At 41.5% G+C, this 68,476-nt stretch overlaps 1 protein-coding gene and 1 long non-coding RNA gene across 2 annotated transcripts; one reads left to right on the forward strand and one right to left on the reverse strand.

Moving 5' to 3' along the window:
* Positions 1-6,845: 6,845 nt before the first annotated feature.
* On the reverse strand, positions 6,846-51,738 carry LOC117440396 (uncharacterized). Its single transcript, XM_071201919.1, has 9 exons — positions 51,636-51,738; positions 42,901-42,987; positions 40,372-40,434; positions 9,090-9,143; positions 8,971-9,000; positions 8,696-8,867; positions 7,965-8,077; positions 7,681-7,855; positions 6,846-7,435 (listed from the first exon to the last, which is right to left on the reverse strand). Exons 1-9 carry the CDS (start codon positions 51,736-51,738, stop codon positions 7,336-7,338), a joined length of 897 nt encoding a protein of 298 aa, XP_071058020.1. The 3' UTR covers positions 6,846-7,335.
* Positions 22,333-23,793, forward strand: LOC139433087 (uncharacterized). Its single transcript, XR_011642649.1, has 2 exons — positions 22,333-23,021; positions 23,235-23,793. It is a non-coding gene; the product is annotated as an uncharacterized lncRNA (long non-coding RNA).
* Positions 51,739-68,476: the final 16,738 nt, after the last annotated feature.

A 68,476-nucleotide genomic window follows, 5' to 3' on the forward strand; every position in this document is an offset into this window, starting at 1 on the left:
AGAAATTCCCCTCAGATCAGATGTTAAGACCTTTACAGGTACATAGCAACAACATATATACATATAACATTTTAAAAGGTTAAGAGACACGGCGAGGTAAAAGGTATGATAATAAAAATACATAATAAGACACAAGACTAAGTTAATTGATGCAACAATATAAAACCCTATAAAATAAAGTAAACATATAGATATAGGTATAACAAAAATAAAAGCTGGTGTTTAAAAATGTCCACTGAGTTGGCCTCTGATATTTCTTGGTAGCGTCGTGGATAAAAGCAGTCTCACCCATTTTATTTTGGGGGACTTTAGGGTTATTTAAAAAGCCACCTGAAGAGGACCTCACGAAATATTTACTCACTTTTCCAGCTATTACAGCCACATCTCCTTGATGTGCAACGCAAACGTCGCGGATCCACCCGGATGTGAACTCTTTATGTGCCTAGACTAAAGTCCTTTGTACGCCTTCATTTCCTCCATGGTGTACAATGGAATAGGCGAGAAAAACAGGTAGTTCACGATATCACAGTAGGAAAGTGAAGGCCATGAATTTATATCGGTGCTGTAATCCTTAACGGGAATCAAATAAGGGTCCACCGAACCAATCGACGCACATTTTTCTCTGTAAACGGTTTTATCCTCCGGGTATAGTGATTCGTAGTAGCCTTTCATTTTCGCCATTTTTGAACGCTCCCGCCAGTAGAGCAGTAGAGTGGTACTCCAAGATCTCTGATGCAAAATCATGTGACGTCATTGGGAAGCCTCAATACGCTGTGACGTAATAACTCGAGGGAAGGGGTGGGGGTCAGAGGGCCTAGGTATAAAAGTCACGGCTCGCCAGACGCCACTGTGGGAGATTAATAGAAGAGAATAGAAAACCATAATGCTGCGAAGCTTCAACACTTCTGTATCACTTCAGTTCAGTGCAGCTTATATTTTACTTCTCCTCTTCAGTTTTATCATAAAAGTTTCCCAGATTGCATTTAGTTTACTCCCTCTATTCTCTGTACAGTCTTACTGGAGGACAGACGTGCACACTCTATACTACATGCCACCAAAAAGGCAGTATTGATGCAGTGAAAGCATTTGAAAAACATAAGCAGAACTCAGGGTTTCCCCAAAGCAAGAGAAAATGTTCAGCCCCTGATTTTAAAATCTGTATGATACACTGCAGTTTCTTTTCAGCACCTATCACAAGTGCTTATCTCCCAAGGAAATATTGATGCTGTTGAGGGGGAACAGGAATCACCTTGTACCTCCTTGCTCCTCTCACTATGAGTATGTGTCTGTAGTGCTTATGTGTGTATATTTGAGGATCTAGTGTGGTTGGGGTCTCCCATCAGGAGCATTGGACTGAGAGAAACATGACAGAGGTGGGATTCAGATCAGCAGAGAGAGTTTGTGGACACACACTGCTCTGAAAACACACACTAATAGATAGACAGGAAGCTATAGGTGGAGACACCATGCATGCCTGAATGCTTGTTAGTGCATGCGTGTATGTTAATATTAACTTCAGATTCACTGCTTTTTTAAACATTCCCATATTGCTGCTAAAATGCTATTGAGCACCTCCTACTGTCTGCATATCATATCAGTTCCCACCATATGTTGAAAACACAAAATTCTGCATTATTCATACCAAATTACAACTTCATGTAAGCATGTGAGGACAATCTTAGGCAGAGTGATTATGAGCAATAACTTAATGACAAAAGGGATTTGCTCATTATTAGCAGTTTTATTGCTGTTTGATGTGGATTTATTTCCTACATTACAAGACAATGATTTCATAATCACTAGAAAAAGAAAAGAAAACTCATAAAGCACATGACATGAGGCATTTGAACACAGAAGACATGTTGGTAAACGTACTGGCGTAAAACATACTCCGATATAAAGCTCAGTTTTAATCAGCTGATAAGGCTTCATGATCCTGCTACAAGTCAACATGTCTGCGGTAAAAAAGGTCTATTGAACTTTTTCCATCAGGCAAAGTAACCTCAGTGAGATGATAGTGAACTGTTCATGAACTTGTCATGAAATATTAGTGAACCATATTCATGAACAGCTCATAAACAGCTCATAACAAAGTTGATGAACTGTTCATGAAAGTGACATGAACATTAAATGGCACTAGGGCAGTTCATGAACTACTCATGAAACTCCTGTGCTGGAATGGTTCATGAACAATTCATGGAATATGGTTTTAGGCAGGTTCATGAACAATTCATGAGATGGAGTTTTCAGTGAGTGTGTAGGGATATTCAACCAAGAACATATCAAGAACTGTTCATGAACATATCAAGAACTGTTCATAACAACTTCATGAACCGTTCATGAACAGTTCATACCCAGTCACTGAATATAATTCAATGGCTGGCTATGAACTGTTCATGAACTGTTCATGTACATGACCTGTTCATGAACCATTGACTGTGGGTCAATTGGCAACCATAGAAAACAACAATTATGTCAATCACAATGGAACTTTACTCAAATTAACAAACAAACAAACATACATGTATACAGGTGGAGCACTACAATTAATCCTATCACTATTTGAAGCAGTTCTTGACACTCAGCTGCACAACATTTTTTGTTACGGGTCCCAAAAGCTTGGGTACCACAGCAACAATAAATGATTTCTGTAGAAAACAGAAAAGTGCAGCAGCAATAATTATACACAGGATCCGGTTGATCGTCTGGAATGCTTGTTATTCAAAATTCAAAGTACACAGTTACATTCAAATAGCTGAACTTTACAAACATCACATTTCTCCATTTAAGTTATCTGTCTGTCACAGTCAATTACGGTATCTCAAGGAGAAATTCAACATAGTCAATATAAATTATTACATTACATTGCATTTAGCTGACGCTTTTATCCAAAGCGACTTACAATAAGTGCGTTCGACCAACAAAATACAAACTTGAAGAAAACAGAATCATATAAGTACATCAGGTTTCATAGAGCAAAAACATTTCAAGTGCTACTCAACTGGCTTTAGGTAAGCCAGTCCATAAGTGCTTTGTTAATAGTTCTATTGCTCGAAGTGGAGTCGAAAGAGATGAGTTTTCAGTCTGCGCCGGAAGGTGTGTAAGCTATCTGCTGTCCTGATGTCAATGGGGAGCTCATTCCACCATTTTGGAGCCAGGATAGCAAACCCACGTGTTTTTGCTGATGGGAACTTGGGTCCCCTTCGCAGCGAGGGTGCAGCGAGCCGTTTGGTTGATGCAGAGCGGAGTGTACGTGCTGGGGTGTACGGTTTAACCATGTCCTGGATGTAGGAAGGGCCAGATCCATTCGCAGCATGGTACGCAAGTACCATTGTCTTGAAGTGGATTCTAGCAGTTACCGGAAGCCAGTGGAGGGAGCGGAGGAGCAGCGTGGTGTGGGAGAATTTAGGAAGGTTGAAGACCAGACGAGCCGCTGCATTCTGGATGAGCTGCAGGTCGGATGGCACATGCAGGTAGACCAGCCAGGAGGGACTTGCAGTAGTTTAGGCGTGAGATGATGAGAGCCTGGACCAGAACCTGCGTCGCTTTCTGTGTCAGCTGGGGACGCATCCTCCTGATGTTGTAAAGCTGTATCTGGAGCAGCGGGTTGTAGCAGCTATGTTTGCAGTGAAGGACAGGTTGTTATCTATAAACACATAACGCTATCAAATAATACTTTCTATCAATATATCTATCTTTACCAAATATAACATATTATGGAGATCACAAAAATACACTGTCAATGTTCATAAACAAAAAACAAGGCAATGTGCCTGCAAGACTGCACTCAGGTAAACAAAACATATTACCCGTGCGCAGCAAATAACCTGCCTGCGAGCCTTCGCTCAGGTCACATTTACCCAGGTGCGGCTGAAGCCCGCGAAAATGGCATCTATTGTTGCCGACAGTTTAGTATTTTTAAAATACCGTTACTATGTCAAACATGCTCAAAACCTTCTGACACACTCTCCTAAACATCTCCAACATCATATCTAATTCACACAAGTTAACATCGATCATTTTCATTATGTACTGACCTGTAGAAAACAGAAAAGTGGAGCAGCAATAATTATACACAGGATCCGGTTGATCGTCTGGATCATAGACATATAAAGAGTAGACGCCGCATTGGCTGCTGGGGCGCAAGAAATACGGCCGCCATCTTGGACCGGTCATCCTACAGACATTCTACCCATAGACAGCAGAGGTTTCAAGATGCCAGAGCACTGTGCAGCATATTGCTGTGCAAATCGGCGGACGATTGCGAACAGGGGTCGGGGGATTACTTTTCACAAGTAAGATTCAACATTATAATTGGTTGTATTTTGTAAATAGAATATTATTGTACTGTATTGATGTCCGCCAGCGAAATCGTAGCCAGCAAACATTATGTTCATGGCCAACTGAGACTTTATAAATCGCTGCTGTAACAAGTGAATGTCCCCGTTGTGGGATGAATACAGTAAAATCTAATCTATCTAGGAAGAAGAAGGAAGAAAATAAGCTTGACCTCCTTCTTAAAATGTTTTTGTGTTGACTCTCAAATCTCCCGTTTTTATTTTGAAGGTTTCCCAAAGACAAAGATATGAGAAAGAAGTGGGAAGTTGCTTTGAGGAGGGAAGGGTTCACTGCAAGCGAGTCATCCGTGATTTGCAGTGAGCATTGTAAGCAGGACGAGTTTGACAGGACAGATTGTCCGACTCATGCATTCCTGGCACACACACACACACACACACACACACACACACACACACACACACACACACACACACACACACACACACATGATGCTGGCAGTGGCTTTGACAGGTGATGACTATAAGAAAGAATGTGGGCCATACTCTAGTTGTGTCAAAGTGTTGTGTGTGAAGTGAAACATCACTCAAACCATGTTCATCCCTCTTTCTACTGGGATCATAGCTATGTCTCGCCTGCTTCTCCTACTGCTCTTAAGGCCAGACTCAATGAAGCTTTAGCAAGAGTGGAGAGTCTCGAGCGAGAGAGGAAGAATGCCATGGCTAGAGAAAAGAGGGCAGAGACCACAGTGAGGAGTCTTTTGGGGGATTTGAGGGAAAAGAACCTCATTAATGAAGAACTCAAAGAGGCTTGATTTCTACTCAGGGAAGATGAAAGTAGCACTTTGAGATTCATGTACATCTTACTCTTACACTCTTTATTAAACTCCTTTGTTATTATATGAAGGGGACTTATTAATTTTTTCTCATACAATTTCAGATCTTCAAATAGACTTGAAGGCAAAGCAGGGCCATGAGTACTCCAAGGACCACAGAGAATGTGCCCTCACACTCCATCTACATGGTCCAAAGGCATACAAATACCTCAGAGAGACTACAACAAAAAGGTAGTCTTAATGTTGTTCAATTTCATTTTTGGAAATTACGGTTGCAAGTACGTTAAATAGCTACTTCTCAATTTTTTTACAGGTGGCTGTGTTCGGTGGATGGCAAGCCTGGCCTGAACAAGATGATGCTGGATATGCTGGAGAGAAGATGCCAGGACGACCAGGCTAAATATGGATGTGTTTCACTCATGTTGGATGACATGGCCATCAGAAAACATGTGCAATATAATCCACATAACCAGTCAATGTCTGCTTTTGTAGACATGGGTGATGGAAACAATGAGACCGATGCTGCTACTGAGGCTCTTGTGTTCATGGTGGTTGGCCTACACGGACATTGGAAGGCTCCCATTGCATATTACCTGACGAAGTCTTTGTCACCTGAAACACAAAGGGTCCTAATCTAAATCTAAAATCTAATCTAATCTATCTAGGAAGAAGAAGGAAGAAAATAAGCTTGACCTCCTTCTTAAAATGTTTTTGTGTTGACTCTCAAATCTCCCGTTTTTATTTTGATGGTTTCCCAAAGACAAAGATATGAGAAAGAGGTTCTCAGTCATGCTTTGGAGGAGCCGCATGCACGGGGCATTCGGGTGTCATGAGCAACTTTGTGTAAATATGGTTTGGGCGGGGTGGTGTCATGTTCTTGTGTTTAACTTGAACATTTACATTTTTTATATAGATGTAGAAGTACATTTTCATTTTTTATGACATAGATATTCATTTTTACTGATATATAACTTCTGTCTATGTATAATGTATTATTGTTTCTTCATTTTTCAACTTATTAAAATAGCTGAGTATAGGCCTACACAATATGCTTCTCTATCATATATAGACCATTAGTGTTTTTTTATGTGTGTGTGTATATATTATATATCGTGTGTCTTTTGCAAAATACCTATCATACATAACATAGGCTATCAAATACCAGAATATTCTATTGCTGTTAAGCCTACTATGAATATTAAAATACGCCGAATCATGTGTCCGGTATCATGCCTACATATATGACGTTTGCAGAAACCCCCCCCCCCGTGAAAATCAGTTTTGTATTCAGCGAGTTATGATTGATAAAATGCGCTGACACTTCATTGCGCCTGCCAGACAGATTACACTGAGTGGAGCGGGTGACCGGTCCAAGATGGCGGCCCCACGGCTCGTCAGCGCCAATAGGCAGCAGCGGTCGATGCGGCGTCTACTCTTTATATGTCTATGGTCTGGATTGCTTCTGAGGAGGGGGCGGAAGTGTCCCCCCTAAGGTAACCCAGATGTCACCGCTCACCTGCCAAAGGTTCCACCTTGGTGCTACTTACTCGTACTGCTTCTCAAACAGTACAGATAAACCATAAAATGATATGAATGTCACCAAAATAAATACAGATAATATTCAGTTTCAAATTCACTATTGTTTTGTTTTAAGATTAAAAGTTTTAAAAAAGAAAGAAATGTTCAAATAGTAGATGAATATTCAAGAGGTCTTTAAAAACATCACACTGATCATCAAAAGTTCATAAAATTCTCATGAATATTCCAAAATATTCTGAACTTGCCACAATCATCCAAAATGCATGAAATGCTCATAGTCATGAAAAGTTCATGAAATACTCATGCACACTTTTTGGGGTTTTAATTATAATGTTGTGATTGGCTGGATCATGAAAAGTTCATAAATTGCTCATAAAAGTCTGTCATGAGCAAAACAGGAACTTTATATGAATGAACAATGTTCATAAACATTTCATGAACTGCTCTTTAAAATGGTTCATGAGCATTTTAAGAATTTTGGTTCATGAACATGACAAGTGAACATATAATGAGTTGTTCATGCATGTTTCATGAGTGCTCATGAACAGCTCATAAAGTCATGAACTCCATCTCACAGGGGAAGATATAAAGTAAAGAGAAAAGGACGACATTTAAAGCAATCGAAGCTTCATATTATTGTTGGATGTTTGCTGTGGAGACACAGCTTAATTCTTGCACGGGCACCCAAAGCGAACTTTGTAGTCACGGCAATCCCCCGATTTCTGGTCCTTGTTGAGGCAAACAAATCCTTGAGTCGGATTGAAGCTGAAAAACAATACCAATTATTAAATGAATCAGTTCGATAGTTATATGAAGAAAACCAATTTTAAAAGAAAACAAAAACGTATTTTAAATTGGATATGTTGCTTCGACCATAATTCATGTTTAGCTCTGATATAAACCCAATGTAGTTTGTTAAAGAACATTGATGCTAGTTTAAATAAACCTCTACAACCCTTTCAATAATCCTACTTGTTCTTCCTGTTCATTATTTCAATGAGGCAACTTACATATAGAAGGTCTCCCCTGTGGAGATGGCTGGGGTCATCGTGTCCGTGGTAACGACCTCAATGTACAGAGGGTTTTCACAGATCTTTCCTGGGTTTTCTTTCCTCAGGTTAATCAAATTCTCCCAGTCCCCTGTGTAACTGGGATTGTCACGGTCAAACCAGTCGGTCCAGCACACTGCAAGGGGCAATAAACGAGTGAGAGGACAACTGGGTAGGAAGCAGTAAAACTCTCCTAAATGAATGCTTATTCAAGAGAGTGCTTATACAGTGTGGTGTGCTCTTACCTCCTCCACTACAGAAAGGGGGATGGCAGCTGAAACGAACACGGTAGTCACTGCACATCTTCCTTTGGGTTTGATCAACGTTTCTGCAGACGAATCCTGAAGTGGCGTCATTTCTGAAAAGAAAAAGTTTAGTCCAGATGGAAATATCTCCCAAAAATGTTGATTTGGCGCCATGGGCATTCTGTAAAAACATTCCTGTTCCCTGAAGGATAAATGCTTTCTTATTTTTCAGGGCTTTCCTCCAGTGCCAACAGGAAGTTGACAAGAGCGGTTTTGAGTGTTTTAACAGATTGGATGGATAGCAATTTCATTCAGTAAACACATTCATGTCCCCCGCAGGAATACATGTAATCACTTTGGCAAGCCAACATTTGCATTTAAATCAATTCAACACTGTTCCTAAGTACAGCCTCACAAAGCCAGAGTTTTGTTTAACTAGTGTGTAGTATAAAACACTGAAGGCTTGTGAGAAAGATAATTGATTTAAGATATACCCAGTACTGTACAATTGTGACTAGCAACTGACTGAACCCCCTCTACTAATTCCCATTGCTCAATGGTTACCAGGTATATGGCTAGTCACTAGAGCAAACTAGTATGTGGACAAATAATTTGGTGTCACCAGGTACACAAACATATGCAGTAGCAACACTTAAGCAACACATTCAGTAGAACACAGTATTCACCATCACATCAAACATTCAAATGACTCCTACTTGTTGAGCACTTACTTAAAAATCACCTCCCCTGCTGCGGCCACACTGAGTCCAGAGAGAGTCGTGGCCTCTATACCCTGTGGTTTGCGGCAGATCTTTCCAGGGTTCTCCTTGTAAAGATTGGAGAAGGTTTCCCAGTCTCCAGATCCACTGGGGTCATCTCTGTCAAACCAGTCAGTCCAGCATTCTGGACATCGGCATTTCAAATGAGATACAACAATACATTTAAAACTTTACTGAAATAGCACATGTTGGGATTTGTGAAGTGTCAATAGGTATGATTTGCTTACGAATGTGGGTGGGATAGTTGCAGGGAAGTTCTAAATAGAATATAAAATAAACAAAATGATGAGTGTCAGAAATGTCTCTTAACAAAGGGAGCCACTGAATGGTTTAAATAACTACTTACGTGGCTTATTCTCTGGAATAAGTAAGACTGGACCGGGAACCCGCTGGTGGCTTTCTGGTAAAGGTTAAGAGAAAAATGTTACAAACTGTGACTTTGTATATTTCGGTGAAATACAAATAAGATCATGTCATTTTTATAATTAACCTACCCAAGAACAATGCGACAACAATGGCAACACTTAACTATCAGAGAAAATACAAAATGTAAAGTTTATTATGACATACTGTATATGCAGAACTTGTAAATCTACATAGAATAAAAGGAAATAATCCAAAATCAAACATTACCAATTTGATCATGGTTGCAGAGGATCAGGGACCTTTAAACTGTAAGGGAAGTTTGAAATTAGGAACTCATATCAACATGAACATTATCAAAATAAATGGAGTTGCTTGAAATACTAAGAACGTACTTTCTACTTTATTTCCGTGTTAATTAGTTAAACTACTTTTAACTAATGCTGAAAATGTGTGTAAAGGTTAAAAGCTATAACACAAATCATTGCAAATCATACATAAAAATGCAGGAATGTCAAAACACTTGCTTGACAAAAGTCAGCCACAGATGAGATCATGAAACAGGATGATCTCCTGAACAAACTGGTTGACATACTACATACGTATACTCTTTGCCGGGAACTGCTACTTTAGGTTGGTTAACCCCTAATCCTAACCCCAATTTAATTACATTATCAAACAAGCAAATTCATAATTTCCTTTAAGAGCTGAATATTTTTGAGTTCAAGGGTTTCTGCTGCTTAACGTATGCTGAAGTAGTTTGTACTTGAACTTGAATGCTAAATCAGCATGTACACTAAATACATTTACAATGTAAGCATACAGTACATTCAACACAAATCACATTATTATAAAAATCAATAGTTAGAAAAATAAATAAATAAAAGTAATTTTAAAATGAAGTTCAGAAAATACATTATTGCATGTTAAATTTCTCAGCAAAAACAAAAGAGACTCACCAGCAGGACCTCTCAGTGGAACAGTTTGGTTCATGAAGTGCTCTCCTGTCTCCTTAAATACAGCTTTGGGAGTAAATATCCCCCCCCCCCATTGGAATCACATGTTGCTAACCTCACCCTAAGAAAACAATGCAGTTTAAAAAAAAACTGAACGAGATACGCCTTGCACAATAATTCTCAAATTAGAGGGGGTTGAATGAAAAAACAATAACTGGATATAAGGTGTTCAACTCTACCATTCTTCTGTGGTCACTTCTATAAATACTGGACCTGTTTCACACGTAAATCCAAGAAGATGCATGTGTGTCTTATTGAGTATATTGAGTATACTCTTTCAAATGTAATAGCCATATCAGGATAAAACTTGCACTGTCACGAAGGAGGGAAAATGCTGCTCGACGCGTTCATCTAGAACTCTTACTGGTGTTGGGAACTGCTACTTTGGGTTTAGGTTAATATGAAGCTGGTTGGAGTTTTTGTCACTTTTTGTCATTTTGTGGCCAGATGTATAATTTAGTTTGATTATATAGTTAAAGGTGTGCAATTGCCAAACATTATTCTACATTTGATACCTAAAGTTAAACATGGGTCTGGAAAACTGTGGGTCTTACAGCAGATCAAAGTTGTTGTTTTTTTGTTTTTTTTAAAGTTCCTTTTCACTGTAGAAATATTGATTGCAAAAAATGTATAAATATATAAGAAAGCTAAATACAAGTTTAATAGTTCATGTTTATTGCACTAATGGCATTTTCAAAGAAGAGTTAAAGGTTCCCGCAATTACATGTCACTCAGACTCTTTTATCCAAAGCGACTTACATACTCAATACTGTGGACAATCCCCACAGTAGCAATTTGGGGTGAAGTGTCTTGCCCAGGGACACAACGACATGCTGACTGCAGTGGGGTTTGAACCTGTGACCATCCGATCAAAACACCAATGCGCACCACACGCCTCCCCCAATTTAATTACATTATCAAACAACAAGCAAATTAGCAAGCAGAAATCAAATCAAGTTTTATTTATAGCACATTTCTAAACGATTTTTGGTCGAGCCAAAGTGCTGTACATATAATGAAAATAGGCTACATTAGAGACACTTTACAGCAAATACAACAGCACAGATTGTTCAGAATATCAGTATGAGAAAAACGACACCCTCTATCCTTAGACCCTCACATCGTACAAGGAAAAACTTCCAGAGAAAACCCACAGTTTAAGGGGGAAAATGGGAGAAACCTCAGGGAGAGCAACAGAGGAGGGATCCCTCTCCCAGGACGGACAGACGTGCAATAGATGCCATGTGTAATTCGAAGAGATAATACATTTTACAGCATATAGACCGAATGTTAGGAAATGCATGTGTCTGTAATAAGAAGATGAATCTGGGGTTACGTCCTGTAACCCAGTTTCTCTGAGTATAGGCGCAGCCCTCTAAGGCTATCGCTATTGGGTAATCCCTCTGCACGTGTGCAGCACTGACAGACTTAATCCACGCCCACCTATGACGTGGGCCCCACCTACGGACTCACTTCCGTATAAATAGGAAGTAGTCCCTACAATCTGCTCCCACACAAACAGCTTTTCTTCAGCTATTCGCAGAGCCAGTGGGGCCCGAACCTTAGAGGGCTGCGCCTATACTCATAGAAGCTGGGTTACAGTACGTAACCCCAGTGTCTTTCGTATAAGGCTTCGCCCTCTAAGGCTATCGCTATTGGGTTAAGGGCGAAGCAGGATGTAGTCTGCACCCCACTGGTCCGTCCGTTACCAGAAGCACAAAAACACACCTACTCAATTAATAACCCATGTCCATTTCACCATGCGTAAATGGAGCATCACATTCCCAGGGAATATAGCATTTAAAAAATGAATATTCTCCATACGGGAAAGAAGGTAGGCTACCTGTCGTTTATAAAAAGTAGAGACCAAAGTCCCACTTGTTAAAACAATCAAAGAGGGGGGAAAGGGCAGCTCTCTAAGTGCCGACAGGCAGGAGAGAGGGCACGCAGTTGAGTCCCCGACATTACTCACTCTGACAGGACACTCAGTACTGAGTGTGTCAGAGAGGAATGGGAGACATCCCTCAAAATAAAAGAACAGGGGGAAGACCAAGATGCAGCAGTGCAAATGTCTTCCACTGTCATTCCTCCGTGCAACGCCGTGGAGGAGTAAATTCCTCTGGTGCCGTGCGCTTTGATGTTCTCCGGGGGATCCAACCCAGAGGAGAAATACGCCTGTGTGACAGGCGCTGTGCCGACAGAGGCTGCCCTATTGAGCGCTCTCTGTAATGCACAAACAGACGCTGGGAACTGCGTAAAGCAGCCGTGAGTGCAATATAGCATGACAGCGCGCGCACGGGACGGAGGAGATGAGATGTGGCTTCCTCCTCTGATGTGTGAGGAGGAGGAAAGAAGCCATCCAAAGGTATCACTCTCGATCTAAACAAGCTTGTGATCACCTTTGGCATAAAGCCGGGTTAGGGCGCAAAACAGCTGAACTGCCATCTCCTTGGATCTGGAGACATGAGAGAGCAGACAAATCACTCACCCTTTTAGCTGATGTCAGAGCCAAGAGCAGAGCTACTTTGGCTGACAATAACTTTAGGGGGACCTGATCTAAAGTTTCAAATGGAGCTTTACTCAGTGCGCGTAACACTAAAGCCAAAAACCCATTGAGGCGCCAAAGCGCGTGACACATGTCTGAGTCTCTGTGCTCCCCGTAGAAAACGTTTTGTCAGCGGGTGACTAAACACCGTGCTGACCCCAAACCTACGTGGCAAGATGAAATGGCAGCAGCATATGTTTTTACCGTGCTATAAGCCAATTCCTGTCCAGCAACAGCTGGAGGAACGACAGCACGAGGCAGGGGGGCCAACGGGGTCCAGGCTTTTCCCTGCACACCACACGGAACGCTGTCCATTTGGCTGTGTAGGATGTGTGTTCAGCAGCTGCGCTGATCGAACACCTCCCTGGCGATTTATGTAGGCCGCCGCTGCTTTGTTGTCTGTTTGAATCAACATATGTTGATTGTACAGCAACGGGACGAAGTGCTGGAGCACTTTCCATACGGAGAGTAATTCCAGCACGTTTATATGGAGAGACATGTGACCCGGCCACTGTCCCCCCACTGCCTGCGACATGCACGTTGCTCAGCCTGCGAGAGATGCGTCTGTGAACACTGCGGTGTGACTGACGTCACTCTGCTCAGGGGCACCCCCACTGACAGGACGTGGAGATTTTTCCAGTAGGTCAAATCCAAAACCACGGAAGGAGGAATGTACACCATGCGTCTCCTCTGACGCACGGGGTCGATGCACAGGCGAATAAACCACCTCTGGAGTCTCCTCACTATGAAGGAGACCCAGGGGGATCACCACGTGACCAGCTGATATCATGTCTAACAGCTGCATCACGGAGAGGGGTGTCACCGCCCCGCGGGGTGTGACGCGCCGGAGGAAAGCTGTCACTTTCTCCCCTCTCCGCTGTGAGAGTCGCGCTCTCATGCGGGCTGAGTTCAATTCCACTCCCAATTAAAAAGATAACCTGGGAGGGACGAGGACAGCTCTTCTTCCAGTTGATAATGAAACCCAGGTTTGACAGATGAGATACGAACTGTATCGTCTGTAAGCTACTTCCTCCCTTCCTGGAGCGAGCCAGCCACAGCCGGTCGTCCAGGTAAAATAACACTCTCATCCCCATTCTGAGTAGCTGATCCAACCGTCTCCACCCACTTTGAGAAAGTGCGTGGAGCCAGGAATGAGAAACGCAGGAAATTGCTGTGTTTCGGGATGATGGTTACGTGGAGGAATGCATCCTTCAGAATTATGGATTGTCTCCCTGGTGAACACTCCAGCACCTGTTTGATCGTCAGCATGGGAAAAGGCCATTCCCTTGTTGGACACTGACAGATCGAGGATGGGTCTCATTCCCCCCGCCCCTTCTCCTTCGGGACCAGAAAATACCGGGAGTAAAAAACCCTGATTTTCTTCCCCATGAGGAACCCTGGAAAAAAGCTTTCTTTTAACAAGAGTTCCTGCCGCTCTGCACGCAGCGCGATACACTGTTCCCGGGATGACAGGGTTCCCTGTATCTCGTAGAACTGCGGGGGGGGAGAGGCGAACTGCAGAGACTATCCTCTGCCCATCCACCTGCTCATCCATCTGTCCATCAGACACACGCGCCGCCACCCTGAGTACCATACAGTACTCTGATAGCGCCGGGTGTACATTCTCTGGATGTGCTGTGGTTGGTGGCAAACCACGCCAGAGCCCTCCACATGCTGCATTTCACACAGGCTCTCAATATGTCGCCGTTTAGGAGAAGACTAAACCGCGCGTTCACGCTCAACATCACTAAGGGATGAGCGGAGGTGTGTGCAGTGCTGTCCACACAATGCGTAATAATGGCCCTCCGTGGGCTTATTACGACCGTGGGTAGGAGGTACGTCTGAGACAGAGAACAAAGTCTGTGCGGATTGAATAGTAAGCCCTGCTGTTTTATTAACCGATAAATTAAAAAACCCAGCCGGCTTAGGCAGCGAGCCATGCTGCCAAGTAACCAATAGGCTATTGGCAGCCGGCTTAACCGGGGAGCCTAGCTCCATATTATCTTCCATCTGTCCATTGAATACACGTGCCGCCACTCAGCGCGCCAACCTGCTCTGGATGTGCTGTGGTTGCCATGGTGACGAGCCACGCCAGAGCCCTCCAGACGCTGCATTTCACACAGGCTCTCATTATGTCCACTGTAACACATTTTCCTGTCAAATAACAGTAAAGTGCCGGCAGTCTCTTCACAGACGCCTGCACTTCACTGTAACACCACAGTACTCATACTGTGAAATGACTCTACAGCCTCTTACTGTAAAAATAAAATACAGTATACTGCTGTATTTTTTCAATTAACAGTAAAATACTGGCAGCAGAGACGCCAGCAATACACTGAAATTATACAGTATTCCTACTGTTGAACAATTTCAGTTTATTACTGTAAACAATTAAATAATTCACAGTAACATTCTGGTTAGGGGGCTGCCAGTAGATTGGTGTTGAAAATTGGCTGTAAAATAACAGCAATTGCTTACAGTGTAAGGCTGCGGCCCCACGAGGACGAATTCGGTCGTTTGCGTTACTGTTTAGTGTCATATAGACCGTTCGGCCACACGAGGACGACCGAATATGGCACTAAACGACTGAGGAAACGACAACGGGTCCCAAGGTGGATAGAAATGCATACGCCACTCTCTGGGGGGTCAAACAGCTCCGTGTGTGCGCCCTATACGGACATTTTCAGATCACTGATAGTGATTGCGCAATAGCTCCGCTATAATGACAAAAATATATTAAAATAAAATAAAAATAAAATGCTTTGTACTCACCAAAACAACTGATTATTTGAACACAAAATCCATCCTCCTTTCTTTCCTCAAGAAGACTTCAATGACTCTGTTGTACAGTTTATCTGTGCGTTTCAGTTCCACCAATAAGTCATTTTCTATAGACATGAAGGCTAATGATGAAAGCCGAGTCTGTCCAGTAGAATTTCTGGCATAATTTTTTATTCGCTTTAAGGCCGAGAATGACCGCTCGACAGAAGCGGTGGACACAGGGATAGTCACTGCCACACATGCCAATGTGTAAAGCTGCCCCATGCTCTCACTCAGATTTTTCCGCTTAAGGAAATCAAGGAGATCAGTGGGACTTTTCCCTTCAAAATCAGTCATGGCATACATTACAGTCAGTTCTGTTTTTAGCCGGGACAGATCGAACAGTGTTCCGTGACTCTGTGTTAAATTGGCTAAGGCTGTTTGCGGGAATTTTTTCCGGTAGGTCTGAAAGTGCTGGGGGTCCAGGAGGGAGAGAAACATTAATTTTTCGTGGTCTTGAAACCTACTCCGTATCTGGCAAAGAATGTTGTCCAGAATATTGCTGTGGAGTTGTTGGTAGTATGCGCGAAGGTCTCCTTGTGCTGTACGTGGGCCTCTGCGTGCGCTCGGACCATTTGAGATGCGCGCTGTGTCCTCGTAGATCTGACGAAACTGGCACCTCTCTCGCTCAATTGTGTCACAAAACTCGTTCACCCTTGTCAGACAGAATTGTACATCCAATGTTTGTTTCTGTAGTATTCCAAAGAGCACATCTGAATGCTTAAAAATCCCATTGAATGTTTCAAGCAAAAAACAAAACTCAAAATCATCCAGACGTGCATTAAATCCATCAGCGCTAAGCATAGTATCCCCATCATACTCCTCATGATGTTCCAGTATGTGGTCAAACACCTCCTTTAGGGAAACTCTCTTCTCAAAGACTGCATTGACCAATCTCGATGTATATTGCCACCGCGTTGGTGCAACATTAGGAAGACGACGCTTGCAAATGTCATCCAGCAGTTGCGTGCGCTTAGGGGATCTGGAGAAAAATGCTGCAAGGCCATTGAGGCTGGCAAAAAAGACCTTGCATTCTTTAAGCTTTGAGGCCCCTTGAGTCAGTACTAAATTTAGTCGATGTGCATAGCAGTGAATGAATAAGGCCATAGGTGCCCTCTCCTTAACGTTAGCCTGCACCCCATTTAGTCCAGATGCCATGACCGCTGCGCCATCATAACACTGTGCCACAACTTTATCCAGACTACATTCATATTCCTCCATGAAACGGAAAATGAGAGCGGCAATGTCATCAGCTCGCTTGCCGCTTGTAACATCTTCAAATCTGACAAACCGCTCCTTGACACCTGTGTCCGTCACATAACGCAGGACAAGTGCCAGCTGTGCTACATGACCCACGTCTGTCATCTCGTCCACCATAACAGCGACAAAGGGTGCTTTTTTAATCTCCATTTTGATCTCTTCTCCCATCACTTCAGCAATAGCATAAATCAGGTCGTTTTGTATTTTGCCTGACGTCCCAGTAAACACTTTGTTTGTGGACAGGTGGTAATGCAAGTCTGTGTTGTTCTCAGCAAGCAAAGAAAGAAGCTCCACGTAGTTTCCTCTGTTTCTGGAGTCGGCGCTTTCATCATGTCCCCTAAATGAAAGTTCCTGTTTACCCAAAAACAGGACACAATCAATCAGTCTTTTCAATATTTCCCTATTTTTGTTCACCCTTTCGTTGTGGAGCTCCGTTTCCCGGCGCACTTGTTCGTTGAGCTGTAGATCCACTCGGGTGTCCCCAAAGGTTTTCAAAAGCACCATTGCTTGTAAGTGCCCAGCCGTGCTTTGGTGTCTCGTTGCTGCCTTGGTTAGACAACTCAAGTTTGCAAATCCAGTGTGGCTCCAAACACCAAATCGATCATTTGCAAATAGCAGGCATTCCCAGCAGTACAATTTGCAGTGCCTCTCGGAGGCTGTGAGCCAGGGGTACCGCTCGTAGTTAGTCATTTGAAAGTGGCGGACAAACCCTTTTCCCCGCTGTGATAGGCTAGCTAGCTTCGGGGTTGGCCGTTCTCTTCTCACAATCTCTAGCTTTTCTTGAAAAGTTCGTCTTGAAAATGGCGTTGTAATGATATCTGCGACCAAATCGATCTCTTCTCCTCCTTCAGCCATTGTGGGTTTAAAAAAAACAGCTTGTAGAAATCTACACAAATTAGCTCGTTCAAATTCACGTTCAGTTTGCTAGCTCTACATAGCTCTGCCTCTCAATAGTGCGTATCCAATCAAAAGACGTGCACGTGCTGACGTCATCGTACGCCTGCTAGCTGGCCCGTTGTCGCCAACTCAAAATCTGATTGGCTAACGCCACAGTTTTGTTTCCGTTCACTTTAAGCTACAGGCGCCCGCTCTGTTGATTCTGAAGGCCTAAGGGCAGATTTCTTGGACCCTGGCAACACATTATGGCTGAAATATGATTGGATAAAAGCTCTAACATAAAGGCCAGCCCTCCAAATCTTGTTCTGAGGCTGGAAGCAGCGCAACCAAGAGGAAAGCTATGAAATGAAAAGCATAGACTATGGGGAATAATTTAATACATATTTGTGGAAAAAATATATCAAAATTAAATTTATATTCTGATGATGTTTAGGCCAGCAGAGAAGGCCTTGCTGGCCCTGACGGCCCACCACTGATATAAAGGTTAAAACGAAATAGACAAGTGTTAAGTGGGATAATACTGTTGAACAAACGGCTTCTGTTTGAGGTTGATAAAATAAGGTTACATCCTTGTAACTTAGAGATATTTTATTATGTAGGAGGAACTGTATGCATCTAAGGTTAATTTAAATTGGCTATGCTCAAGTATGTAGACAAGCTAATGTCGAAGTAGTTATGTGAAATCAACCTCACAATAAGATGTGTGTATATTACAATTATTAATGTCATATTTCAAGATGATTACTTAGATATTACAATATGGTTGGTTGAGCTGGAGTTCATTATCGAGCTTACACGTTAACGTCACAGTCATCTGAAGAACGAACCCAAACCTTATTGTTTTTATTAATTGCATTACCAAATGGGTATCAAATAAACAGTAAGCATTGGTAACACAACTTCCAAAGTTACAGTAAAATAAAAAGGACCCTGACTCGGACAATACACAATCCAACAGAAGAGAATCAGTTATATTGTTTGTACACATGGTACTTTACACATATATATATATATATATCTGTTTGTTTAAGGTGTCCAGGTGATGCAGACAGGCTGGACCAGAGAGGGAGAGACAGAACTGGACTCCTCACAGCAGTGAACTTCAGCTCAGGTACAAAGACTCTATTTTTCATACTGTACAAAGAATCAAGAAAGATATTGGTTTAAATGAATGAAGTATTGACTTGAATACACTGATATACATTCCAATAAACAATACTAAATACTAGATCACCAACACATCAGTTAAGTTGAGGGGTTTTTCCATGCAAAAAGTTACATTTAGATATTTAGCAATATGACTTTGTCAGCTTTCTAATGTAATGTACTGAAGGCAAAGATTTATCTCTCAATATTGTCTGTAAAAAACGTGGTAAAAGTGATTCTTTCAGTGAGACAACAGAGCAAGCTTCTACAGTTGCACTACGTTTTGATAACAGTTAAATATTATTTTGATAATAACATATATTTCAATGTTGATGAACTTCATACTGTTCATTCATAATCTGATTGTCTTTGTAGCTCATTGTTTAAATAAAATAAAAACATTAGAATTACAAAATAATTATATCTACAGCCCCTAAACACACAAACACACCGCTTTCATAAATAACACACTGGTTCTGCAATAATATGTTTTATGTTTCCTGTCATTTTTGTTAGGAAAGGACATGCCTGAAAGACACAACATTTTCTCCTTCTCTGAGGGTCAAGAAGAACATCCAAGAGGAACATTAAAAGCTGATGTTATGAGATTTTAAGACCAGTACAGGACATTCACTATAAACAACTTTTATTGTAAAAACAGTCAGCTGATCGAATGCAGCTATTTCCACATCTACACTCCATCAGCTGATTATTTCTATTTGCCTCACTTTATGAGCTTCACATCACTTGTGCCTTGTACCGCAGAGTTTGCAACGTCACAAATAAATGGGGCCAATCTTCAGTCAGATGTGAATGTGTAATCTAACATGTTCAGTAAGAATAATGGACGAAAGGAATGCAAATACAAATACAATTTATTGAAATGTGAACCAAAAGTTAATCAAATGTTTTAACAGGGTGTCCGCGGGGTCTTACAAAGTATTAAAAGTTGATAAATCAATTTAGCGAAAATTAAGGCTATTAAAAAGTATTAAACGGCATTTTCCAAGGTATTAAGAAGGTCCACAGCAACGACAACATGAAACACCCTTTAATTTACTGAAACAACATGTCGGGAAACCCCCTCAAGTTGGCCCCATGCATAGCGTGCCATAAAATGCTTCTTCTTATTTTAAATTTCGTTGCCTTGCTCCGCTCTGTGGGGGGGGGGGGGGGGGGTTTATCTGCTGGTGGACTACCTGAGAGATATACAGCAGGAGAACACGCCGTCCACCGCGGAGAATAAACAGAAGGGCAACCATGCTCCGGGGTCTTCTTCGCTGCTTTTGGTGTATTTTGTGGCGGCAGCAGCGCCACTTACAGGCCTGGCATATGTACTACAGCGTGTCCAGCATTTCCAGCGGTCTAGTGTGAACGGACACTTTAATGAATCGAATGCGCTTGAACGGAATACTTTTTTGCGTTTGCGTATGTGTTTTACTGTATGCGTCCTCGTGGGGCCGGGGTCTAAGCCAAACTATATCCGGTCACAGAGATCTGCTATTTTAAAGTAAGGTCAACACATATCGACCATAAATATAGTCTATATTAAGAACGAGAAAAGTCTTAACATATATATCGTTTTTTGTAAACATATGACAAATGTGTGAGGGTGATGACGTCAGAGCATCGTCCTATGTGCCGGGCTTAGCCCCGGACAGCCCCAGCCCAATGTAACCCCTGGGTATTTGTGAGGGAGCTCCTATATGGCATTACCCCGCTGAAGCTCACCAAAGTTTAATATATTTCATAGTTCAAAGTTTTGTCAATTGTTTTGTTTATTGGTCAAATACTGGTTTCTAATGGTTTCTGATGGTTCTACTGGAATGAAAGAGCACAGAGTACAGAAGCAACAAAGCAGCATACTGCATTAACCCTAACCCACAGAGAGGTTGAAGTTCATGTGGAGAGGAGGCTTCAGTAGTCTGTCTGCACTCTGTTTAGTTGTGCTATCTTACAATCAATATAGTAAATGTGAGGTAAAGTGTGTCGCCAATGTAATCGGTTAGAACTCGAAGTTGCGATGAGGTCTTAAAATGTATGGAAAGGGTCTTAAAAAAGGTCTTAAAAGGTATTAAATTTGACTTCAGGATTCCTGCATATACCCTGTTTAAATAAAAAGCACATATGGACAGAAGGTGTAAACCTATTAAATGTATAAGTAAACACATTTAGTCAAATAAAGTGACAGACTAGGCCTGTGCAGTTGGTATCAGCTATGCCCAGCATGGGCTCCTCCATCAGCCCTGGTCCTCCTCGCTGAGGAAAGACCCTCAGTCCTCTCCACACCAACAGACAGGACGTCCATCACACGGAGGTTTCTCCCTGAAGTCTCTGCAGCCCTCTGGACACCACGCTGTCTCAATCCGTCCACACTGAATATGAGAGGGGGGAAATGAAAATAATAAATGCTTTAGACAATAAGAAACATAAAGTTGACTGTTGAGTTGCTCAGTTTTTTTAGATTGTCAATACTATTACTGTATAACTAATATCTCAGGTTAAGAGGCACATTCAAATAAAGATTGGTCTTTAAATACATTTTGTCTTTTGAATTGTTTGTCTAAAGTCAAGGATCTAGAACTGGTACTTATTTGTAATGATACAGTCTGGTTATTATGCTGTTGGCCTCACAGGTAAGAGCACTAACTAGCTACCATCACATGTACCTTAGCTTGACTTAAATGTATTAAACGTATGGTTAAGTGATATCAAAATATAAATAACTAATGTCATGCAAACATATTAATATTTGCTTGATTCCAGAGTTGAATTTAGCACAATTGCATACAAACGTTAAGGGGTTTTAAGATTCTGAACTATTATGCTAAAAACTCAATAACTTAGATTATTATTTATAGTTTTGCTGAATAGTTTCATGGCCGCTTACCTTAGAAAGGTAAAATGCGACGGCAGTGTGCAGATGGGGAGCATGTTAGCTTAGCTTGGTAACTTCAGCTAGCTCTGGAACTTCCATCTGGGTGGCAGCAGGTACCGCCTCGGCTCCGCCTCTTTGCCCTTATAAAGAGGCGAAGTCACGCCCATCTACTTCCGGCCCATGGGACCCCAGAAGCGAAAAATTAACATTGAATTCAATGGAGAGAGAAAACGTATCTTTTGATCCCGTTTGAATTGTGCCACGAACTACACATATGATGTTTGTCAATCTTAAACAATAAGTTCCATGTCAAAAAAGTCACATTTTGTCGTAAAACTGTTGAAATATAAGACTATGAAAAATACGCGACTACAAAGACTACAAATCCCAAATCCCATTCTGGCTCGCGTAAGTGATGTCACAGGCGATAATGCTCCAAGTGGTTGCGACTCGTAATTAAAGCGAAGAAGAAGATCTCATAACTGATTATTCCCTCCAATAAATAAGAGATTGCTAAAAATAAGTTCACTTTTACAAGATGCCTGTGTGCTTTGTACCAGGTTGTAATCACATAAGTGATCATACTTATAGATCATAGCTCGTTCTATCGCTTCCCGTCTGATGAAAGGACCAGGAGTCGCTGGATCAGAGATCTCAGGTAATACACATGTTGTGCATGGAACACAGTCAAGCTAGCTACATAGCTAGTAGCGAGCACGTTAGTTAGCATCACATTACTTAGCCTTGTCATTTGTATTAGCCTTAACATGAAGTGAACCCAAATGTTAAACAGTAAGAGTAGTCATGATGTTAAGTATTTTGTGAAACATTTGAAGAGGAGCCTATCGCCAGGTGCTAAGGGGGCGGGAGGTAGGCTAACGGCAGATTAGCATCTGCGATCTTTTCTACTTAATGCTATCTGCTCAAATGGTTAACATTGAACATTAAAAGATCAGGCAGTTCAGGGAGAGTCGAAGGAAGGAAGGCAGGCAGGCAGCTTTGCATGACATGTATTTATTTATAGAAGGACCATGCATACAAAAACATTAATCTCAGCAAAGAGAAGAGATGCAATATGCCAGATTATAGCTAATAGCTAATTTCCATCTGTGGTCCATTCTTCTGGACGTGTTTCATTGTGATGATAGTGAGTCAATCTGGTTGTTGGAAAGACAGTAGTTGAGTGATTACTGAGAGAACATTATTAAAAGAGATAATTATTCAAAGTGTTGTTACTTTAAAGTGTTGTTACTGACCTTTTTCTCTTTTATTTCCTTTCCCTCACCTGTAACTGCTGAGACCCTGAGGAACATGCACACTGGACTGACCTGCTCTGGCAACCTGATTTCCACTGTACGTAATAGTATTTGGTTATGGTATATTATTTATATACATCAAAGGCACAATGCACCCCCCAGAGACACACATGTATTGAGTGTGATATTGTGCATAGGTCAAGTGAAATCATCTTTACACACGAGGAAACTGTAGGAGCGGCAACTTGTTTTGAAATTGAATTTTTAATATCCGAAAATGAAGTTGATATGTTTTCTTTATTCTTCTCAGCTCCATCCATCACCGTGCTCTGTTCCTGAGGGTCCTGCTTGCTAATCAATGCTCATATGTTTTCACACAATTACAAATAAAGTCAATGTATTGTATGACATGAAGTTGTGCTTCATTCGGAGTCAATAATAAATCCATTCTGCCTTCAACTGCACACTGACTGTGGACTGCACCGACATCCATGTAGCTGCCCCCCAGTAAGATGAACCAAGCAAAGAGGGTCAACATCATGCCCAAGGACATCCAGCTGGCCCGCCGCATCCGCGAGAGAGGGCTTAGACTGACCTGAGACCAGCACACCCAAACACAACGGCTCTTTTAAGAGCCACCTACAGTTTCAAAGAGTTGCAATCCTACGTTATTATAATGATTAAACTGGTTCATGTATCACTTAGTTTACTGAACCGTGATGAATGAAAGAAATGAGTGAGGTAGTGGTTTAAAGAAGTTACAAAGACATTAATATATGAGTAACAGGTCAGTGTAAACACAAGCTTCTGTCAATTATGGATCACTCAAACTATTTATATAAAAATATGTAATAAAGTTCTAAAACAAGTATTCGGTATATTCCTTGATAGCTTTTGGAGAAGGTTGTTTTTAAGTTTACTAAAATCTATCGTTTCAACTGTTTCACTTTATAAAAAGGAACAGGTGAGTAGAGCATCATTGAGTTTCTTATTCTGTCAGTAAATTATCCAAATGAAATGTTTATCATTATTTTATTCAACCCTAAACAAATTGATTGTACCTTTTTAATAATGACCTTACATGGTCGCCAAAGTTAAATTAACTTCAGAAAATCAAATCTGTTCTGAGAAAAAACTACTAAATGTTTAAAGATAGCAACTTGCCATCCCACTGAAGAACAGTCCGTAGAGATTTAAAGGCGTTGTAGTTCAGTCCAACGTTTCATTTGGATTCATTTCTCCAACAGTCAACTATTTTCATAAAGAATATATATATTTTTCAAAGTCAACTTTATTGTCAATCTTACTCAGTTTGTGTTTATAGACAGAGATCAAAAATACTTTTAAATCAAATAAAATTATACAATTTACAGATATGTATACAAATATATATATATATATCCTATATAATGATGGTGGACACTTCACCTCCAGCAGGGCAGATGGCTGCACAAGTCCATCGGGGGATGCTCCCAAAACACAGACTCACTCACAAAGAGACCAGACTCGAACACTGTCTCCTGAGAGGCCTGCACAAAAGCCTTCGGCCTCGTTTAAAACCCCCCAGTTGACAGCCATGACTCCGTCCAAGTTGTACCCCCCGAGCACCCTCTTCATGAGGGACGTGCATGGAGTGGATGAAAGTCCCGACCGCAGCACAGAACCAAACTTGCTGGCTGTCAACCTGCCCCGCCTGTGTAACTGCCACTTTGTCCGCTGTCCTCCGGTGGCTGTCTGGATGGCAGCTTGCTGGTCTCTGCTCAGTCGCATTGAGGCAAGAATTGCCTCAAGCCCCCGACCCCCTTCACCAGCTCCGGCACGGTGACAATGGCCTGATGTTGAGGCCGCGGCTCTGGCTCAGGTGACAAAAGCCATGCCATGCCACACTGTGCGCCCCTCAGTGCAGACCTGAACCAGTCTACATCCTGAGTGGCGATGTCTCTGGCCAGTGGGTTGTATGTCTCCTCTCACTGTTGGTAGAGTTGAGACACCGGCTGGACTACTTTGGAAGTGCCAGGCTTCCTCCACTGGCACTCAACATCTGTGGAGCTGATCTGCCACATGGCACATATTGCCAATGCTGCAGCGTGGCTGCATTTGTACATCCCCCGTGCACAATCACAGACAGCGCTCTGCATCGCGCCATCGTCTCCCATGCAGATCTGTACAAATAAAGAAAGTACCATGTTTGTTAGCATGCTATAATAGATTGAATGAGCAATAATACAAGGATGGTCCGGATCTGGGGTGGGAGGGGTTATTTTTCCATAGTTTTGTCCTCTTGTCTGATTGTTGTTGTTGTTTGTTTTTTCTGTATTTTTTGTAATGTGTGTTGTACTGGTTGTGATTGTACATTGTATTTTTCTAAATGTGTATGAATACATTTTTGAAAAACATTTGATCAACAATAAAAAAGGATTTGGTCAGGATCTAGACTCAGTGTGTAGTTTATTAATTAATCAATGCTCTCTACATTAGGAAAACACATACCAGTGTACCCGAGGGAGTCACACACAGCTGTGCCTGGATAACCAAACAAATTGACAAGATAACCAAAACCCTTGAATCTACACACAGCAAATAAACTCAAATGACACAACGAGATGTAAAAGGAAATCACACATACAGTATAGTCGATATAAAACTGGCCGCTTCAATCTGAAGAGCAACTAAAACAAAACACGGGAGTGTACCTTGTTCTTGTGAACACTAATGTTATCCACAGCACACACAGACCACGAAGTTCTAAAGGAGAACACTAGTTACTGAAACAAAACACGTTAGTGTACCTTGTTAGCTAATGTTAGCTAGCTGACATTAACGTTACACATTGCACTCATATTACTCACCAACACCTTGTAAAGCCGGTCCCGCTGCTCTTACAGAACCGAATAACTCCCCTTTCGTGTATGTACAGCTCTCAACGTGTCCAGTCTTGTAGTCACCTCGTTTTATACTTTTATTCTCATTCTGAAAGAAACAGGTGACATTTGCGAACGTGACGGCCATCTTTGTGATGGTGACGCGTATTGTACGAGACCAAGAGACCTGTAGTTCACTCAGCGGTTTCACACAAAAAAATTTGTAACTTCACAGTTTTACGACACATTTTAATTTTTTTGACTTGCAAAATATTCTTTTAAATTGACAAACATCATATGTGTCATTCGTGGCACAATTCAAACGGGATCAAAAGATAACCTTTCTCTCTCCATTGACTTCAATGTATAATTTTACGCTTCCGGGGTCCCATGGAGCCTCCCGGAAAGGGAGGGACTTCGCCTCTCTATTTGGAGCAGGCTGGAGAAGGCGGGAGTTGAACTCTGACGTCACTGTTGAGCCGTTAGTGGCCGACTCCGCCTACTAAGGGCTTCACGGCAACTCTGCAGAATCCTATGGGTGACGTCACGGACCCTACGTCCATTTATATATACAGTCTATGGTTCACGCTCAACACCCCTAAGGGATGAGCGGAGCTGTGTGCAGAGCGGAGGACTGAGGAGGGGATCCGAGGAGAGAGGAGGGGAAGCAGCAGGCAGTTAGAGACGTCCATTAATGATGACAGGAGGCACAGCAGCACTCTGTCTGATGGACAGATGTGTTCATGACGACTTATATATTTACTTTGATTCATTGACAGTGCGGTATAATGAGACAATAACAGGCTACAGATGCGGACACACACACATATATTTATATAAATATATACAATTTAAAGTATGAGAGCACTCTCATAATAACGTGACACAATCAGAGACTGGATATATCCCCCCCTCTCTCTGGTCGCTGCAATGGGGAATTGAAATTATGGGCCAAAAGTTGTATTTACAAGTATTAAAAGTAAGCAGAGGACACCAAATCAACTGAGACCCGTCTGTCTGCTGCATCTACGCACTGTAAAACACACACCTACACACTGTACCACACACACACACCTACACACTGTACCACACACACCTACAGCTCCTACAGCATAATCAGGCTACAGCCGTTGTGTATTTTATTATGTGAAGCACTAAATGATCTTAGAAAAATAACGACTCTTTGTTTGTAGATATCTACTAAACTAAAGCAAATAAAGAGAGTAGGCCTGTTCTACTGAGTGATATATATTATACACACTGCTCTGCTTTCTGCACGGACCTCACAGCTGTTCTCACTGTAAACATCGCGTTGCGATGAGAGCAGTTTCTAAAATAATATCCAGGGGATACATGCAGAGCTGTCATTGGCTGAGATAAGTCCGGCCGTGCGTCACGCCTCCACCGTTCCCGGAAATGCATCCGCGGAGGAGCCGTGGAGGAACCATCAGTGTATCCTCGGTTATAGCCCCTCCAGAGAGCCTCCTTGACGCTTGATCCTCGGTGTGTATTTAGAGAAATGAGAGGTCCTTCAAAATGGCGCACTGAAATTCATTTCCGGGTCACTACCGGAGGACCGAGGAGGGGACATTTGAGTATTGAGAAGCCTCTATGGAGAAACTCCATACAGTTCACCAACTATGCAGTTTTGGCTGCCAATTTCTTGTCTCGCAATGTTGACATAAACACTTGGTCGGATGGCAGGACAAAGGAGACTTCTTCACAGTTTGTAGAACTGGTTGAAACACTCACTGAACACACCGCTCTGAGCCAGGTCCACACCCAGGGTAAAGACAACAGAAACACAATCTCTTAGTCTTGGGACCTGGAAAAGAAACAGAATGAGCACGTGTGGCACGCCTGTTACGAGCTTTCCGTAAAGAAACAGGACGAGAATAATTACACTGAGCCATAACACAACTGTGCGTTAACACAAGCTCATCCGCCATAGTAGCGGCCTGCTGCAAGGAGGTTATTTTTTGTTCTTTTAAATTGACAACAGTATGTTCTGGTACACAGTTTTTAAATTCCTCCAACATCATAAGTTCACACATTGAGGTAAGGTCATCAGCTAAACAAGCTCTACACCACCCATCAAAAGGGATTTTGTTCTCCCTCACAAAGTCCACATAAGTCTGGCTAGGAGTTTTCAGGCTGCGAAAACACTGCCATACTGTAGGCCTCAGGCACAAGCTCATACGCCCTAAGAATAGCACCTTTAACATTTTCATAAACAATGCTATCTTCAACAGTAAGAGAAGAGCAAACCATCTTAGCCCTACCAACTAACTTGCACTGTATCAGTATAGCCCACATTCGTCGGCCACTGCAAAGCAGCAACAAACAAAACAAAGTATGATTCAACTTCAGACTCGCAAAACACTGGGACAGCTAAATGTTGGTACTTACATCAAAAGCAGCAGCAAAACCTGACAATGGTTGTGTACCCGAAGAGGTACCAACTGAACCTGTCTGCAGCTCTAGCTCACGCATCCTGTCTATAAATAGGCCTTGACAGCCATGGAATATTGGGAGATTAATAGAAGAGAATAGAAAACCATAAGGCTGCGAAGCTTCAACACTTCTGTATCACTTCAGTTCAGTGCAGATTACATTTGACTTCTCCTCTTCAGTTTTATCAGAAAAGTTTCCCAGATTGCATTTAGTTCACTCCCTCTCTCCCTCTATTCTCTGTACAGTCTTACTGGAGGACAGACGTGCACACTCTATACTACATGCCACCAAAAAGGCAGTATTGATGCAGTGAAAGCATTTGAAAAACATAAGCAGAACTCAGGGCTTCCCCAAAGCAAGAGAAAATGTTTAGCCCCTGATTTTTAAATCTGTATGATACACTGCAGTTTCTTTTCAGCACCTATCACAAGTGCTTATCTCCCAAGGAAATATTGATGCTGTTGAGGGGGAACAGGAATCACCTTGTACCTCCTTGCTCCTCTCACTATGAGTATGTGTCTGTAGTGCTTATGTGTGTACATTTGAGGATCTAGTGTGGGTGGGGGCTCCGTCAGGAGCATTGGACTGAGAGAAACATGACAGAGGTGGGATTCAGGTCAGCAGAGAGAGTTTGTGAGACACTGCTTTGAAAACACACACTAATAGATAGGAAGCTATAGGTTGGGAAACCATTCATGCCTGATTGCTTGCATGTTAATATTAAATTCAGATTCACTGCTTTTTTCGTCCATTCTCATATTGCTGATAAAATGAGACCTCCTACTGTCTGCATATCATATTAGTTCCCTCTATATGTTGAAAACATAAAATGCTGCTTTATTCACTCCAAATTACAACTTCATAGCATGTGAGGACAATCCTAATAAGCTATGCCAACAAGTCCTCCAACTCATACGACCAAATGGGCCGATTGCTCAGGCCCTTATTACGACCAAATATGTTGTTTGTTCAAGCGCTTAATACTGTTACGGTGTGTGTAGGAAGCAGGACCCAAATGCAGATTAAAGTGACAAAAAAAGTCCTTTATTTCAAGGCTATACTATTAAATAAAGACTAAACAGAACACTCACCGAGGAACAAGCCATATCACAAGACGAACCGACAAAGACAGACAGAAAAACCAGAACTTAAATGCACACAAGACTAATCATACAAACAAGACACAGGTGAGGAGGGAGGAGAAAACACAGGGACACCAGGGGCCTATACTACGAACCTGGTTCAACCTAACCTGGATATGTTTGAGTTAGCCGGTTGGCCTAATCCAAAACATACGCGCTCTCGCTAAACTGTACTACGACGCTGGTTATCAAGTGGATCGCTCAAGCCAGCCGTGTCCTATCTAGTTAGGTGCGCGTTCACATGAAAGGGGTGGTATCTGGAGCATTCGACCAATCACAAACATGGAGAAGCGTACTGACAGCGCAGCGTCATACTTCCTGAATGAAAAGTGAACTTTAATACTAGTCAAAAATGAAGAAGTTAAACTTTAAACATCCATGACTTAAACACTTTATCCAGGATAAAAGCCACATAGCTGCACCTGCAAGGTGAATACAGCTGGAAAAAGAAAAAGTGTTTGAATGCGTACATTAACAGGTTTATGATATCACTGCCCCGTCTAAAACACGATCTGACTTCAATTACATTTGTCTCGAGTGTTTCGTCAACTTATGTGTTGCTTAAAATAATACTTCTGCATACAGTATGTGACACTGTGAGTGCTGCACGGCCAGATACGGCTCAGCTGACTCAGATAAGGAGATATATGATACATTATGAAGTGATATGCCGCGGACTGTACTTAATGTACTCCGATCCGGTTACTTATGTTGTGGCCGATATTTAAGTAAGCTTTCTTAACGCTAATGTTATAATAGTCAGATTGCTCTGAAGATGGAGGTGATATTCTATTCATGTTCACGTTCACACAGTCGGTGATTTTTGCCGGCCGTCTTTCCTGCGACGGCAGTTTTTCTGTATTTCCTTTCTCCTGTAATATGACTTGATCGCTTTAAACTCCGCACACTGAGCTCTGATTGGTCAGCAGGCGGTGCTTTCACTGAGTTGAGCTCTTAGCCTGCAACCTAACCTGGTCCCGACCAGGTTAGCTGCTTAGCATATATTACCATGGAGATCTAGCCTGCTAAAAAGAGAACCAGCTTCGGATGACCGGAAAGCCGGAGTTTTCCCTGAATTTAGCCGGCTAAGCGAAAATCCTGCTTCGTAGTATACCCCCCAGGTGAACACAATCGGGTAAATTAGACACACCAGGGAAACTGACAGGGAACCACAGACAGATCTAAACAAGACAAAACACAACGCAGACAGAAAACCAAAGACAGATCTAGACAAGACAAAACACAACACAGACAGATCGTGACAAATACGTCCTATAATTACGTTTTAAAGTTTTCGCCCTCTAGTGCTCCCGTTGAATGCTAACGTTACAGATGGTCGTTTATTCACAAATAACCCTCTCTGTAAAATCCTATTGTAGGATAGTTTGGCCATTAAAACGCTTTTTGATTAGATTTCTAGCGAGAAGTGTATATTGTACTTTTAGAATCCACGTCCAGTCGATATGTAGGATCTATAGTTTGATAGATATTACGAAGATGATTTGAGGTATGCGGCAACAGTATTTCCGGTCTCGACGTTTTCATAATAAAACCAATGATCAAATGATTTAACAGTGATATCTGCAGTACTCATCAACTAAAAAACATCAGTTTATCCTTGTTAATTATACGATATTTATTGGTTTAAATTGTGTACAATGCTTTTGTGTTTTTCCCATAGGTTTTTCTCTTTCGATTCTGAGGGACACCCGCAGGTTTTGAGCCGCAATGCATGTCGGGATATGGTGTTTATGCAATATGAAATCGGAAAAACATTTTTTTTAAATAAAATAATACTTTATTCCGAGTGTTCTTGCTTTTCTCTTTGAAAGTCATCACATAACGGCATTGTAATACACGGTTCGGCTGCATTAAATATTACATATCTGCCGTAGATATTTATTTATAGAGCCCTGATCAGAAGACCTTTTGACAAACTGTAAGAAATGCCGCCAAAACTGAATATGTGACGTGGATCATAAATATATTAGCAATTAAACAACATCTTCCATTTCTTTTCACACAATACGTCTCCTTGCAGTATCAACACTAATTCGGCTGACTTTTATATTTTCATCCAATTGGTAGATAGGTTATATTTACACCATAACGGGGCACAGCTGATAGAAAGGGATTTTTTTGTAATTTTTAAAGATATTATTTACTGAGCTACCTTTCTAACTCCTCATGCAGTTGACTGTTACAGGTCTATACAGGTTCATGGTACAATGCATAAGCTTCAAATCGAGAGACTGAATCTGTATTTTCCTTTACCGTTCTGTTTTAATTTCACAATAAAGTTAATAGTCATATTATGTTTGATATTATTATGTTTTATTAACTACACCACTGGTTTTTCAACCCACACTGCCTAGTGGTTAAAGCACGTTATTGAATTTTGTTGTTGAATACGTTTTATTTGATGACAACATTTAAATATTAAGAGTAGCCTACATACAAAATTGGGGGGAAATAGAAGGCATGATAGAAATATAGAATAGAAAATATCAAGAAGATACTGTAGTGATCTCTACAATAAAACAGTTTAGTGCAGGACGTCCAAAGATATTAACAGGAGGATGTGCAAAACAGACAAACTAAAAAGGCTTTATTTAAACATTAAAGAATACTTTAAGTTAAGGTCTTCTTTTGAATAAGAAAAAAACGTTGGGGTTATCCACAGATAAATATGAAGTCTGACAAAGTACTTAACGTCCAATATATTGCATAGTTTATTTTGGCACTTGACAATCACCTTCCCTGAATTTGACTCAGGTGTAACTAAAGTCTGATTTAAGGGTTGTTGCGGTGGCCCTGAAGTGCAAGACACCACAGCATTTCAGAAAACACCACAGCATTTCACAAAACACTACAGCATTTCACAAAACACCACAGCATTTCAGAAAACACAACAGCATTTCAGAAAACACTACAGCATTTCAGAAAACACCACAGCATTTCAGAAAACACCACAGCATTTCACATTGGACGGAAAGGGTATTCCTTTAGGGAGAACACTTCTTGTTTGTGATTGGACAGAGCCAGCCAGAGAAGCACTGCTGTGATTGGTTGTTTTTGCTGCCAGTCAAGAAATGACGCTTCGTGATTGGTCAACACCCGACAGCCAAATATGTCCCAACCATGGTCCCACAACGTATGATCCCATTCCCAACACATCAGCCGTTAGCACACACTCAGATCTCACAGCTCCTCATATCTGTTCAGAAACTGGACAAAAGTTAAACATGTACAAACCACAGACTGTCTGTGTCATGGCGAATACAGTCGCTGCTTTATTTATGTCTGTATGACGTTGTTGTGAGTGTGGACGGAGCAGCTACAGGTTAGTTTAGCCTGATGGATCCGATTCAGAAAACACGCATTTTAAAAGCTTTTCGCCTGCCGTCTTGTCTGCAGACTTGTCAAAGAGTTAATTCATGGTTTTTACTAGCTGTTATCAGTATGTAGTTACTTCGGCATCAGTTTGAAACGTGTATTACAATTAAATCACGGTCAAATATGTTCATTTTGTTGTAGGATTTACATGGAGATACGCCCCGTCCCCTCTCCAGCGCCTCTTGTTTGAATGACAGCATTGACAGGAGCAAACACAGCTGACAGCCGCGGTGAAACTCGAGCGATTAGAGCGATGCGAATATTGGGTGGTCTACCATAGTATTTACATGGAGATAAGCCCCTTAAAAACCATGAGTTAATAAAGCATTAATTATGTATTTACTCCTGTCATTCAAACAAGACGCTGGAGAGGGGGCGGGCCGTATCTCGGAATCGGATCCATCAGGCTAAACTAACCTGTAGCTGCTCTGTCCACATTCACAACAATGTCATACAGACATAAATAAAGCAGCGACTGTATTCACCATGACATAGACAGTCTGTGGTTTGTACATGTTTAACTTTTGTCCAGTTTCTGAACAGATATGAGGAGCTGTGAGCTCTGAGTGTGTGCTAACAGCTAACGGCTGATGTGTTGGGCTAATCACGAAGCGTCATTTCTTGACTGGCAGCAAAAACAACCAATCACAGCAGTGCTTCTCTGGCTGGCTCTGTCCAATCACAAACAAGAAGTGTTCTCCCTAAAGGAATACCCTTTCCGTCCAATGTGAAATGCTGTGGTGTTTTCTGAAATGCTGCGGCGTTTTCTGAAATGCTGTGGCGTTTTGTGAAATGCTGTAGTGTTTTGTGAAATGCTGTGGTGTTTTCTGAAATGCTGTGGTGTTTTCTGAAATGCTGTAGTGTTTTGTGAAATGCTGTGGCGTTTTCTGAAATGCTGTAGTGTTTTGTGAAATGCTGCGGCGTGTTCTGAAATGCTGTGGTGTTTTGTGAAATGCTGTAGTGTTTTGTGAAATGCTGTGGTGTTTTCTGAAATGCTGTGGTGTTTTGTGAAATGCTGTGGTGTTTTGTGAAATGCTGTGGTGTCTTGCACTTCAGGGCCACCGTAGGTTGTTTATATAAAAACATTTCCCAACTTGGGATCAATAAAGTATATCTTATCTTATCTTAAGATGATCGATGGCTACTTCCATATTTGCAAAATGTGCCTCTGAACCTCGACAAGTGCATGTTTAAGGCTTATCAATGAACAACAGGAGGGGTCACAGACATAAGACCAGCTGTTAAATAATGCTCTTCTGACCTTAGGTGTCTTGTGGGTATATTAATTCACCCATTTATTAATTATATGTTTTAAATTTGATAACACCACTGTGTTTCACCTCCAGGGTGTACACAGTTTAATACTGGCAACTTCTAATTGTAGGAAATATGAAAACGTCCTATAAAGAGACGTGCCATAGAACATGTTGCGAAACACACAATAGCCAGCATGTGTAGTTCTGGGGGGGGGGGCTGGACCCGTCCAATTCCAGTTTTGGAAAGTCTGCCGTGGTTCCATTCCATTTCATAGAGCTGTTTGACGCTCAGCGTAACCTTGTTGCACTGGCACTCCAACATCCAATCACAGGGCTTGATGAATAATCACAGGGTTTGTAAAGCAAGGCAGATGTTGTAGTCGCAAACGATAGCTGGGGATTCTGGGTAGTGTAGTGTCTTCGGAAACTGTAGTGTTTAAACTCCGAAAAAACTATTTGTTTCTCTGACTCGAAGGTTAAAAACACAAAAGCATTGTACACAATTTAAACCAATCAATAGTGTGTAATTAACAAGGATAAACTGATGTTTTTTTAGTGGATGAGTAATGCAGATATCACTGTGTAATCATTTGACAGTGAGGGGAATATATCCGGTTTTATTATGAAAACTTCGAGACCGGAAAAACTGTTTTCACCCAGGCTAACTTTACATGGAAGCTGCATACACGTTATCCTGGCGAGACCTCAAATCATCATCATAATATCTATCAAACTATAGATCCTACACATCGACTGGACGTGGATTCTAAGAGTACAATATACACTTCTCGCCAGAAATCGAATCAAAAAGCATTTAATTTAATAATTAACTATTCCACAATTTAGGATTTTCCAGAGAGGGTTATTTGTGAATAAACGTCCCTCCTGCAATGAAAGGGCCGGGAGCATGTTGTTTCTTACACGACCACTAGTGGTCGTGTAAGAAACAACATACACTGTAAAACGTGTGTCTGGGTCGTAATAAGGGCATAAACAATCGGCCTATATGGTCGTTTTTTGTAGGAGGACAGGCTGAGGTATGCAGAGTGGTTATGAGTAAAATGTGATGTCAAAGGGATTTGCTCATTAATAGCAGTTTTATTGCTGTTTGATGTGGATTTATTTCCTACATTAGACAATGATTTCATGATCACTAGAAAAAGGTTTTTTTGAGAAAGCACATGACATGATGCATCTTAACTCGGAAGACATGTTGGTAAACGTACAGGCGTAAAACATACTCCGATATAAAGCTCAGTTTTAATCAACTGATGAGGCTTCATGGTCCTGTTCCTGCTACAAGTCAACATGTCTGCCGTAAAAAAGGTCCATTGAACTTCTTCCATCAGGCAAAGTAAGATATAAAATAGAAAGGTAAAGTGAAAAGGACAACATTTTAAAGCAATCAAAGCTTCATATTCTTGTTGGATGTTTGCTGTGGAGTTGCAGCTTAATTCTTGCACGGGCACCCAAAGCGAACTTTGTAGTCACGGCACATGCCCTCACTCTGGTCCTTGTTGCGGAAAACAAATCCCTGAGTCGGATTGAAGCTGAAAAACAATACGAATTATTAAATTAATCAGTTCGATAGTTATATGATTTTAAATTGGATATGTTGCTTAGACCATAATTCACGTTTAGCTCTGATATAAACCCAATGTAGTTTGTTAAAGTACATTTATGCTAGTTCAAATAAACCTCTACAACTCTTCCAATGATCATAATTGTTCTTGTTGTCAGGTGGAACTTTGTTTCTAATATTAAATATCTCAGATATCCACAATGATCATTTGAAATAATTAAAATGTCTTCTAATGTAAATGAATGTACAGAGTTTCTATTCACTGTTATAGGTGCAGCTCCAGGCAGCACATGTGGGTGACTTGTAAGGAGTTTTTAATGTTCAGAAGTACTGACTTATTTCTGGGATGTGGTTAAATAATCATTTGCATTATTTCAGTGAGGCAACTTACATATAGAAGGTCTGCCCTGTGGAGATGGCTGGGGTCATCGTGTCAGTGATAACAACCTTTATGTACAGAGGGTTTTCACAGATCTTTCCTGGGTTTTCTTTCCTCAGGTCCTTCAAAAGCTCCCAGTCCCCTGAGCCACTGGGATTGTCACAGTCAAACAAGTCGGTCCAGCACACTGCAAGGAGCAATAAAAGAGTGAGAGGACGACTGGGAAGGAAGCTGTACAACTCTCCTAAATGAATGCTTAATGCCACTGAATGGTTTAAAATACTTACCTGGCTCTTCTGGATCTTCTGGATCTTCTGGACCGGGAACCCGCTGGTGGCTTTCTGGTAAAGGTTAAGAGAAAAGTGTTACAAACTATGACTTTGTATATTCCGGGTGAAATACAAATATGATCATGTCATTTTTATAATCAACCTACCCATGAACAATGCGGCAACAATGGCAAAGGAGAAAATACAAAATGTAAAGTTTATTATAAAAAAAAACTAAAAGAGGTAAACTACCTCTCTGAAAGGTCCCAATGTGTTCATTTTGATGGACTGTCTTCTGAATGGTTAAACATTTCTAATGGTGTACCACAAGGTTCTGTTTTAGGACCACTTTTATTCTCCATATATATTAACAGTGTAGGTGATAATGTGGATGAAGCTACTTTACATTTTTATGCGGATGATACTGTGATGTATTGTGCAGGTCCCTCCATTCAGGAGGCTGTTGTTAAATTACAGGCTGTTTTTAACACTATTCAGACTCAGCTCTCTGAATTAAAGCTTCTTTTAAATGTGGATAAAACCAAGGTAATGCTCTTTTCAAAAGCTAAAAAAACACCAGAGCCTGTTTTAGATAATGTAACTACGCAAGGAACAACACTTGAAGTTGATGCCTGTTACAAATACCTTGGTATCTGGCTTGATGATTGTCTCTCTTTTAAACTTCATGTCAATAACCTGCTTAAAAAACTGAGGGTTAGGCTAGGTTTCTTCTACAGAAACAAGTCCTGCTTCTCGCTTGAGGCCAGGAAAAGGCTAGTCACTGTGACCTTTTTACCTGTGCTGGACTATGGGGATTTGTTGTATATGAATGCACCTGCCAATTACCTGAGCAAATTGGATGCTGCGTATCACAGTGCTCTGAGATTTGTCACAAATTGTAAAGCGCTTACACATCACTGTACACTGTATACCAAGGCAGGTTTACCATCACTCTCTGTATGGAGGCTCAGTCATTGGTACACGTTTATCTATAAAGCTTTGTTGGGTAAACTCCCGTATTATATCTGCTCTCTGATAACACAGAGAGTTGCAAGCAGCTATTGTCTGAGATCACAGGATGTAGTCTTGTTAGATGTGCCAAGAGCAAGGACTGTCTTAGGTAAGACAGCTTTTATGTGCGCAGCTCCACTTGCTTGGAACAGTCTTCAGCAAGAATTGAAACTGAGCAATCTCATTCCTCTGCATGTTTTTAAAGCTAGGCTAAATGAAATGCTTGCTGATACAATGGGCACTTGTAAATGTCTATAACTATGTATCCTGTAAATATAATGTATAATGTCCTTTATTGTTTTATGTTTCATGTGGAACCTATATGCTGCAGGTCTCCCTTGAAAAAGAGATCTATGATCTCAATGGGACCAATCTGGTTAAATAAAGGTTTGAAATTAAATGAAATTATGACATATATGCAGAACTTGTAAATCTACATAGAATGAAAGGAAATAAAATCCAAAATCAAACATTACCAATTTGATCATGGTTGCAGAGGATCAGGGACCTTTAAAACTATAAGGGAAGTTTAAAATTAGGAATTTATGAACATTATCAAAATAAATGGAGTTGCTTGAAATAAAAAGAATGTGAGATGAACTTTCTATTTTATTTCAGTTTTAACTAGAAAACAGCTTTTAACTAATGCTGAACATGTGTGTAAAGGTTGAAAGCTATAAAAAAAAAAGCATACCAATGCATTGCAGTACACACAATACACAATACACAATACACCTTAACATAAGGCCAAGTCAACACAGGAGAGGCTAAAGAAGAAGCACATTTAGGTGAGGGAGTGGCCTAGCCAGTCTCCGTACCTTAATCCCATAGAAAATCTTTGGAGGGAGCTGAAGCTTTGAGATGCCAAGTATCAGCCTCAAAAACTTCAGGATTTGGAGAGGATCTTCAAAAAGTGGACCAGAATCCTTCCTGAGATGAGCACAAACCTGGAGACCAACTACAAGAAGCTTCTGACCTCTGTCAGTCCAATAAGGTTTTCTCCACCATGTACTAAGACATGTTTTGCAAGGGGATCAAACTTATTTCCCACAGTTAAATGCATATCAATTTGTATCTTTTATATAATTTCAATTTCTGGATATTCTTTTTGATATTCTTACTCTCACTGATAAAATAAACATGCCATTAAAATGATAGACTGTTCATTTATTTGTAAGTGGGCAAACAAAATCTGCAAGGGATTTCCTGCACTGTATGTCAGTGAGCGCCTGGTCAAATAGACAAAGCCCATCAAAGATCCCATCAAAAGGAAACACCTCCCTCTATTCAGCAGGCCTACAGTCCGAGAGAAGCCCATGTCCCAAGCTCTCATCTCTGTAGAATGACTGTTCTCTGTTCTCTCTAGGTTGTACATTGTATCTGAGACACATGATGGAAGTCTGGATTATTTTTTTGAGCATGAAAACCAGGCATGTCCACCATAATTGTCACAAATGGGCAAGCTGAGCACTGGTACCAAGTCAGATTGGTGGGCAGTTCGGGGGACCTGAGTTCTTTACAAGAGAATGCATCTCACCCCACAGTACAGGTCATCATCCTTGAAGGGGCTGCTCTTGTGAACATGGTGCTGCATAGACGTTTTTTGATTATGTGCAGAAAGTGTTATCACCATACTGACATGACACATTGAGCCACCCAGTGTCATTCCTGGAAACTGGCCAGAGTTTCTGCACATTGAAGACAAGAAGGCTGAACTGTTCTCCTTCCTGGCAACCAGTGTGACAGCCCTCAACACTGGCAAACAAATAATCAGTATTTGCATCATCCACACATGAGGAGGCTGATAACCGCATCCTACTGTACCTAGGAGATACTGTGAAGGAAGGGTATAGCAAGGTGTCAATACGCACAGTTGACACGGATGTGGTAGTACTGGCAGTCACAGCAGCCCAATCCCCCAACATCACTGCTGTGGGTTACCTTTGGAGCTGGGAGGAGTTTTCAGCATTTAGCAGCTCATGAGATGGCGAGGTCACTAGGTCCAGATCGATGCATAGCCTTACCAATGTTCCATGCATTTACTGGATGTGACACCGTGTCATATTTTGGTGGCAGGGGCAAGAAGACGGCGTGGGATACATGGATGACGTTTGATGATGTGGAAGAGGGGTGGAAGCAGGCCCGCCTCTCCCCACTAGCTGGCTCGGCTGTAACGGGGCTGCTGGGGTCTGCTGGGGTCTGTGGGGGCACGGCTAGCTGGCTGGGCAGCCTTGGCTATGCCTATGTCTGAACTGGCCTCGGAGGGGGCACAGCTGACTTCTTGCTGACCTGCAAAAATGAACGGATTAGATTCCAATTCCAATGTAACCTGTAGCATACTCTTACTGGTTATGGCCAATAAAACGTTCTATTATTCTAATGTCTAACCTGTCTCGAAGCGCGAGACACGACTAGCTGGCTCGGCTGTAACGGGGCTGCTGGGCTGTCTGCCTGGACTCGGAGCTGACGGCCGGGGGCCGGGGGGGGTTGCTAGCGGTCTATCTGCAGTAACGTTAGAGTCTACGTCTACCTTTGCTGCCTGCCGGAACAATGACGTTATTTTAGGTAGTTTTGCCCTCTCCTGTTCGGCTTTCGCTCTCATTTTGCTTTTCTGAGCACCACTTGGGTAGTGGCGCTTCATTTTTCATGTTTACCGGCAACGCAACTAATGAACGTTATTTATATGAGCAATGCTTCCCGCTTTGTTTTGAACGCTGCCCAGCCTGCCAATGAACATTAGTTATCAGCCGGCTAGCCCTATCGCAGGTGAGCAAATAATAATAATGATACACTGTTGTACTACTACAGGCAGCGTACACATGACGTAGCAACATAGCAGGGACGTTCCCGCGTTACGAAATCTAAGAGGATAGCCTACAGTGGGGGCGGGGCGGGCCCCCTAAGCTCCGGGGCTCACCCGCACCGCGGGGGCCTCCGCTACGCCACTGGTCCCCTGAGCCACTGGGATTGTCACGGTCAAACCAGTTGGTCCAGCACACTGCAAGGAGCAATAAACGAGTGAGAGGACGACTGGGTAGGAAGCTATAAAACTCTCCTAAATTAATGCTTATGCCACTGAATGGTTTAAAATAATTACCTGGCTCTTCTGGATCTTCTGGACCTTTTGGATCTTCTGGACCGGGAACCCGCTGGTGGCTTTCTGGTAAAGGTTAACCTGTTAAACCCCGAGCCTGTTTTTCAGGTTTCAGGCTCGAAAATGACATTCTCAGAACAAATGACCATATCTTCCCTTCTAAAAGGGTTAAATTAATAATCTTTTTTCTCAAAGTAATGATAAATGTGTGTATTAGACTGACGCATAGCCTAGACCGGAAGCAGCAGCCACTCTGGTGGCTACCATTAGCAGCTAACTTTTGCTCTCCGATTTTTACATAAAAATGGAATTATGGATTATAAATGAAATAATTTTTTTATACAGAGACGTTAAAAACCTATGGATTAATCGAATCAGCCGCGTTTTTTATCGTTTTAATGCCATTGAACATGTCTTTTTATCAGATTGACAGCTACGATGAGTTCATGTTGTTGATAGTGCTACAGATGCGCTGCGAATAAAATTAGACTCTGTTGCTCCTTTGAAAAAGAAGAAAATAAAAACAACATAGATTAGCTCCATGGCATAATGCCGAAACCCGCAAAATAAAGCAAAAGTCGAGACAACTTGAAAGGATATGGCGTTCCACTAAACTTGAAGAATCTCGTTTAATTTGGCATATTACTCTCAATGAATATAAGAAAGCACTGCGTAAAGCGAGAGCAGCTTACTACTCTTCATTATTAGATAAGAATAAGAATAATGCAAGATTTCTTTTCAGCACTGTAGCCAGGCTGACAGAGAGCCACAGCTCGATTGAGCCTTCTATTCCCATAGCCCGCAGTAGTAATGATTTTATGTGCTTTTTTAACGGTAAAATTGTTACTCTTAGAAACAAAATTAATGACCTCTTGCCTTTGACCAGTATAGTGTTATCAACAGCTCCCGGAAACGTAAGTTCTAATATTACACTAGATAGTAAACTACAATGCTTTTCAGCCATTAACCTTGAACAATTAAATTCAATGATTCTCACTTCTAAACCATCAACGTGCATGTTAGACACAATTCCAACTAAGCTGTTGATGGAAGTTTTTCCATTAATTAGCACTTTTTTATTAAATATTATGAATATGTCTTTATTATCAGGCTATGTTCCACAATCATTCAAAGTATCAGTGATAAAACCGCTTCTTAAAAAGCACAACCTCGATCCAGAGGTTTTAGCCAACTATAGACCTATTTCTAATCTTCCGTTACTCTCAAAAATTCTTGAGAAAGCGGTCGCAAAACAGCTGTGTGATTACTTGAAAAAAAAATGATTTATTTGTAGATTTTCAGTCTGGCTTTAGAACACATCATAGCACAGAGACAGCTCTGGTTAAAGTCACAAATGACATTCTAATAGCCTCAGACAAGGGACTTGTCTTTATTCTTGTCTTGCTCGATCTCAGTGCTGCATTTGATACTATCGACCATGATATCCTATTGCAAAGACTAGAGCACTTAGTTGGCATACAGGGAACTGCTTTAGGCTGGTTTAGGTCCTATCTATCTGAATTCTCTCAGTTTGTACGTGTTAACGATGAATCTTCCACGCAAACCAAAGTTAGCCATGGAGTGCCACAGGGCTCAGTGCTCGGACCTATTTTGTTCACATTATATATGCTTCCGTTAGGCAATATTATAAGGAATCATTCTGTAAACTTTCATTGTTATGCGGATGATAATCAACTATATTTATCAATCAAGCCTGCTGAAATTAATCATCTAAATAAAATTCAAGACTGCCTTAAGGACTTAAAAACGTGGATGACCTTACATTTTTTTATGTTACAGTATTGTAAGTCGCTTTGGATAAAAGCGTCAGCTAAATGTAATGTAATGTAATAATCCTATACTTACAACATCAAATAATTACATGATTTCAACTTAGATTAGATGAGGTAAGATTAGGGCAGCGTTTTAAAAGAAATGCTAAAAGACGTAATGTTAAACTGTCTATAAAGATTTATTTACAGACTAATGTAATGTATTTGCTCTTGGACGTATGAGAAAGAAATATCAGACATAAATGTTCTCAGAAAAGCATGCAACACAACTTATAACTATGTAAATGTCAGAAAAAAATTACTCATTGAACATTTGATATTTTACCCTTAGTGCCAAACCTCTTTTTGTTTACCACTCTTTGTCAGGTGTTTCTAATGATCTAAAGTCACCGATCACTACATTGACTTGTCTACATGTCGTTGTTACACAAACACCACCAGAGCATGTTGCTGCCCTTTTTCATTGTCCGTCCTCTGCAGTGTGTAACTAATTAATTGCCCTTTGTGGAGAAGAGCTACCTCCTTCTGTTCAATAGCAGCTGGGGATACTCTCTGTCTATTCATGCATCAACATTAAACTTTGTCATCTGAAGGGGCCGGTGTAATATTTTACACTAAATTGTGCTTTGGACTGGATGCCAAAGTACAAATGATAGCATGGTGCAGACTCATTTATCATCCGCCCAAACATACACACAGCTCCCTCTATCTCTCTACCCCCACACACCCCCATTCTCACCTTCTCTCCCTCTCTCTCTTCCGCCGGCTGCATGGAAATCATTGTTGTCTCTCTCCTCTTGTGGTGAAGGAGCTGACTGCAGACTTTCTGTTCACCATCAGTTTATATGGACGGAGCTCTGAGAAAAAACACACACATTTTAAACAGCATATTAAATACACACGCTTTCTTGTTCTATCTTTATGAGATTGTTCCACTGCCCTATTGACTACATTCATCTAACAAAATCCACGCCCACCACATTAATTATGCAGCTATTATCAATTCATGCTGGAAGTAGAGTGATGGTCATAAAGAGGAGTAATCAGTGAGGATCAGATCAAGTGAAACAAGAGTGTATTATTTAGGAGTCAACACTAATTTGCACAAGTGTTCTCTTTATCTTGGTGCTGGTGAAGGATAATTGGAAGTAATTAAGGGGGAAAACAATCCATTTGGTTTTATCTGACTTTGTTGTTATTTATTTGTGTACTAGTGCATGGGTTACAATCTGCTTAGTGTTACTCTTTAACAAGTATTCGCCAGGGAATTATCTTATTGCACCATACACAAATGTTTGATTAAGAATACAAAATAAGTAAATGTTAGGGTTAGATTTACTGTATATGATGAATGAATGATCAACCAGCACAAACAAATAACTTCTCGAGTACAACAGTACGGTGGCCGACAGGTGGCCAACAGCACCAAACATTTACATTGGAAAAACGTGCTAAAACGATGCAAAAACACATGCAAAGGAAGAGACATCTTCACCAACTTGACAACACATTCCAAGCATTTACCTTAAGCGCTACATAAACGAAACGCTGCAAATACAAAATGAAAAAACGCTGCAAGAAGAAAACATTACGGAAACGGGGAGACTAAAAAGTTATGCACAATAAGCAATATCAATACCCCAATAAGTATTATAAATACAGCATGTAACATGAACAGTTTGTGATATGAAGAATGATAGCTAGTAAATGATTATTACTATTGATATACTTATTATATTTTATTCATTGTATCCAATGTATATTTACAGATACTTCATCCTAAACTCAATTCCTAAACCTGAACATTACTGCTTAGAAAAGTAAACAACACTTCACACTCAATATGTATTGAATAGCTCAGCTTTTTAGCACTAAATGCAGCAGGAAGGTAGAAGGCCATTTGTAATGAGTCACAGCTGAAATGCACTCACAACACATTAGGCTTACTAAGGTGCACTGTATTGACCCTCCTCTGCTGCACACTCTCACCTCTAATGAAACAGGATATTACGGGTCATAAAGTTAGCCATAGCATAAGCAAACCACTCGTGCTATTGGATTGCACTATTGCTTCTCCCAGTCACTGGTACAATAGGTTTGTATGAGATGAGGTGTTAATCTGTTGATTTGTTTTGTTTTCCCATTTTGCATCTAATTAAGGGTAATAGCGATACTGGTTGTTTGCTAGATTTAATTACAAAAAGAGGATGAAAAGGTTCCTGCGTGTTGTATTACCATAATGTTGTCTAGAGAGTTTAAATGCTGTTATAATCAACGTGTTGGAGGTTATTCATGTCTATATGTGTCCATATGGTAATTTGGTCAGCTGTGTCTTTAATGAACAAAAGTCTTTTCTCTCTCTGTACAAATTCTGTCCTTTGAAAGTATATTTGTCTTCAGTATCCAGCTGTTCGAATTTCATGAAGTAGAAAGTGGCCTGAGGATAATTATGTAAAGTAGAAGGTAAGAAGATGAAAATGGTGAAAGGCTTTAATTATCAGCGGGAATTAACTTCACATTGCATAAAGGCAAAATAGACATACGACTTATGTGACACACATTATGATAATGTGCCTTTTGAATGCAGCTCGGTGTTTGGCACATGTTCCAAAATGTGCACATCTACAAATATCCTTTTGCTTATTTATTGGTTTTGTTTATTAAAGTGTAGAAGCAAGGAGTGGGCAAGAAAGTGGAGAATTATTCACACCGTTATCTGGAATGACAGATTTGGAAAATGGTATTCTGTGAACCTTTGCAAATAATTGTTAAAGATATTATACTGTCTGCTGCACATGCAAATAATAAGTAAACGTAAAACATAACAAACATAAAACACATACAGTGGTAGTATGCATAGAGCAGTAACTGTAGATAAACAGCGAGGACTCATTGATATTTTTCTCAGGGCCAGCAGAAAGATTCTAGCACCCGGTGACCCAATCTTTAACCCACCCACACACCTGTCCTTGTGCAGAACCACACACACACACACACACACACACACACACACACACACACACACACACACACACACACACACACACACACACACACACACACACACACACACACACACACACACACACACACACACACACACACACACACACACACACACACACACACACACACACACACACACACACACACACACACACACACACACACACACACACACACACACACACACACACACACACACACACACACACACACACACACACACACACACACACACACAGTATTGCTTTTAACTGTGCCTCTGTTTGAAGTGTGGCTCTCATACGTTCTCATTCGTCTTGCATCCTGACAACCATTCAATCAAACACTGGCCTCCGGGATTGAGCCGGAAACCTTCTCCACGGGGACGGCTGTTACTATGGCAACCGAGAAGAAATGCCACCCACCAACAAAGCTGAAAAATAGTGTTGTCTTGTTTTTTTGTCAACTTTTTGTTAGTTTATCTGTGTCCCTGATTCTTTCTTTTTGGTTTCTACCCAGTGTGGAGGAGTATACACTATAAGCAAATGCCTCTTGCTCTGGCTTACCATGCTTGGGCGTGTGGGTAATAGTAGCCTAAACCAACACAGGTGTGTCAGTGTACAAGGATTTAGTTGTCAGACAGGAAAATGTAGAAATTAGTTATCCAAAACCCACTGTATTGACATGGAGCTGTACAACATGATGCTGACATTTATCAATTTCATTTACTGACAAAAATGCATATAGTATAAACATTATGTAAAAATGACACAGCATGTGCCACAGACCATTAAAAGGAAAGTTCAATGTTAGGCTCTCATCATGCCAACACATCTTTGAGATAAACACTGATGGCTGTATGCGAACATGCTAAAAAAGCACATTCTTCTTGGCAGTTAACACAAAGTTCAGTCGAAGCTGATGGCAAAGTCATTAGTTTGAGAGGAATCTGGTCATTAAAAAGTTATTGGGCTAATTAAAATGCTGTCTTGATGATGGCTCGTTGATTGAAAATCAAAGAGTTGTTATGAATGTGTCTACCAAATGTCATGGCAATCCATCCAACATCTGTTGAGACATGTCATGCAAAACCACAAATGTCAACCTCATGGTGTTGCAAGAGGAAAAGTCAAGGAATCACTCAAATCATTAAGATGTATCCTATGGGAGCCATCGATGTCTGGACACGATTTAATGACAATCAAACCAATAATTGTGGATGTATCTGTGGTAGTGGTGAAACAACCAACATTGTAAGGAGTGAAAATACACATATAAATAAAAATATTGTCAACAATATAAATGTTGATCAGTGGATGTTTTTATGCAGCTAACATAATTATAATTTCAAAGTTGAATTTCGCTCTCTCTGTGATGGATTGCATGTCTAAAGAATCCTGCAGTCTGAATATCTGCCGTCCCACAGCACAAATCTTTCTGCTGGCACAAAGAGCCTACTTACTATTTTCACTTGACATCCTCTTTTCTATGTGAGTAATTAAAGTGATGGTTTGGGCCCAGGCAGTGAGGTCCGCTGAGATAACCAGTGGTCCAATTAGAACCACATATCTCCATTCTTATCTAAAAACACTCGTTACCCATGCTTTTGTTTGACACCAGCTGCGAATTAAGTATACTGCAGGAAAGCTGTTAAATGTTTCAAGGTGCTGAACAGCAAATAAAAGCAACACTCAGGTGAATTAAGTTTTCACATCAGTGTAGTGTCTGAAGTTATGATTAATCACCTTGGAAGAAGAGACTTGTGAAAAAGCAAGCAGTGCCTCTAACTGACTTTGAGAATTGAACAACATATGGTCACCGTTCAAATGGATTCATCACATTTGGTGTTTCTTGTGTATGCAGGGTGAGTATAACTGATCAAATATTAACGGGGGAGAATATTTATGTATGCGTTTTCATTCATACCCGACAGGCTTCTGTTGTCAAGGAAGTGCTATGAACTAATTCATTACGCCAGAGGATCATGTTTACTCAGCTCGGCTCTGTATTATTTCTCCTTCACAGCCCCTATGGTGCCGATGCGTTACAGCCAACTGCACTCTGTAGTGCGGGGCTTGCTTTCTGACAAATGGCCCGGAGGAGAGGGCCAGGGAGAGTCCTGTCAGAGCCAGTCAGCGCTGTGCTGCTGCAGCAGCAATCTGAGGATATAATGGAGCGGGTGGAGAGGCGGAGACAGAGGAACAGAGAGAGGGGGATGTTCACAAAATATACCCTTTTAAAAGTTCACTAAACAGCTCAAACTGCTAAGGTTAAAACCCTGAAACAGACTTGCAATTCTTCAACATTAAACTTAACAAACATGTGTTCGTAAAGGATTTGCAAAAAAATCTTGGAATGACAACAAGAAATATAGAGTAGGAGAAGAGACAAAGATGCTCTTAAGATGCTGGCATTGGTGTAAGCTATATATTGCAAATGGATCTGCCTGGGGGTTGACCAGTGCACAATTGCAAAGCCATCCACATCAGCTTGATTTACAGTTGTATTGACTTATCATGCGGATCAAAACTGCTGAGACTGGTTATGATCCAGAGAGAGAGCAAGAGGGAGAGCAAAGGTTCAAATGGAGAGTGATGTTTGGCTCAGGATGAATAAAGGCTCTAATAATCCCATAATGTGAAAGTGAGCTGTATTCCTCAATGGTTGATTTTAATCGGGGAAGCTTTACCACAGGAGCCTAAGGGTAGGAGTCTGGGCTCAGATAGAGAAGATACTGTACTAGTGCCAAGAAGCAGCACAGCTTACACAGTTAATTTGATAGAACCAAAACATTCTTAACTCGTTATTTTACATTATATTAGACAGAAGTAAAATGTTGAATCCTGAACTTTTACCTAAATAAAGGTTTGAGTTACTTGGTCATTGTAACTAAAATTCAACATTTTACTAAGTATGATTCATGTTTGAATTTTCCATATTTGTTTTCTTTCACTGGAGTACAGGGTTGCATCTATCCTCAAGCAAAACTAAGAATCCCTGCAAGGCAGAGGCAGAGTTGGAAAGTCATGAAGAAGTTAATCTGTCCTCTGGGAATTAAGCGAGTTTCTGTAAAAGATAAATAAATTACAAAACATTTTTGAGGTCATCTCTGCCTCATCCCATAGAGCTCAGTGAAGAGACAGGACGTCCTACAGCAAGGACTCACGTTTAGATCCATGATGTGCTGAGTACAGGGCTTTCACCTCAATATTGCTGCTCCTCCCTGATATTGCGCATTATGAATCATTTTATTGTAAACATCCCGCAGTGGTGCTCCAAATTCTGGATTGTGTACAACAGCCCGAAGTTGTTTGTGTGCTCAAAGCTCTGCCTTTGTGTGGCACACTACTGAAGCTATTCTGCTGGGAAAAAGCACATACACTGGCAGCAATATCCCAGTCAGTGTCCTATAATAGGAACAAGGAAGGAGAAGTAATACAACCATAAACTCCCCCTCTCTCCTGCAAACAAATATGTAAGTACACAGGGACACGCACGCACACAATCCCTATTGGCTTGCGTTGCAACTCTGAGATAGAGAGATGTCTCACTCCAGGGGTGCAGTATTGCATTGTCAGAGGTGTGTGACAGATATTAATGTCATGTCGGAACATGATGGATGGAATTCCTTTATGATGAGGCTCCCTATCTCTGGCTCCGTCTCCTAGAGCCTGGCATGCTGCAGACAGCTCTTTAATGAGCAGTGGAAGCATCCATATCCGCTGACAGGCCTTCCTTAGCCTAAAAACACTCTGACGGACACTAACTCTGAGGGAGATGGGGGAAGTATACGACAGAACGCTCAGAAGCCTGGTACAAGACAACAGGAAACATGGAGTAGACAGAGACATGTTTTCTTTAATTATGAATGAGATGGAAGTTAACATGATATGTTGTATGCACACACACATCACCTTCCTCATGTCCTTTTTCTTTATAATTTCTTGGACATGCTTCAAATTCCTGATGACAGGAACATATGACAGAGCAGTGATGATACCCCCTGTTCATTCATTATCATGTGTATGCTGTCTATCTCTGTCTTTCTTACTCATATCACATAATATTGATTGTGTGATACAATAGCATTGTTCCTGTTTGATAGACAGTGTTTATAATCAGTTGTTGATGAGTGTTGTTGGTACTGATTACCTGTCCATTAAATAAAAATGGTTACTGATTAGAAGAATCTGAAATTGTTCAGCTACTGATTGCTACCTGCATGACTTCTAAATATAGGCTACAACACATTGGATAATTACAGACATGTTGATTTATACAATTAGGTCTAGCCTTCGGAGAAAATAATTATTAACATTAGACTTTTGTCGGTATTGTTTTCAATACTTCTCGATATTACACAAAGGAGCCACTGTTAACTTGCTCATTACAAAGACTTTGGTGAGCCATCATGTCATAGGAGACTACAGTAATTGCAGAGAAAGAGACGTAAATAAAGAAAGATAAAAGCTTACAAATGTCTCATAAGTAACGGGGGGGGGGGATTGGGGGGGGGGGGGTATTATTACATTAGTTGCTTCTGAAGATCTACAGTGAAGCTGAGGTGACACCTAGTGGTGGAAACGGTAACAAGCTGCTGTAAAATACTTTTATCTTTTACCTTAAGGTCCTTTATTGATCCCAGTAGTGAAGTTTCATCTTGTTTGTCGCCCTCCAGGGTGATCTAAGGTCAGGATTAATAACACAACAGATTCCCTGGTCTTGTCCAAGGACAAATCAGCAGGACGTGATGAACACTGGTTCTGTGTTCAAAGGACGAATCATCCCAGATCAGAAAAGACCCCCGGTGCTTCAGTAATCTAGCTCTGGTTCCTGCATGTAAATTACAGGTGTCGTTAGCAGAGTGTTTCTGCTTCGTGTTTTTTTCAGATGATATGCGGTTCCTGGCCAGAATTGAACCTGAGTTATATAATATTCCTTAAAGTACCAGGCCACGGGACACAAAGACCAATATATTGCAACATATCAGACTTGTCAGGATTAGCATGAAGCCAAGGCTTATTAATCATAACAGAGACAGGTATTCAGTGTCTGACACTAGGTTATATATTATTACAAAAATAATAATGTCTCTTCAAAGAGCAGTCATGGTAAAACCCCAGAACAGAACAATACATATCATAAGAGATGATGGTTGTGAAGTAAGTTTAAGAAGGAAAACTGGAGCTTCTTTCTGTAAGCTGCATTGATATTATGTTTTCACTATAGTGTATAAGGTGTATATAAGCTAATGTATCTGTACTGGGATAGTTTTCACCAGTTTGGCCATTATTTACCCACTCAAATCAAAGACATACATACACATCACCTTCACAGCTCACTTAAAAACATGGTTCACTGAGAACTACACCTGCACACACTAGTCTGTGTTGAGTATGGCGTGAGTATTATATGTTGTGTTACATGTTGTGATCATGGATGTTGCCCCTCGTTTCTGTTATGTGATTGTGATGTGCTATATGTGACATGTACTGTATGTAGTAACGTTTGTTGTTTATTGTTCTCTTTTATCCTCTCGCCTGTATCTACTTGTCTTTCATCCTTTTTATTTTATTTTATATTTTTTATAACTAATGCTGTTGATATATTGTGATTTTAAGGGTGTCTATTACCATCTGGCCGGGGACAACAGCTGGAAATTAGCCATGTCGGCTAAAGCTGCACCATTTAATGTTTTTGTGACAGTTCATCGATGGGGACTGTCCACGACACTATAAATAAATGAACTAAACTAAATTAGGTGATAAATAGAAAGTTCAACTTAAAATTAAATGTACTGTAGGCGATTGAAAGGGTGATATTCTGTATATCAGAGGCACGGATACACCTTTTTCTGTTTCTATTTTCCATTTTGAGTTGTTGGCAACACAAACATTCATCACACATGCTATACGTATAAGGATGTATGGATAATAGTAAACAAAATGATGTATTGGAACACAAATGTCACTCCAAAGTATGAGTTTCTTTTATCTGCCTCTGTCTTGAGTGTTGATCCATTATAAAACACAAGAGGGCGCTATAGTTCCATAGGTGATCTTGAAAAAAATTCTAAGCTTCGTGTGCTCCATCTTGGAGAACATAAACAAAGGAGTCTTGCATTTTCTGTTTCATGCTGTGTATTCTGTACATGTAAGCAGAATTACAACAGTTGTTCTGATAGTTACAATACAAATAAGAAAACAGTTCCCCAGCCGTTGTCCTGCCTTTCTATAGTCAGAAGGAAAACCCAGAATTAAGAATTCTGAGCCCAAACTGAGGACAGCCCCCAGCTCAGTACAGGTCAGTAAAGCGTACAACTATTTCCTTTCTGCAGGATATTAACACCTGCATATCTGTCCATCACAGGCCTCACCTCTCAACAAGTGAAATCATCCACTTCCTGTGAGCGCCCTCTCACTCACCTCTACGCTTTATTGTTCATCTCTGATGTGTGACGGCGTGCATCCGAGAATGTCTCTTGCTGACGCATGATTGGTAGAGCCCCCTGCTGCGCCCGGCTCCTCCAGGAAGTAGGCTTTTCTATCCAGTTCCTGTCTTCCTCGCTGACCCCGCAGTCAAACATGTGCATATTTACAGGCAGGGGAGCGACGGGAGAAACACTTTAAATTCAGATAGAGGCTGAGCTTAATGGCTGCATTGGAGGGACAGTGATATCTGTTGATTTCTGTTTGATCGTTCCAGGAAGGCCTGGGAAGAGAAGAGATTATAAGTAGGAGAGTAAGCGTATGGCAGGACTGGTGAGGTTGATAGGGGAACACTGGGTGGAAGGGGTTAGAGAAAAAAGTATTGCAGCCCTGTCTTTCAGATTCATCATGTGTGTAACAAAAAAGGCTTTATGGTTGTACTATCATTCCATGTTGAGTTCAGCATTAATTGTACAATGTAGAAACCCAATAGCAGCCAATTCATTGAGAGTCAAGCCTCTCTGTATCATGACCACATCTCTTCCTCACTTCAGAACCAAAAGTGGGTCCATTCTCTTGTTCCCCGTCCGATGAAGAGAGGAAAGGGCCTTGGGCCTGGAGGCAGGAGGGTAAATATTTGTTTTGTGGTCTCTCTGTTGAGCTCCAGACCTCTGTGTGCCTCTTAAGAAAACTTTCTCTCGCACGGGAGCAACCAAAGCAAACAATCGCACGTCACGCCGTCTGGATCGCCGTGGACCCTCGTGTGTTTGTTTGTTCAGACAGCCGCCATGACAGACGGAGGAACACTGGGAAGGAAGAAATCTGAAGAATGAGAGAGAGAGAGAGAGGGAACAAGAAGTGAGGAGGAGGAGGAGGAGGAGGAGGAGGAGGAGGAGGAGGAGGAGGAGGAGGAGGAGGAGGAGGAGGAGGAGGCCGGGCTGTTTCGTGAGATAGTGGACTGATGAAGGCACCACAGATGGTGGGCTTGTCCTATTCCCAAAAGCTTTGCTCACTGCAGACATGGGTCGAAGAGTATTTAAAAATAATTCTTAGCATATGTTGTAACCTGCTTGGAGTCTAAAAAGACGAAATACATCACAAAGGAAAACAGGGCCGAAAGGACATTTAAATAACAGGAAAGTGTTAGAAAGACAGACATGCAGACTTCACTGTCACTTAAGTCTCTATAAACATATTGTAGGGTTCTGATCAGTGAGCGTACAACCTCATTATGAGGAATCTAAAATATTGTTTCGAAATGGTAACATTTAGGAGATGTATAGTCTTAACATGTTCGTTCTAAATCTTATAATGTGAACATTTTAGATAAAAAGTACCATCTTAAGTGTACATCTGTTTGTGTGTGTATGTCTTTGCATCTACACACATGTGTAAGTGTGTGTTTGTGTGTGCCTTACTCCCTCCTCCCCTCAGCTTAGGCACATTTTGTTGTGTGGGGAGCAGAGGGGTTTGAAGGAGCAGATCAGAGGACGCTGTAGAGGCTCACTGAGCACTGGGGTGAGATTAGCTCGCTCACAGAGGAATCAAACTGACCTGGGAGGCATGCCATCAGAAGGACAGATGGATAAGAACTATTGACCTGCTGACCTGCATCAGATTCTCACTAACTCATGCTAATTCACATGCAAATTGGTACAAATGCCCACTCTGACTTTTTCTCTCTTCCCCTCCGCCAGTTTCTCTCTACTTCCATATTATTTTAGTTTTTCTTCTTGCGCACTAAATCACAACACTTACTGTGCATGCATACAGAGACATACAATCCATACACACACACAGACATAAACACACACACTTTCACACCAACATGCAAACGCATTCTCCCATGTGGCGTGCCCTCATGGTGGTCGGTTGCACTTCTAAAGGCTTAATCTGTTGGTCCCACCTCCCTGGTTAAGAGAACAAAGGCCCCTCTCCCCTGACACAAAGGGACTCACACACCCCTACACACACGTCCGATTTCAGCCCCAGACGGACCACCCATCTTTGAAGACCATAGCCTCACACAGAGAGGGGAGACAGCACCAGAGGCTGTGTGTCAATGACAAGAGTGTCGAGCAACTCCTATTACGCCGCTCCATACATTAAAGTCTCCTTTCCAATTTTTCCCAGAGTGGGCAGTTCACACACTCTTTGAGGGCATTTTGTTTTTGTGATAGAAAAGGCGATCAAGGGACACCATGTTGAGGAGTCCCTGATCGGCTTTGATCCAAAGGTTTGCGGGATATGTGGCCCCAGTGGTGGAGAGATTAGATTGTCTCACCACCGAACAGAATTATCGCCTTTCTTGAAAAGAAAAGGATCAGATAGACAATTATTCTTTAAAGAGCAGCTATTCAAGAAAACCACTTTAAAGGTCAGTAGAAGCTGTACTGGAAGATGTCAGTCATGCTTAAAATGACGAGGTTTTCATTATGCATCCAATTGCAGACTGTTGCGTTGTGTGTTGATTCAATTTTCCCTTTGGTATTTTATAATGGAATTGAATACTTTTTGGCGCATGCTGATGTCATAGGCAAGTTACCATTCCTGCTATCCAGCCAGCTATGATCTGTTCAAAATAAACAATGCCAAACAACACTACCAGGCTCTAAGACCGTGGATAAGCAAAGCCAATACTGTGTTAAACCTGACATTTTCAAATGCGGCATTAGGTTCTTCAAACAGTCCATGTAATGTTAACGCAAACAGAACACACTTATTCTAATGTTTCTAAAACACGAGTAACGTTTATTTCCCTACACTCTGAAGCTAAATTAGCAGAGTAAGGATGTGCTTGTGGTTGAGAAGTTTCATGTAACGATGAACTTGCAACTTCAATTCCAGCAGACAGCTTTGCATGTCATCTGTCTTTTCTCAAATGGAAACACTTCTTTCATGTGGTTCTCCAGTTAGTGTTGATTAAAGCAATACTATTTTCAGTGCATGCTATACTGGCTGAGAAACTTGAGTACTCCTGCTGCTAAATCTATTGTTCTTCTTGCATCCGACGCTGTCTTTTTGACTTAACAGTTACACAAATGGAGTCAAAGGTGAGCTTTACAACATGGAAGTAGCTAAGGGCGTTCAAATGATGCACCCAGAAAATCTGAACTTCCCAAACCTTGGTTGTAAGTAAGCAAAACAAATTCAATTTTCCCTTGCATCCCAAAAACATGTTAACAGAGGATGTTTGAAAGCTTTTCGGTTTTGTTGCCTCTAAGCGAATGGCTGAGTGATTGTAAGTCAGGCTTTTATTGTGAAAAGTAAAAAGTGGTAGAGTTAGGGGTAGAGCTGTAATGCACTGCCAAAGAAAATGTAAAAAAGACTAAGAAGCATCCATGTTTTTATTTGACTACCTGCGTTAGTAAAGGTGTTACTAGTATTATTTGGAAGGGCGGTCATTACGCAGTACTGGTACATGTAGGCACTGTAGGAAAAGTGACACTGATCGGAGAGCCACATGAGAGAGCTGAGGTTTAACCTTGATTTCTCAATAAGAAAACAAATAAAGCAAAAATTACAAACAAATTACATTTTAGAATCTGATCAGATGTCAGTCACTCGCACATTACATTACATTACATTTTACTTGTTAAACGCTTTTATCCAAAGCGACTTACTCAATACTGTGGACAATCACCACATGAGCAATTTGGGGTGAAGTGAAGTGACACAACAACATGCTGACTGCAGTGGGGTTTGAACCTGTGACCCCCTGATGCCACCACCAAGGCTCTGTCCACTGCGCCACACGGCTCCTCGCACATACTACGTGATTTAAGGTAATCATACCCCAAAATACATCTAAAGTGTTAACTAGTTCTCCTAAATAATAGTTGCAGTGCACATTTTCACACATCGATAACACCTTTCAACACAACCCCAACAGCCGTGTTCTCAGTCTGTGTTTGATTAGTCCTCCCGTTAGTATCTGAGGAAAAACTGACTCACGTGCATATTGTTAAACCACATGCTTTCAAATAGTTTTTCTCTTTGAAAGGGTCCATACTTATTTTTAGATGTTCATGTGTGTCTTAATGATTGAACCGACCATCCCAGCAGAGAGCCACATGCTGGATATTCCCCCATGGACCACGCCGGTGTGTGCCATGAGCCTTATGCCGCTCCATTGGCTGAGTAACTGCATTTGTTTGAGCTGAGCTTTCTTCCCGTTTATTCACAGCCTCTGCCGAGTTGCCAGCCAGATCTACATAATCCGCAAACAATTATCATATTTGCCTCTGCGGACGACTCAGGTTTTTGTTTACGGATTCAAAATGAACAATTTACACAGCTGGGTTTGTAGCGAACACCTTTCTTGGCTGGCAGCGCTCCATCTGGAACCAAATCAGGAGGTTTGGTAAAAGATAAAGGAGGCAAACGTAAATGGGTCTTTGACAAATTGAGAAAATATTGTGAGTGAACTTAAGGATTTCATGGATATGAAACTAAACAATCAAAAACTAGATTGCATAATTCAGATGTTAAAAGAATATTAATGCAACACCAGTGGACTATATTCATTATCCTTGAAGATGGAGCATTTTCTCAAAGAATAATCAAATTGCACACATGTGAAGTTAAGTTTCTAATAGTTGGACAAATATAGCAAGTGGGTTGAATGTATATATATTCATGAGCTGGCCTTTTCTGTGTCAGCGACTGAGCAATAATACCTTCCTTGTGTAAACCATGTTAAATGAGGCATAGTTGTAAAGGCCATTAAACTGCCAAAACACAGAGAGACGTTTTAAGCTCATGCTAAAAATAACCTTTTGCTTATTTGCATTTTGAACACAGTTATAAAAGGTCAGGAGAACATGTAGACGTAAGTTGTCAAATCTGAAGTATGGCTTCAAATGTGTTATCAAGAATGTTTACCGAGTTGTATAATTTACGTCAGAGGATCTGGTGAGGATCTTTTAGCACCAATGTCAGAGTCTCAGTTCTAATGCCAAACAACTAGAAAGTCATTCTTTAAATGGAATACATGTGATTTAAAGTGTGTTGGATTTGTTTAAGTTACACTAAAAAGTGCCAAAAGTGTCCTTTCTGTGCAATTATTTCTTCAAAGAATATAGTCTATGTATGTTATGAAAGGTGTTGTTTAAATCCAGCGAAAGAGGGAGTTAATAAGAATGAGAAGCTGTATTAGATAATAACTTATCTATAAAAACTCAGGTTTATTTTAAACAGCATTGAAAAAGTATTTAAGTCCAAAAACCAACTTTAGTGTAAAGAGTGACCTTTCTAACACCATCAGTTGTTTCAGAAAATAACACAGTGGTCATTGGATTTATAACCAAAACATTTACAATATATTGTAACTTTAAAGCAGTAACCAAAACAACAATTTATCCCTAAACCTAACCAAGTCCTTTATGTTCCTAAACCAGATCATGTATAGGGTTTGATAGGAACAGACTAATTATGTTTTCAATCAAATAATGCTGATGTCAGATAATAAAATGCCTTTGAGTTGTTCAAGAGGATAAATAACATTATGTTGATGTTTCCACTACTGGTTCGACCGCTCCCCTTGCAGTCAACATGTTGAAACATCCTTGGGCAAGATACCTAACCCCAAATTGCTCCCGTAAGCATGTTTACGGTAAGTGTATGTCAATCGCTTTGGATGAAAGTGTAAGCTAAATAAATGTAAATGTTCTATTAGCTGTATCTGTTGTGCCCTGCTAACAACCTCTACCCTTTCCGCTACACTGATTACTACTTTATACTAGAGCGGAATACCAAATGGTTGTAAATTAGCATTTACCAGAACAACACATCTTTCAGTTATACTCTACTTACTTCAATCCAGGTTATTTAAATGCACTGGAGCTCACAGTACTGTCACATACAGGCCAAAATAAACTGTAAATGTATTTGCCAATGCTGTTTGGCCAAGGAAGGATTTGGACCCTGGATGTATTGGGCAACAGGTATTAGTTTGCCAGCTGTGCTGATGATGCCAAGTCATAAATCTGGGTGGAACTGTTTGGCAAGCAGCTCCATGTATCAATGTGCAACTCGATTTTGACAGGATAACTACTGGTGACTTCTAGAATTGTGTGAGTAACATTCTGTTTTTAGACTTCTCTGTTTCAGTGTGTGTACTCTGTATAAATGCTCTGTCGTTGATCTGACTGAAATTGTGATTTTAAATCTCAAAACCGCTACAGTATCTGTCAGGCAGAAACTTGGGACAAGTAATTTGACTGAAACCTTAAAACTGAACTAACTGACTGCTAGGGTTAACTTTGATTTAAACATTTGTAGAATACTAAGAGCTTTATTGAGTAGGTGTAACTGTATTAAGGGTTAAACTCATAACTTTATAACTTAGGGTTTAATGTAATTGTAAAACCATTGGGCCACTGAAAAGACAATAACAACTCAGGAGGAAGCCAGTCTAGATTTCCTTTTGAGGGCCACCGGCTGCAAAGAGTTAACTAATTAAAGGGACGTGGCCCCACAGCTGTGAGAACTCAGCAATCAGGTGTCCATTTTAGGTAGCACTTTCCTGGAGCGTCAGCGTCAGACAGATGAAGACTGACAAAGACAAAGGAGTCATGCTGGAGTCTCTAAGACTGACACAGACATTAGAGTCATGCTGGAGTCTCTAAGACTGACAAAGACATTAGAGTCATGCTGGAGTCTCTAAGACTGACAAAGACATTAGAGTCACGAGGGAGGCAAAGTGGAGGCAAATCCTACTTTGATTGAGCTAAGTATCGCTGGTGTTTTATTTTATTTGGTTGTTTAGCCCCTCAGGCTATAATCATGTGTATTTTCTCCATTCCTGTTTATGTGTCTTCTCGCAATTATCACTGGCCCCGTGTATCTCGTAATCGATATAACCGGCCTGCTCTCGTCTATCCCACATGCTCCACTGACATCCAACATCTAGTTTCAGGCGGCCTGTGGAACTGCCAGTGAGCTGTTCCTAAGGCTGACTTAATATCTGGCTACGCCTCCCTGCAGTCTCTGGATTTCCTTGCTCTCACTGAGACGTGGATTACTCCATCCAACACATCCACCCCAGCAGCTCTCTCCACAGCATATTCCTTCTCCCATACACCCAGACCCACTGGCAGAGGAGGTGGCACTGGTCTCCTGCTCTCTCCCAAATGGAGCTTTTCCCTCTCCAAGCTACCTAACTTCACTCCTTCCACCTTTGAATTCCATGCCGTCACAGTAACCCATCCTATACAATTAACCATTGTTGTTCTCTACCGTCCACCAGGCGCCTTGGGGGACTTCTTGGAGGAATTAGATAATCTCCTCTCACACATCCCTGAAACTGGCCCTCCCGCTGTACTTCTCGGAGACTTCAACCTCCAGAGAGGGAAGACATCTGAACTAACATCTCTGTTAACCGCCTTTGCTTTCTCACTGTCTCCATCCCCACCAACTCATAAAGCTGGCAATGTCCTTGATCTCATATTCTCAAGGAACTGCACTACTTCTAACCTCTCTGTAAACCCGCTCCACACCTCCGATCACTTCTTCATTTCATTCTAACCCTTTCCAAACATAACGAACTAATCTCTTCTCATCCTGCACCTGTCCGCCGTAACCTTCGTTCCCTCTCCCCCTCTACCTTTGCCTCATCGGTGCTCTCAGCCCTCCCTTCCTCTGACTCGTTCCAACTCCTCCCTCCAAACTCTGCTGCAGAAACTCTCCTCTCTACTCTCTCATCCTCTCTGGACTCTCTCTGTCCTCTCACATCTCGGCAGGCTCGTCAGTCCCCTCCTGCTCCCTGGCTAAATGACGCACTGCGTGCTAATAGAACCGTCCTTCGGGCAGCAGAGCGGAAACGGTCGAAATCCAAACACCATGACGACCTCCTAACCTATCAGGCTCTCCTCTTTCTCTGCTTCGATCTCTCAGGCAAAAAGCACTTTCTTTCAAGATAAGATCCAATCTTCCTATTCCAATCCTAAAAAACAATGGCGACATCAACCAGCTCTGACTGGGGGATCCCAAGGCGCTCCCAGGCCAGCGAAGAGATATTATCCCTCCACCTGGTCCTAGGTCTACCCCTTGGTCTCTTCCCAGCTGGACGTGCCTGGAACACCTCCCTAGGGAGGCGCCCAGGTGGCATCCTAACTAGGTGCCCGAACCACCTCAACTGGCTTCTTTCGACGTGAAGGAGGAGCGGCTCAACTCCGAGTCCCTCCCTGATGACCGAACTTCTCACCTTATCTCTAAGGGAGACACCAGCCACCCGGCGGAGGAAACCCATCTCGGCCGCTTGTATCCGCGATCTCGTTCTTTCGGTCATGACCCATCCTTCATGACCATAGGTGAGGGTAGGAACGAAAATGGCCCGGTAGACAGAGAGCTTTGCCTTCTAGCTCAGCTCCCTTTTCGTCACAACGGTGCGGTAAAGCGACTGCAGTACCGCTCCCGCTGCTCCGATTCTCCGGCCCATCTCACGCTCCATTGTTCCCTCACTCGAGAACAAGACCCCGAGATACTTGAACTCCTTCACTTGGGGTAAGGACTCATTCCCTACTTGGAGTGGACAGTCCATCGGTTTCCTGCTGAGAACCATGGCCTCACATTTGGAGGTGCTGATCCTCATCCCAGCCGCTTCACACTCGGTTGCGAACCGATCCAGTGAGTGCTGAAGGTCGCAGACCGATGAAGCCATTAGAACCACATCATCTGCAAAAAGCAGTGGTGCAATCCTTAGTCCACCGAACTGCAGACCCCCTCCCCCACGACTACGCCTCGAAATCCGATCCATGTATATTACAAACAGGATTGGTGACAAAGCGCAGCCCTGGCGGAGGCCAACCCTCACCGGAAATGGGTCCGACTTACTGCCGAGGACCCGGACACAGCTCTCGCTTTGGGAGTACAGAGATTGGATGGCCCTGAGTAGAGACCCCCTCACCCCATACTCCCGCAGCACCTCCCACAGTAACTCCCTGGGAACCCGGTCATACGCCTTCTCCAAGTCTACAAAACACATGTAGACCGGATAAGCGTACTCCCAGGCCCCCTCCAGGATCCTTGCGAGAGTAAAAAGCTGATCCGTCGTTCCACGACCAGGACGGAATCCGCATTGTTCCTCCTCAATCTGAGGTTCGACAATCGGCCTGACCCTCCTTTCGAGTACCTTGGAGTAAACTTTCCCGGGGAGGCTGAGTAGTGTGATGCCTCTGTAATTGGCACACACCCTCTGATCCCCCTTTTTAAAAAGGGGAACCACCACCCCTGTCTGCCACTCCTTCGGTACTGTTTCCGACTTCCACGCAACGTTGATGAGACATGTCAACCATGACAGTCCCTCAACACCCAGAGCCTTCAGCATTTCCGGGCGGATCTCATCCACCCCCGGGGCTTTGCCACTGTGGAGTTGTTTGACGACCTCAGTGACCTCCCCCCGGGAGATTGGTGTTGATCCCCCGTCATACTCCAGCTCTGCCTCTAACATAGAGGGCGGAGTTGTCGGGTTCAGGAGTTCCTCAAAGTGTTCCTTCCAACGCCCCAACACTCCTCTGGACCCTATCCCTTCAAACCTCCTTCAGACTATCGCTCCTGATATTCTACCGTTTCTCACCCATTTCATCAACACTTCTCTAACTTCTGGTCACTTTCCAAACAGTCTCAAGGAGGCAAGAGTAAACCCTCTCCTAAAGAAACCCACTCTCAACCCGTCTGATGTTATAAACTACAGGCCTGTCTCTCTCCTCCCGTTCCTGTCTAAAACACTTGAACGCGCTGTCTTTAAACAACTCTCCTGTTATCTCCATCAGAACAACCTTCTGGATCCGCACCAGTCTGGTTTCAAGGCAGGTCACTCCACAGAAACTGCCCTCCTTGCTGTCACTGAGGAACTGCACACGGCTAAAGCAGCCTCCCTCTCCTCTGTCATCATCCTGTTGGACCTGTCTGCTGCATTCGACACGGTGAATCATCAGATCCTCCTTCACACTCTTCAAGAACTTGGAGTTTCAGGCTCTGCACTTTCCCTCCTCACCTCATACCTCAAAGACCGCACCTACAGGGTTACTTGGAGAGGGTCGGAGTCCAACCCTTGTGAATTAACTACAGGGGTCCCTCAGGGCTCTGTTATTGGTCCCCTCCTCTTCTCCCTGTACACAAACTCGCTTGGATCTGTCATTAGCCCGCATGGTTTTTCATACCACTGCTACGCTGACGACACCCAATTAATTCTGTCCTTTCCCCGCTCAGAGACCCAGGTCGTTGCACACATCTCTGCTTGTCTAGCTGACATCTCTCAGTGGATGTCTGCTCATCACCTCAAGCTCAACCTTGACAAGACTGAACTGCTTTTCCTTCCGGGAAAAGATTGTCCCACTCTTGACCTAACAATCAACATCGGCACCTCTGTTGTTTCCCCGACTCAGACTGCAAGGAATCTGGGCGTGATCCTAGATAACAACCTGTCCTTCACTGCAAACGTCGCTGCTACAACCCGCTGCTGCAGATACACGCTTTACAACATCAGGAAGATACGTCCCCAGCTGACCCAGAAAGCGACGCAGGTTCTGGTCCAGGCTCTCGTCATCTCACGCCTAGACTACTGCAACTCCCTCCTGGCTGGTCTACCTGCATGTGCTATCCGACCTCTGCAGCTCATCCAGAATGCAGCAGCTCGTCTGGTCTTCAACCTTCCTAAATTCTCCCACACCACGCCGCTCCTCCGCTCCCTCCACTGGCTTCCGGTAACTGCTAGAATCCACTTCAAGACAATGGTATTTGCATACCATGCTGCGAATGGATCTGGCCCTTCCTACATCCAGGACATGGTTAAACCGTACACCCCAGCACGTGCATTCCGCTCTGCATCAACAAAACGGCTCACTGCACCCTCGCTGCGAAGGGGACCCAAGTTCCCATCAGCAAAAACATGTGGGTTTGCTATCCTGGCTCCAAAATGGTGGAATGAGCTCCCCATTGACATCAGGACAGCAGATAGCTTACACACCTTCCGGCGCAGACTGAAAACTCATCTATTTCGACTCCACTTCGAGCGATAGAACAATTAACAAAGCACTTATATACTAATAAAGGACTGGCTTACCTAAAGCCAGTTGAGTAGCACTTGAAATATGTTTGCTCTATGAAACCTGATGTACTTATATGATTCTGTTTTCTTCAAGTTTGTATTTTGTTGGTCGAACGCACTTATTGTAAGTCGCTTTGGATAAAAGCGTCAGCTAAATGCAATGTAATGTAATCTATTACTTTGGATTTAAGATCATGTAAATAAAACGGTCTATTGAGCTGCTACTTGTTGAAGTTAGGAGGGAAGAAGGGAGAAAGTGAGACTGGGAAAGAAATAGAGGAAACATTGACAACAGACACAGAAAATCAAGCTGAACAAAAAATGAGACAAAGTGAAAAACACCAAGCAATTATTAGTGACACCAGCCATCGGCATGTTGCACTCGCTCACCCATCATCTCCGTAATGCAGATGGAAAACACTCACTTTTTACACATGAATACTCATGTCGCCATTACTGCTCGAGCAAAGCCAAGCTCTGGTGATTCACGCTGAGATCTGCTTGGTAATTGCAGCAAATAACTCATTCACCCTAAAGTGTTCATGACTGGTCATGTTAAATGACCACTCCTGTCTCTACTTCCCATATGTTTCCACAATCCTTTAATCCTACCCCAGCTCTTCTTTGGTGATGACTTCATCTTTGTGTTGTTCTCCACACGCAACATCGATCTCTCTCAGAACATGTTTTTCAGACTGAAAAGTGGTCTATCTTGTCAAATATAGGAACAAAATATTTCCTTAGCTATTGTCTGGCACTGTTTTATCACAACAGCCTGTTATTCTTCATTGCCGTGATATTTATAGAGAATATTTCAGCATTGAGACGTTTACTTTCGAATAAATGCTTTTTTCCCTCAGTTATATCTCATAAAATGCTTTAGGATTATTTCAAGATGTCATTGAATCTATGGGCACATCCTCAGATTCCACATGGGCAACAAATTAGTACACATAATGACTATAACGCTATAGTCACTGTTACTATTTTAAGAAATGGGTATTATTATTTTTTATAAATCCATTGTCAGTGATTGTTTTATTAGTGGGTTCAACACCTTTCTAAATCCCTGTTGCAAATTAATTGTATAGGCACAATCTCTCCTAGGCAGGTTTGTTTCAGCAACTCTAAACACACCTTGTTACATCTACATGTACAGTACGTTGTGCATTTGATGTATGAAAATGGTTGTGAAAATGTCAATCTCCTTACTAACAACAACGGTGTCTAAACTGAAGCCCTACATATAGAGAAATTGCCAATTTTTCACCTAATTGTGAATAAAGCCCGCTCTGATTTATTGAAATAAAATATAAACATCTCCTAAACATATAAATGACACTTTTTTTATTGTCTTTCTGCTTACAGATTTGGCTCAACACATCCGGAACATATTGTATTATTTATCTTTGTGGACAAGAGGAAATGGAAATCTAATCTAATCTATATCTAACATAAATCCCCAAATGTGCATGACTTTAATGTTTAGAATGACACTGCAGGAAAAGATTTGCAGCCATTTACCATAATTTCCATCCCGCACACTGATTCTTGGCTGAGTCTGCACCCTGAGAGATTGGAAGATTGATTATGGAGGCCTGTGTGGGAGTCTCATGTAAATACATGCCATTCCTCAATCCAAACCGAAGAGCCTCTCTTTCCGGGAGCACAGTCTATTATTTTCTGGCCCAATTGCAGGGTTTTCATGCCTTTCTTCGTTGCAATTGAGGATAAGAAGAGGTGACACTGACATCTCTGTGACCATAATCCTGTCGATGAAATAGAGCATCTGAATTTAGGACCACACAGCTCCAGTTCCCTTAAAATAGTTCACTGTTTTAGTACACAAAGTATTTATTATCTAAGGGATGTTTCATAGTGAACAACCCACTGTGATACTGTATGTAATATAGGCTCTCAACCTGCCAAATTGTCTAAATGTCATGAGCTATGCAATATAATAAAGGAGGGGAAAATAATCCAATAGAAGGCCTAAAAAACTACAAAGTTGAATCAAAATGTTTACGTTTTTCCAAACTGTAGTTGCCAGAAAAACAGGGTTATTGTGGCTCTGGCGTCAAAACAGTTGTGAAGGAATGCTTTAGGAACTAAAATTGAATGTATTTCTCACTGCACAATGTTGGGTGTGTTGTCTTCAGGAAAAACCAAATAACACCCCGCTACATTTAGTTATGGTTTAACAATCTCTATGTTTTTCATCAAAGTTCGGTACTGTAGTTACACCCGTTAGTAGTGCTGACGTCGGAGATGCTTTCAACGCTGAAGGACGTTTGTGTAACTCAATCTGTAAGAAAGTGGATTCTTTATGAGCTGGAACAAAGTTGTTTCACAGCTCAATAATTTGGACGTAAAATGCTCTGCCAGAAGACATAAATATTATGTTTGCAGGACATTTTAAAACAATATTGCATAAAGATTGTTTGATAGTTCATATCTAAGTTATATTATTAAACACTGTTGTTTCTATTTTTCCTATTGTCAATCTACTCCCTCTACTACCTGAGCTTATAATAAACCTTTACGTTTCACGTGACATTTGCTTCCAGGCTTTACACAAAACCTTCAGTTTGCACACTTTTGTGTAAGATCAATTAAATAAACAGTCGTACTTTGGCTCTCAGGTCTTTTCTGTGTTCGTACAGAGCACAGGTGTGACTAGAGGGCAGTCTCGGCTCTGACGGGCGGGTTGTAAGCTGGACTGTGTGTGTTCCAGTGATTTATTCAGCCCCCCTGCTGAATGCCATGTAGTGGCTGGACGCCCCACTGGCTGCAATGACAGGCTCCATAGCAATCTGCCAGAGACACAGCAGGACAAGACAAGCTCCCAGCTTCTGTTCTGTGTCTGTAGCTGCATATCCATCCTATTGCTTTTCTCCTCAACATCATTTCTCTCTCTCTCTCTCTTGTTCTCTCTACGACTTTGATTCAGCATTTGCATCTTTTTTTTAGCTTCTGGTTACAGAGTTGCAATGTTGTCCAACCTCAGCCACATGTTGCACAAACTAGTGAATAATACACTCTTTATCGTTTATTTGAATCGGGACAATGCACATTGATGAACATTTTAAACAAAATATTGCTTTCAAATGTAAATGAGCCGGATTTTAGCTTTGAGCTAATTTCCATCCGTAGTCCCGTCACATACAACATTTATGAACATGACAGTTATATACATGGCAAAAATAAATACATGATATGCAGAAAGCATTTACCCCGGCTGATTAAAGCCCCTGTCACACTGTCCCGAAATTGACAACCGATGGACACACGATAAAGGAAATGTTCAAATTCGGCTGTGATCGTAGCAACATCGGGCCATTCGTGAGGGCATCTTAAGCCATCGTATGACCGCCGGTGGAGTTTCTCAGGCTCCGGCAGCAACTTCGTGAGCGGCAACTTCGTAAGGCACTCTTGAGGGCATCTTGTCAAATCATGTCATCTTCGTGTTATCATCGGTGCATTCGCCCTCACTCTGATCGGGGCGAATGCCCGATGGCACCGATGATAACAAGATGCCCTAACGATGGCCTTACGACGGGCAAAATTGACACACGAATTCAACACGAAAATGAACCTTCGCAAGGTCCTTCGGCTATTTTTTGGCATGCCAAAGATTTTGCCACCACTCACGAAGTTGCTGCCGGAGCCTGAGAAACTCCAGGGGTGGTCATACAAAGGCTTAAGATGCTCTCACGAATGGCCAGATGTTGCTACGATCAGAGCCGAATTTGAACATTTCCTTTATCGTGTGTCCATCTGGTTGTTTTATTGCACAACAAAATCATGTAAACATATTATGTAAATAACCCAATTTGTGTTCTGTTAAACTGAAAAGGATATAATATATTATTTTGAAGGCGAGTTGACAGGAAGTTGTTGTTGCTATGGAAACATCAACATGAAGGAGAAAACGTAATATTTTCTACATATAAAGACGGAGAAAGTAAAGTACAATGTCTGAAGATATCAGTACAGTATCATAGTACTGTAACATAATTGTTTTTGTTACTTTCGTTGCAGTTGTATGTCTTAAATGTAATGTAAATGTTGCCTTCGAGTGTGGTTCGGGGCCATCTTCGTGCGAAATTCACAATTCCATATTCGTGTGTCCATCGGGTGTCAACTTCGGGACAGTGTGACAGGGGCTTTATGGTGCAACACAGCATTTCCATCGGTCATCATTAGCACATCTTGAAGTATAATCAATATAAATACACAACCACATTGACAGCAGACAATTGTATTTTATATTCTGCACTAAAGACCTGGAATAAAATGTGCTGTTTTAAACAACAGTTATTTCAATTTTTTTTATTTCAAAGTCATTTGACTTTAAAGTTTCATACGCATGCTTCTTGTATCTACAATACACGTTATGTTATGTATTATTTATTTTGCTATGTAAAAGAGTTATTCAAAGGGACACTTGGGTGGTTATGTCTTCTCTGAGGAGAGAAATATTTGGAGAACAAAAGCCAAATTCATGTTAAAGCTGGAAGCATGTCATGAGAGTAGAATATAAATGAGCTCGAAGGCTAAAATGAATTATTTATAATAAAAAAGGAAGATTACTTAAATACGTAAAGGCAAATAATAGCTCTCTTTCTCCAAGAAACACAGAAAACACTCACATAGGCGTCTAATTTAGAAACACTCTGATTGAGTGACACGTTCGTCCGTTTGAGTTTTGCCATGGAAAACATTACGGCAGTAGTTTGCTTCTGCTCTGCGCATATCCCTTCCCCTTTCTCTCCACTCCCAGCCATCACTCCCCAACGACAGATCCATCACTGCAGCCATATGTGGTGATGTCATGTTCACTGAGAGTGAAAGGTCGGGGCTTGTCGTGTCCATCTGCTCCGGTTTGTGGAACATTCCAGTGCTTTAACATTTGCATGGGTGTCAGACAGACAATAAAAACGTAATCTCCCTTCACTGAGCGGAAAAAAATGATGGGGTGAAACAACATATCGAGAAAATGTGTCTATCTTCTTAAATGTAGGAAACAGAGGACATCTTGAATTTGTAAGTGGTCATTTAGCAAATTTGCAAACTTAAATAAACCGTAATATGTTAAAGTTTAAATCCTTTCATTTCAGTATATTGTTTTTTTTTTTATCTCAAGACCACTATGACATACATTTATATAGAGAGCATAAACAGCCTAACATAACAAAATAACTAATTGAAAAAGATAAAGGACATTTTTCAAAATGGCATCTAGTTTACAAATAAGTTTTGGTCATCACACATTTGAAAATAGGTGGGTGGATTAAAGAATACGTTGGCAAGTATGTTCCTCTGTTATTCATTATGTTTACATTCAAGCCAAATATGAAATGAGTCTTTATCTGTGAGCCACGAGATTTACGGTATTATGATAACATTTAAAAGGCTATGTGTGCATATGCTCTTTCACTGTTTTAAACACCTACTGGTTTGCAAGGATGTACTTTCCTCTTAACATATGATATCACTCAGAAAACTTTCAAATTCAAGTCAGACTTAAATAAAGCATCTTCAGTTAGGAAAAAAACGATTTATATATAAATGTTATTGTGTCTCATCATTGTGCTTAATGCTGTTTTTCAATGGTTTATAGGCCTAACAGCATATATGTCACCTCTGAATATATAACACATTGTGCACACACAGATATGTCCCCTGGGACGCATCATCACAGAGTGGGACAGCCCCGAGCAACACCCCTCTTACACCTCCTCTCCTGCTCCACGTGCCACGGAGCAATTACCACCATTAAACTACTCGCCACCTGTTAACTGCCATGTAAATATTCATCTGCAGCAGGGAGCTACTGGCCTGAATGGAAA

The sequence above is a fragment of the Pseudochaenichthys georgianus genome, chromosome 24 (assembly GCF_902827115.2).
Source record: "Pseudochaenichthys georgianus chromosome 24, fPseGeo1.2, whole genome shotgun sequence".
In the NCBI taxonomy this organism is placed as follows: Eukaryota; Metazoa; Chordata; class Actinopteri; order Perciformes; family Channichthyidae; genus Pseudochaenichthys; species Pseudochaenichthys georgianus.

Coding starts and splice junctions, on each gene's coding strand:
- LOC117440396 (XM_071201919.1), bottom strand. CDS start 51,738: ATGCACATGTTTGACTGCGGGGTCAGCGAGGAAGACAGGAACTGGATA. Junction 42,988..51,635: donor GGGGGCTCTACCAATCATGC/GTCAGCAAGAGA, acceptor GATGGTGAACAG/AAAGTCTGCAGTCAGCTCCT. Junction 7,856..7,964: donor CCCTTTCTGTAGTGGAGGAG/GTAAGAGCACAC, acceptor TGCCCCTTGCAG/TGTGCTGGACCGACTGGTTT.